This window comes from Lynx rufus, unplaced genomic scaffold, assembly GCF_022079265.1.
Source record: "Lynx rufus isolate CCGP_SWC_20201006 ecotype Redwood Valley unplaced genomic scaffold, mLynRuf1.p SCAF_7, whole genome shotgun sequence".
Taxonomy (NCBI): domain Eukaryota; kingdom Metazoa; phylum Chordata; class Mammalia; order Carnivora; family Felidae; genus Lynx; species Lynx rufus.
In genome coordinates, this window is record NW_025814889.1 from 66,048,320 (window position 1) to 66,120,408 (window position 72,089).

The 72,089-nt window shown below is 36.9% G+C and overlaps 2 protein-coding genes and 1 pseudogene across 4 annotated transcripts; 2 read left to right on the forward strand and 1 right to left on the reverse strand.

Annotated features, from left to right (window-relative positions):
• Positions 1-13,409: 13,409 nt before the first annotated feature.
• LOC124501882 (glyceraldehyde-3-phosphate dehydrogenase-like) lies at positions 13,410-14,484 on the reverse strand (annotated as a pseudogene).
• Positions 14,485-23,941: 9,457 nt separating this feature from the next.
• LOC124502065 (dol-P-Glc:Glc(2)Man(9)GlcNAc(2)-PP-Dol alpha-1,2-glucosyltransferase) lies at positions 23,942-35,150 on the forward strand. Of its 3 annotated transcripts, XR_006959826.1 has the most exons (5): positions 23,942-24,256; positions 25,501-25,698; positions 27,379-28,834; positions 30,490-30,695; positions 32,971-35,150. XR_006959826.1 is itself a non-coding variant. In XM_047066501.1 (3 exons), exons 1-3 carry the CDS (start codon positions 24,074-24,076, stop codon positions 28,432-28,434), a joined length of 1,437 nt encoding a protein of 478 aa, XP_046922457.1. In that variant the 5' UTR covers positions 23,942-24,073; the 3' UTR covers positions 28,435-28,984. The 3 variants fall into 3 exon arrangements, 1 of the variants encoding a protein (XP_046922457.1); XR_006959825.1 differs by lacking the exon at positions 32,971-35,150 and having other exon boundaries at positions 30,490-31,851; XM_047066501.1 differs by lacking the exons at positions 30,490-30,695; positions 32,971-35,150 and having other exon boundaries at positions 27,379-28,984.
• A 32,161-nt stretch (positions 35,151-67,311) lies between these two features.
• LOC124502666 (protein tyrosine phosphatase type IVA 1-like) lies at positions 67,312-67,833 on the forward strand. Its single transcript, XM_047067382.1, has one exon. The coding sequence runs from the start codon at positions 67,312-67,314 to the stop codon at positions 67,831-67,833; it is 522 nt and encodes a 173-aa protein (XP_046923338.1).
• Positions 67,834-72,089: the final 4,256 nt, after the last annotated feature.

The window sequence follows — 72,089 nt, forward strand, 5'->3', positions numbered from 1 at the left end:
ATTGCACCTGGATTCATCCATTCAATTATCCACTAGGCTGTCCTCTATGGATTTGTCATAGGTATGCTGAATCCAAATGCTGTAAAACTGAAACTATATTTCTTCCAAAACTTTTTCCTTCTCTCTTAGACCTTATTTTAATAAATGGCAACATCCTTTTATGCAAGGCTGAAACCTGGGAGTCAACTCTTCCTTCTCCCACACCATGCATCCACGCCTGTCACTAATACCTTTCAACTCACTCTTCTTATTGTGTCTTAAAACCTCCATTTCCCTCCATTGTACTTACTTCACCAGAGTTCAGGTGTAATTAGCTACATTTTACCTTGAATATTAAAATATTTTGCTAACTGACCTGGTTTCTAGTTTCACCTTCCTATAATCCTCCACAGTACTATCAGAATAGTTTCCAAAAAGATACATGACCCCCTGAACCACACCCTCTGCCACCGGGATCCTCCAAATTCCAGAAGTCCTACATAGTATATTCATCCTTTCATGGTCCTGTCTCTTCATTTTCCTTAACCTTGATTTTCTCTTCTCCATGAGGTTTATTGCATCCCACTAGTGTTTAAACACAACAGCCTACTTCATGCTTTTGTGCCTTGTCCAGGCTGTCCAGGAACATTAAGTGTAGTTTATAGCTCCTGGATAAACGGCTTGTTACCTTCTGAAATAAAAGGCACTAAGCAGATGCAACAGAATCACTTGTAAGATTTCTTGTGAAAACTTTTAGTCTTCACATTGCCACAAATCCTAGTCATGAATCCAAGCAGAGGCTTCCTAAATGTTAGTTTTTCTCTTTTCTTTTCTTTCTTCTTTTTGTTTCTTTTCATTTCTCTTCATTTCTTTTCATTTCTTTTTGTTTCTTTTAGTTTCTTTCCTTTCCTTTCCTTTCCTTTCCTTTCCTTTCCTTTCCTTTGCTTCCCTTTTGCTTCCCTTCCCTTCCCTTCCCTTCCCTTCCCTTCCCTTCCCTTCCCTTCCCTTCCCTTTCCTTTCCTTTCCTTTTTCCTTTCTTCCTAATTAGAAAGCAGCTAATGTCCCCAGCCCTGTCCTCTGCAGCTGTGTCCTCCCTCAGCCCTGGAACTGGTAGTAGGATTTCAAAAGTTTAGAAGGTGCTCAAACCTGTCAGGATAAAAAATAAACACATACCAAGTGCCTACTATAGACCAGATACTCAACTTTGCAAATTTTTATATGCATATGAATCATATATGCATGGGGCTGAGAAGGGGCTTTCTATCAGTTCTCAGATTATATTTTTGGTGCTTATCCACAAAGTGCAATTTGAGTATAGCAAGATTCTGATCTATTACAGCACATTTCCTGTTGATGCGGCATTGTGTCGGAAATTCACACAATTTTTATTCCTCTGTGAATATCCTATACAAGAGCTAGTCTATAGCTGATGACATATTATTTCATATTTAGAGATGAATCACTTACCTATTCAGGCACTGAGTAAGGATGAGAGTAGCCATTAATGAGGTATGCACACTTTGATTGGAGGGAGCAAGGTGATGGAATGGCAAAGCCCTCCCAGAGACAGCAGGAGCCTACAGATGTCTCACTGTGGGAGTCAAGGAATGCAAAGAAAAAAAGGGCAAGGAGCACCAAACAGCCATCATGACTATCACTTCATGAACATTTGTGACATGTCCACATAAGTACTTTACGTGCAGTTAATAAAGTGCATAGTGTTTCCGAAAATAATTACATTGTCTATTTTGCAATGAGCCCAAGATGCAATTTTACTAAGGCATATATAAATCATTTCCCTTTTCTGCTTCTTTTTGGCACAGAAAACATTTACAATGTTATGTCTGTATTTTTAAAAAAAAGCAAATAAAACTATTCCCATATACTGAGGCTGAGCCATAGGCATAGGATATCACTTTGCTTCAGGAACGACTTTCATCCACTGACCAGGGTTTAAGTCTGATATGCTGTTTCTCTGACTTTCTGGTTCAGGCCTCCCTATAGTAGATGGGTTGGCTATTTTTGCCCAAGGTCTAACACATTCTGATCCCAAGGAAACATGTATTGGATGGCATTTCATTTGTACTCAGAGTGGCCTGAGGCTGAGTTCTTTCTTCAGATGGCACTCTGAACTGATTTTCAGTGAAACAGATTAGCTACGATGTTTGTGCCCCAATCTAACCAAGATCACTATAGAGATGAATACATTCTAGGCCCTGCTATTTTTTTTATTTATTTTTGAGACAGAGAGAGACAGAGCATGAACGGGGAGGGGCAGAGAGAGAGGGAGACACAGAATCGGAAGCAGGCTCCAGGCTCTGAGCCATCAGCCCAGAGCCTGACGCGAGGCTCGAACTCACAGACGGCGAGATCGTGACCTGAGCTGAAGTCAGACGCTTAACCGACTGAGCCACCCAGGCGCCCCTAGGCTCTGCTATTTTTAAAAGCATATGTACACATGCCAAGTATCTTTGTTAAGAGTTTCCAGAAAGCTTCTTGGAAAATCAAGAGACTGCTGTCAGGTACGGGACCCTAGAGGAAAGCAATAAGCTAACCCAGTAGCCAGAGTTTCTTCTAGATGTATTTCCTGTCGTTTCAGCTACTTGAACACATTTTTAGCAAGATCTTAAGGCTGTGTAGGACACAGAATCTTTATCTGCATGTTCATTTGTATATATGTGTACGTGTGCGCATGTAAGTGTGCATATATATATATATATATAGTCACAAAGTCTACATTTATAACAATGCATGAGCCTCTGTGTATCATGTTTTGTATTAAAAGCCATAATACCCACTGAAACTGAATTATCTGAAGACAAGAAGATGAAAACCAGCATTCTTAGTCCATTGCAAGGCTCTTTGCAATCTAACTTGGTTGACATATCAGAACTCATTTTGTACACACTAACATAGGAATAGTGTTCCAGAAATATTGAACAATCTGTTTTTCCTTGAGTGTTGTAAGCAATTTTGCTCCTCTGTCCTTTTTGTTCAACCCATTTTCTCTTCCTGAAATATCTTTCTCCATAATTTTCTCCTAGTGAACTCCTACTCATCCTTCAAAATCCAGTTTAGCTATCACTTCTTCCTGGTACCTGCTTCTGCTCCAGAATTAATCACTTCATGTTTGATCATAATATTATACTTTGTATGAGTTTTTCTTATAATACTTATATATTACAGTATAGTTATTTGTTCCCATGTCTGTAAGCAACTATGGGTAGCTTATTTCTTTTTATCTTTTTGCTTTCATACCTAATGTAATGGGAAAATACTTTGCTGGCAAAATACTTTTAGGATGGAAAGAGATTTTAGCAAGCAGCAGTTCAATAGTCTAATTATACAGATAAAGAAACCAAGGACTGGGGAGGTTTGGTGACTTGCTAAAACTCATACATAGTCAGGGGCCTAAGCCAAATTGGAATTTAGTTCTGAGCCATTGGAATGCTGTCACAGTATTTTTTTAAGTGTGTAAACAATGCAGCAGTGTCTATCTATAAATCTGTATTATGAAATGCCTCATATTTTTATGGATTTGGTGCTGTAATTAGTACCTTTCCTTGTGTAAGCAATGATGTCCAAGTTTTCCCCATGTAACAAGAAGGTGGTAGGATTGATTTTAGTTTTATCTTGAATAAATAATGTCAGAAGGATATTCTATTTTACACATCCCCCCCCTTCTCCATTTAAGGTGGCAAAACTCATGAAGTCATGCATATACTCATTGTGGGCATTATTTTACCTCTTTTCCAGGGCTGTGTGGTTTGTCAATTCCATTTATCATAGAGTGACAGAAACTCCCTGCATGCTAATTCCTAAACCGGAGGGTCAGGGGGTCCACAGTAATGTCTTGCTCATAGTCACTGACTCAGCGTAGGCAGAACATGGAGAGATGGGTGATGCTGAAGGCCCAGAGTCGGCAAGGTTTTCCCTTTCTCCAAAGAACCAGGCACACAGGGTGCCTGGGGGCCTCAGTCAGTTAAGCGTCCGACTTCAGCTCAGGTCATGATCTCCTGGTCTGTGAGTTCAAGCCCCGCGTTGGACTCTGTGATGACAGCTCGGATCCTGGAGCCTGCTTCAGATTCTGTGTTTCCCTCTCTGTCTGCCCCTTCCCTGCTTGTGTTCTGTCTCTCTCTGTCTCTCAAAAATGAATAAATGTTAAAAAAAAAAAACAACAAAAAACAACCAAACTTCAAAGAACCAGGCACACAAAGACAGTAAAAAGAAAGTAAAGAACGTGGTGACACATTTCCATTTGCTCTATACCTCTCCTGAGAAGAGACAATGAGGGACAATGATAAGAAACAACAGGCTGATAATCTATAGAAATCAGAAAACTTGTGCCTAGACCTAGAATCTCTAGTCCTGTGCATAAGGCAGCTCCCTAATTTTCAACTTTCCTCAAATATAGAATAGGAAAGTGGGACAATAATAATTCCAAAAGGCAGTAGAGCTCACGAGACACACTGAGGTAGGTACATCATGTATATCATTTTATTTAAAAGTGTAACAACCTTCAGGAGTTCATATTATTGTCCCCATTTTACCCACATATGGTAAAGAAGTGCTAGAGATGGGACTCAAGCCCAGCTCTGCCTTCAGTCCAAAACCTACAGTCTTAACCATTATGCTATTCTAGTTTCACAACTGAATGATATAATGGAACTTTACCATCAGTCTGAATGTATGCTGTGGGTGACTCAGCAGAGATATTCATTAGCATTGTTCTGGGGAGGTGGTCACCTTTCACTCAGCACCCTAGGTTTATGCAAAGAACATCAGGAAAACAATGTAAGTGCAATGCAGGCATATGTACAGACCACATTTCCAATTCAACAGCATCCGACTTCTGAGACAAAGATGTAGGCTTCTGGGCTCTAGCACAAAGTCATGTACTGTGCAAGTGCAGTCTTCAAATGTCTATTTTATCTTCTGTAAATCTCAATTTTATTTCAGAAATCAAGAAAATCTACATTGTTCTACCCCATTACAAAGAGGGAAGAATAAGCACAAACATGAATAATCTCACGCAATCCCCATAAATAACACGTAAATGAGGCAGTATATATAGAGAGGCACACTAGCAATCATTGAGATAAAGCTTTAGAAAGAAAAAGAAAAGGATACAACCTGACCTTGGCTTGAATTTTTGATGTTTATATAACTAGAAATCTTCTTTAGCCAATATATAGCTGTTGCCCAGTTATGTCATAAGTAAAAAGGAAGGCATTAAAACAAACAAAAACAGAAGAAATGGAAGGAAAAAACAAAAACAAAAACAAACAAAGCCTGAATTGGGAACTGAGAATTATTTTCTCTATTTTTTCCTAGATTTCTGGCTTCTGTGTACCCACGATTAAACCATGTCCTTTCTCTGGACTACATTTTTATTTATAAAATGAGGAGATTAGGCTAGATTATTTCTACAGCCTTTTAGATTTGTTCTACATTCATGTGTTAAACAAATGCACTGCTATGCTTATGATACTGGAGGATGCTCACATACAGTGATTTATTGATTCATTCATTCAACAAATACTTATTGGGAGTCTATAGTGCGCCAAAACTAAGCCATACGATCAGAATCCATCAGAGAACAAAACAGAACAACTTATGCTTCACTTTTTGTAACTGTGACCTTTCCTTTCAAGCCATGCACAGAAATAAGAATCCGTGTAAATTACTTTTGGGAATCAAAAGTATCAAGTAAATGAGAAGCCTTACAAAGTATCATTCTATCTCAGGAAACTAGTTTCAACCAACTGTTACTCAATCTCCTGTCAATGCCATGTTAAGACAGGCATTGACAATGCTTGTCAATGTCATGATGTAACGGGTACCTTCCTCCAGGGCCAAACTTTGTTTTCCAATTCCCCTATATCAGTAGTGCTTGAGCCAGTCTAACCTGGGCCACCATCTTATTTGGAGTGGTTTCCTTGTTCATTGGTTCGCTCTGTGGCCATCTCTACCAGGGTCACCTTTGGTCCTTCCTTTGTCTACTGTCATGCCTTTGGTTAAAGTTCCCTTTAAAACACTGCTATCACCTGTTATTCTTATCACATGGAGAGATCATTCACATCAGTCACTAGCTATCACTTAGGGAGGGAACTTTTATAGAAAAGAAACAATACACGCCTTCTCCAAAGGATCTTCTTTTACTTGATTTGCAGGGATCTATCATCAAAAGTCAATAACTCACCTCAAATGCAGTGGTAGACAATATTATGGTGGAAATTATGGCTGTGAGAAGGCCACTACCTTGTTGTACAAGCTCAGGCAGGGTATTCGATCTTCAAGTCTCAGATTCCAGTGGAAAAATATTATGTAACTCAAAGTGTTGTTATGAAGACTAAATAAAATAATATGAAAATGCCAACCACCTATTCCCAAGTATTACACAGATGATACACCCATCATCTTTGTAAGAAAGGACACCATAACATGCAAGTGAATAGACAGTCATAAGTTATAGAAGAGTGTTCAAACACAAGAAAATTTTCAATGATGGAGATAAAACCTAAGGAAGGTGAACTTATTAATTCACTAACTTTTTAAAATTTATATAGAAGTTTCAACATAACAAATGCTAGTTTCCTTCCCTAATATCCTACCCAAAGTTCCATAATGAAATCAACTGTTTCTCTAGATGGACAACTCTAGTTTTCTAGGTGTTAGGAGCTCTTATCTCATTTCTCTGTCTGGCTCATCAGTGATCCAAAAAAGCAATCTTAGTGAAGGAAATGTCAAGAACTGGGCTTAAGTCATGGATTTACCACTTTGTCCTCTACATATCTTTAGCATGTTGACATATCTGGATCCAAATTGTTTCAGCTATAGATTACCATAGCTGCTTTTACCAATCTTTTCAGGTTTTATGTAAAGAGCAAAAACTCATCAGCTTTGTATTGGACACTTTTATCAATATAAGTGATATTGTTATTTCTCTATTTCAAATAGAGTTATTTGAACATATTTAAATAAAGTAAAATAGTTGTTTATTATATATATATTTATAATGAGTAAATCCAGATTTCCTTTCTATTCTTAAAAAAAACTATAAATTAGAAAGAAATTAAAACTTGGACATGAAAACACAGGAAATAGCACCATCATGAGACAAGCAGTGTGATTACACCATTTACTGAACTAAATGTATATGGTAGGAAGAAGATGCCACTCCCTCCGCAATAAAACATGAATTAGCAAATTTGATGTACAGAATATTATTGGGGGAGGGTATAAATGGTATTTTATTTTATTTTGTCAACCATTTTATATATGCAATTAAATCATTTTCTGATACTTGTACCAACATTAAAATTCTCCAGCACACTATGAAAATATGACTATTTTTATTGTATATTTCTAGGGTGTACAGTATGACGTTTTGATGTACATATACCAAATGTGAAATGATTAACACAATCAAGCTACTTAACACATCCATAACCTCCTAGAGATATGACTGTGTATGGTAAGAACATTTAAGATCAATGCTTTCAGCAAATTTCAAGTATAAAATACACTGTTAACTGTAATCACCATTCTATATATATTAGATCTCCAGAATTTATTTATTCTGTATACCTGAACCTTTGAATCAGTTGACCAGCTATTCTCATTTTCCCCACCCCTGATCCCTAGCACCAACATTCTACTTTTATAAATTGAATTGTTTTTTAGATTCCACATATAGGTGAGATCATGCATGTTTTTCTTTTGTCTCTGTTTCATTTCACTTAACATGATGTCCTCCAGATTCATTCATGTTGTCACAAATGGCAGGACTTTTTCTGTATGAAGACTGCAAAATAGTCCATGTGTATATATACACTATATTTTCTTTATCCATTCATCTGTCAATGGACACTTATGTTGTTTCCATATCTTGGCTATTGTGAATAACGCTGCAGTGATCATGTGAGTAGAGATATCTTGAGACCCTGATTTTATTTCCTTTGGATATATACCCAGAAGCTGGATTGCTGGATCATATGATTGTTCCATTTTAACTTTTTGAGGGACATGTCATGTTGTTTTCCACAGCAGCTGAAAACTTTTACATGTCTACCAATGGTGTATAAGGGTTCCTTTTTCCCCACATCTTACCAACACTTATCTTTTCTATTTTTGATAATAATCAATCTAACAAGTGTGAAGTGATATTTCACTGTAGTTTTGATATACTTTTCCCAGATGATTAGTGATGTTGAGCACCTTTTCATATACTTGCTGGCCATTTGTACATCTTTGCAACATCCTAAGTTTTCCAGCTTCTTTTCCAGACCAAATGTGTCTATTTAATTTTGTTCTGTTTTCTGATAGTGGATGTTGAGCCAGATTGTGATATGGTTAAGCTAAATGCTTTCAAAGGTGTATTCAATCTATAATTAATTAGCCATTAAACACCACTGGAAATATAATCATAGGGAGAAGAATGCATTTATCATAAGAAATTCTCTCTGAGAGTAGTCCTAAGTGTAGTTGAATGAGATTCCCCTTTATTACCATTTAAACTGAAAGCAAGGGGTTGGGCCAAGGGACGAGGGACAAGGGATGTGAAAATGTAACCCTAAACTACCTTGGAAGGATGCTATTATCTGCAGGCATTGTTTGACTAAACTGGTTATACTGGTTTTCTAATGCTGCTGCAACAAATTATTACAAACTTAATTGGTTAACAACAAAAATGCATTATCCTACAGTTTTAGATGTCAGAAGTATGAAATGGGTTTCACTGGGCCAAAATCAAGTTGTTAGCAGGAATTAGTTCTTTCTGGAGACTTTAGGGAAGAATCTATTTCCTTGGCCTTCCCAGTTTCTGGCGTCCACTTGCATTCCCTGGCTCGAGGTCTCTTTCTCACATCACTCTCACGTCTGCTTCCATTGTCACATTTCCTTTTCTCACTTTGACTTTCTTCCCTCTACTTTAAAAGTTTTTTTTTTTCAACGTTTTTTTATTTATTTTTGGGACAGAGAGAGACAGAGCATGAACGGGGGAGGGGCAGAGAGAGAGAGGGAGACACAGAATCGGAAACAGGCTCCAGGCTCCGAGCCATCAGCCCAGAACCTGACGCAGGGCTCGAACTCACGGACAGCAAGATCGTGACCTGGCTGAAGTCGGATGCTTAACCGACTGCGCCACCCAGGCGCCCCACTTCCCTCTACTTTATAAGGACCCTTGTGATTGCATTGCTAGCCACATGTAAATATTTACATTTTAATTTAAATTATTTTATTTTATTACTGTTTATTAATTTATTTTGAGAGAGAAAGAGACAGAGAGTACATGACCATGAGTGTGGGTGGGACAGAGAGAGAGGGAGACAGAGAGAATCCCAAGCAGGTTCCATGCTGTCGGCACAGAGCCTGATGCAGGGCTTGAACCCACAACTGTGAGATCATGACTTGAACCAAAACCAAGAGTTGGACACTTAACCAACTGAACTACCGAGGTGCCCCTAAATTATTTTAACTAAAAGTCTAAGTTCATTAGTCACACTAGTCCCATTTCAATACTTAATAGTTACATATAGCTAGCAGCTGCCATGTTGAACAGCATAAAACTGAACATTTTCATTACCATAGAAAGTCCTGGACAACACTTATTTAGAATATACTTACATGTATCTATTTATCTTTTTAGATTAAAATAAAATGCATAAATTTAAAATTCTTATGGGATATCCTGTATCTTTAGTAGACATCCACTAACCTTCAGGGATTGAAAGATACTATGACAGATGGTAGGCCATTAGTAAAAGAATTATTCCTATCTTGTTAACTGTTTTCCCCTTAATCTTACTGCTTAATAAATACTTGTTCAAAGACAAGGGTTCCCTATTTAAAAAGAAAGCTTTTTATATAATTCTCAAAACTAAGGAGTTTTGTAATGGAGTAAACACCTTGGAAATAGGAGTTTGGATATATATACCTTTTTTTTTTTAGCAAACATTACATTAATATATTTTAGATAAATACTTTTCACAAAGCTCATTATGCTCCCAATATGTTTATTACAAATAATGATGAACTTGAAGTTAGAAAGTCTGCCCTCCAGCATAACTGAGTTAACTTTTCCAAGCCTTCTTATTTGTGACATTATACCCCACATTATGGTTAAAAGGGACTATAGAAGAAATTACTATGTAAATTTGAGAGCAAATCAAATTAGAATTATTGGTATGCTATGAATAATGACCATCAAGTATTAGGTTAAGATTACTTTTTCTTACTTAGTGGGCACTGTCATAATAAAAAACTTCATGGAATTTAGTATAGTACAAGGGTTCCAAACATGTTTTGGGTGTTTTTGTTTTGTTATGTTTTTTTAGAGACAGAGAGAACACAAGTGGGGGAGAGAGGCAGAGGGAGAGAAGAGAGAGAGAGAGAGAGAGAGAGAGAGGGAGAGAGAGAATCTTAAGCAGGCTGTACACTCAGCTTGGAGCTTGACTTGGGGCTTGATCCAACAACCCTGGAATCATGACCTGAGCAGATATAAAGAATTGGATACTCAACCTACTGAGCCACCCAGGTGCCCCCAAACATGTTTGTTTTCAACATCAATGTATTTGCATATCTCATAGCTTCACCGAATAAATTTGTTTCTGCAGTTACATACAAATTGAAGTTTTATTTATGCAGGTATGTATTTATTTATTTTTTAATGATTATTTGCAGAGAGAGAGGGGAGAGAGAGAGATAAAGTGAGCATGAGCCAGGAATGGGCAGAGAGAAAGGGAGACAGAGAACCTCAAGCAGGCTCTACACTATCAGCACAGAGCCCAGCATAGATCTCAAACCTATGAACCGTGAGATCATGGCCTGTACTGAAACCAAGAGTTGGACGCTTAACTGAATGAGCCACGCAGGCACCCCAACAAATTGAAATTTTAAAAGTTGAAACTTTCTTTAATGAAACTAGGTATTTGGTTGTAAAGGAACCCTAACTTTTTTCATTACTGTAGTTTTTTGTTTTCACACAATGAAATTATTATGTCATTTGAAAAATTATCCCTATGTTTTTTTTTGTAAATGTATGGCTTTAAGAAAACCAAAACTTCTATTCCTAAGATTATATTGACAAGAATCTAAACATTTCATCTGTATCTAATTGTATAAGCTTTACATGTTGGCATTTAAGAATCTTCCTGTAATAGAAATAGCTGTTATATATTATTGATGTATTTCTGAAAAACTGAGATAAACTTATCAATGATGAAACCGATGCATGTATCCTACTTTATGAAAAGTAAGATATTTCATTACTTGGATGTTTGATTTACCAAAATTACAGATTTTATTGAAAATTCTATACATAACGTTGGTAAAATATAATGGAAAACTTCTATTTCTCTCAAGAATACTCTGATATATTTATATTTCTCTGGATTTGAGGGGAATAGTCTAAAACTGTGTGTTATCAAAATGCAAATGTAACATCATATTGCCAGGAACCTACTCTCTCCAGCAGGAAATATAGAGCACAATAATTTAATTCATGCTGGAAAATGATGCTTTCCATTAGCACAGATTTACTTTCACAAACAAATCAAGTATTGACTTAGAAGTAATCTCAGTCCTCATCTTTTAAAAGATTCCATTTTTCTTAGAGTGCAAGTACTTCTAAAAAAGTATATAAGATATAGCTGTATTTCTCTTAACCACATCAATTTTGGCCAAAGTTTGATTTGATTTATCTTGAAATATAGGTAAAGTGGCAATACCATGGACAACAAAGCATGGAAAATACAAATACTTTTGAAAACCAGTAACTCTTAAAGAGCTGGTATGCTGTCTCTTATCCTGGAACCTAGAGTAATGTTGATGTCCTTGCACAAAATGATATATTAACACATATGACTGGCTGCCATTGGGATTTAAATGGCCTATTTTAAAACTGTGTGTGTGTGTGTGTGTGTGTGTGTGTGTGTGTGTGTGTATTTCTCTGTAGTTTTCTTCTGAAAATCAAATTTGAAAGAACTTCTTCAAACCTTTCACGTTTTTATACATCTTTACCTTTCTGCATGCTGCTCTTGTACATAGCTCTCCATCCTCCCTCACTTTTTTTTCTTTTTTTGACATTTAACTAAATTATATCATTCTTTACTATAAGCCTAAGCATCTTTAGGAAGTTTTCTCTAATGTTAGGAATAAACAAATCTGGTTTATGAGTATTTTTGCAGGTGCGTTAGTTTTCTCAAAAATTTGTCAAATATTTTTATCTTCTATAGTTAATATATTAATCACCTATTTTATTGAACGACTATGTATCTAGTCTCTCGAAGATTCACACGAAGCTTTTTTTTCTTTAACCAAATTCTACAAATGGATTTTCTCTAGCAGTAAAATAGTTAAAGCTTAGATTCTATGTTTTGTACTTGCAGTAATTCATTGATTTAGTAAGCAAATACTTTAGAATTTTAATTAACAGGTCATCTAAAACTTAGAAGAACATAAAAAAGACCAAAATATAGTTATAGGTTCTCCTTATAGTAAAAGTAACTGGTCCAGTTGGGCTGACCAAATCTTTTAGGCTTGGAACAACTATAGTGCCTAGAAAAACCTTCTACGACACAAATAAAAGATGTTATGCTACATTTTGCTATTCTTCCAAAATTTCAGGTGTGAAATAAATGACAAATTACCTGCCTGCCACACTAAGAAAGGAGAAAAAGGTAGAAGTTCCAAGGAGGAGGATTTTCCAACAAGTTTAACTCTTCTGGATATAAGCGATTCATCATATACACATACTGTTTGAAGTTGCTAAAAGAGAAAGACAGTGATTTGGACTAAGCTGTTAGTGTTCCCATTTTCAGATTTATCCTTACACATTAATAATATCAATATCTCCCAAAGTAGAGATTTAATTACACTTTCCAAACAAAGCAATAAATTTGTGAGCATATTTAAAACTGTCATAAATAATTAAAGCTAAAATATATTCTTCAAATAAATGAACTAAGTAAATCTATGTTGCTATGTCCTTGGTATAGTAACATGGGAGTTTTTAATCACTCATTTGCTAATCAAAGAAACATTTTAATCCTGATGGGGTATCCCTGAGTTCTAGTTTATTACCTTATTTTAATAAGGCAGGATACATTTTTCATGAAATGTTATTTAAAATGGCATTATGATCAAGTTGTTTAGTAAATATTTACTGGAAGCATGTCAAGCACAAGACTCATCACTCACTCAAGCTTCATCAAACTATTTTCTGGACTGAATCAGTACCAGATTCTTCGGCAAAAGGCATTTCACAGTTGGGCAAATGGCTTCATGGTGTTTCTGGTTTCCTAGAACACAATCTATTCCCATCTCCTCAAGTAATCCCCAAAGCCTTTATTTGTTTGTTTATGACTGGGTACAGTGTGCTTTATTGATGGTACATGACAAGGTAGGGCTTCCTAAGCCCCTCCACTTCTTCAGGGGGGTCTGGGATGAAACTGTGCAGGGGTCAGGAGATTCTCAGTGTGTTGGGGGATGAGTTGGAGCAAGAATTTCCCAGCAGCTGAGGCCTTCTCTCTTCCTCTCTTTTTCTTGCTGGAGCTGGTAGTCCAGGGGCTCAAGGAGGCCATGTGGACCATAAAGTCCACCATCCTGTTGCTGTAGCCAAATTGATTGTCATATCAAGAAAGAAGCTTGACAAAGTGGTCATTGAGGGAAATATCAGCCCCAGCATCAAAGGTAGAATGGGTGTCACTGTTAAAGTTGCAAAAGACAATCTGGTCCTTGGTATAGCCCAGGATGTCTTTCAGATAATCCCCTAATGTTTGCTTCACCACCTTATTGATATCATCATATTTGACAGCTTTCTCTAAGACTGCAGAGCAAATCTACAACTGACATTTGGGGATGGGGACACAGAAAGCCATGCCAGTGTGCTCCTATTCAGATCAGAGATAAATTTGCCCATAATCTTGGCAGTGCTAATAGAAGCAAGGATGATATCTGGAGAAGCTTCATGGCCATCATGCCACAGCTTCCCAGAGGGGCCGTGAGGGACCATCCAGTGCTGGCACGGACTGTGTACATGAGTTCCTCTACCAGGCCAAGCTGTCATGGATGACCTTGGCCGAAAAGTCCAAGCACTTGGTAGTGCAGAAGGCATTTCTGACAATCCCAAGGGAGTTGTCAAACATCTCATGGTTCATACCCATCCTAAACATGTGGGAATCAGCAGATGGGGCAGAGATAATGACCCTTTTTGTTCCACCCTTCAGGTGAGCCATAGCCTTCTCCAAGTTAGTGAGGACACCAGGGGACTCAAAAACACCAGCATCACCCCATTTGATGTTGGGAGGATATTGCTCCTGGAAGATGGAGATGAGCTTTCCATTAATGACAAGCTACCAGGTTTCAGCCTTGATTGGGCCATTGAACTCACCATGGGTGGAATCATACTGGAACATGTAGACCATGAAGTTGCAGTCAATAAAGGGGTCACTAACAGAGACAATATCCAGTGTCAGTGTCAAAAGCAGCCCTGATTACCAAGCACCCAATGCAATCAAATTAGTTTTCTCTAATATTTCCCATCATGTCTCAGGAATGTGACCTGCACTGCTCAAGAAGGTATGGCTGCTTGCATAATGGGGAGGAACAAAGAATCCCAGTGACTTTAACTACTTTTATTCTTCCCAGACATGGGTGATATTATATCCTATGATATCTCCTAGCTCTCTTTTATTTATATTTTTCTTCCATTTATTCATTCATTCAATAATTTTGGAGAGCTACTGTCTGACCCCTTGGAAGACACAGAACATGTTACTTATTATCAAGTGTGTACATAAATAATTTTTCACTGATAAATAATTTTGGCAAGATAACCACACTATATTAGGTAGCTTTACAGCAATAACAACCTCAAACAACATTTATTTTTCAATCATATTACATGTAGATAGCTGTGGGTGGGCTACTGTGACTCAACTCTTGGTTGCATTCCCATTTCAGAACTCAGGCTTAAGGAACAGTCCCTTTTTAGGACTTGACATTCTCATGGCAGAGGGAAGAATACAGGAAGATAATTGGGCAGTGGCTTTGAATACTTCTGCTTAAAGTGATACACAGTCAATTCTCTTTATTCCTAGTAGTTATGTTCACTGAATGAGCAAAAATCGAACCATTGTTCTAAAAGGACCTGCGAGCCTCTGCTGACAGTGTTTTGTCAACCATTTGAGTTATATAAGTGTTTTTGCTGAAACCCTTGTAAAATGAGCCAGTGTCATCATTATTGAAAACCTGCTCTTCACATAACCTTCTCCTATATAATACTTAGCAGGTATTTAAAAAATTCCATCCACATCTTCCTGATCTGCAGAACCTGCCCCACTTGCGAGCTCATTTTTCATGCTGTTTCACCTTTTGAGACTTATGATCCAGACAGTATGAACTGATAGGGCTTAATATTTTCCTGACCCTTGTTACTGTGCCTTTCAACAAGGAATCCCCAGTAAGAGAAGTATTCCTACAGATCAACAAGCCAGGAGGGGGGTCCAGAATCTCTTTCATAGAAGCAACAGCCCACGCTTTCTCAATGAGAAATATCCAGAGATTTGGTGACCTGGATAAGCTTCTTCTCTAGTGCAGAAGTGTAGGGGGAGATTTAATAAATCAGTGAATTATTGGTGGCCTTAAACTATTTCCCAATAGATTCAATGTCCTGAGTTAGCACATTTGTAGAGTTCTATCTGCAATGGAGGAAAGAATGTGTGTTTATGTTAACCCAGGTCATAAACAATAGCTAATTTTAGTTGAAATAACACTGTTGATATTCACAGGATCTATATGGTTTTGAATGCTGCCCTCATTATTTGTTGTTTATATCACTGTTATAATTTTTTTTATATATCTTAGTAAGTAAATTGGAAACTAGTAGGTTTACTGGGGGTCTTGGCAAACTATAACCAGTGAGTCAAATCCTGCCTGCTACTTGTTTTTGTAAATACATTTTTATTGGAATACAGCCATGCTTTCTGTTTACATACTGCCTATGACTGTTTTCACACTACAACAGCAGAGTTAAGTGTTGCAGCAGAGACCATATGGCCACAACACTGAAAACAGTTACTCTCTGGATCTTTACAAAAAAATGTCTATCAACCTTGGCCTTATACTAATGGCAGATGTGTCAAAAAAAAAAAAAAGGCCAGTCAATAGTGAAACTATGAATAAACAGGTTGAAAAAAGAATATCCTTCCACAGAAAGTATATTTCCAGGGCTTCTTGCCTAGGTCAGTGACATTGAATGTAAGCTGATTACAAAGTTGTGCAAGCAAGGAATGCAAACACGTTTATGATGATTGAACATTCTGCATTAAGGAAAGCATGTAATATTTGCGAAAGCTGTTATATTTACATCAGATTGGGAAATAATATGTTTGTGAATAGGTTAAGTTGAATCGAAATATTTTGATCAACCATTTAGCATAGTAATTATCTTTGATTAAAATATTTGAGTTTGGCTAATTAGCACATGAAGAGACTATCTGGGAGACTTGTACTTATGCTAGTGAAAGATTATGCACAGAACTTTACACTGAAAAAGAGTGAATTTTATTTGTATAAATCATATCTCAATCAACCTAATTTGTTTATTTATTTTTTTAATTTATTCTTTTAAAGATCATATATCTGCATAGATATTTTAAATTATAGTAATTAATATAAGTTTTATAAAAAAGCTATTCGGGGGCGCCTGGGTGGCGCAGTCGGTTAAGCGTCTGACTTCAGCCAGGTCACGATCTCGCGGTCGGTGAGTTCGAGCCCCGCGTCAGGCTCTGGGCTGATGGCTCAGAGCCTGGAGCCTGTTTCCGATTCTGTGTCTCCCTCTCTCTCTGCCCCTCCCCCGTTCATGCTCTGTCTCTCTCTGTCAAAAATAAATAAACATTGAAAAAAAAATTAAAAAAAAAAAAAAGCTATTCGACTGCCAGTATTATTGCTGTTCAAGTTAAGTGATAACAGCACTGATGGCATTAGAAGTCCAGTAAGAACAATTCAGTTTTTCTCCACTTAAAAAAAAATTCTGGGGCATCTGGGTGGCTGGGTCAGTTGAGGATCTTGGCTCAGGTCATGATCTCACAGTTTTGTGAGTTTGAGCCCCTGTAGCTCTCTTCTATCAGCACAGAGCTCACTTCAGATCCTCTGTCCCTCTCTCTCTGCCCCTCCCTCTCTCCTGCTGGCACGATCTCTCTCACTCTCTCTCTCTCAAAAATAAATAAACTTTAAAAAATTTCTGCCTGAAGAGCTGGTTACAAGGTTTGTCGATTACACCGTAAGAAAGTCACCACATGTGCTTGGGAATAAGACACACATGAAGAAGAGCTGCCCAGGAGAGCTACTAGATGGCATAGAGAAAGAGCTCCTTCCACCTACAAGCAGATTTTATGGCTGCCCCTGCCTTATTGGAGCTAGCACATGCCCATTTTCTGAGGAATTTGGTCAGGTCTTGCTTTCACCGCAAGGAACCATCTGACAAAGAGGCTGCGAAGATGGAGAACCAGAACCATCCCCAGGCTCTCCCTACAATTTCAGAGTACCCACGTTCATGAGAGAACAAATAAAATTTGCCATTTACCCACAAGCCACATTTGTTTAGGCTAGCTTGGTAAATAACTTTTCATTCACAGAGCACTGAGTTCTCAAAAATAAAAGAAAGGGCAAACTTAATTTTTTTTAAATGTTTTATTTATTCTTGAGAGAAAGACAGAGCATGAGCAGGGGAGGAACAGAGCAAGAGAGCAACACAGAATCTGAAGCAGGCTCCAGGCACAGAGCCTGATGCAGGACTTGAACTCACAATCCCTGAGATCAGGACCTGAGCTGAACTCAGCTGTTCAATCAACTGAGCCACCCAGGTGCCTCAAGAAAGTGCAAGCTTTAGATTGACTGTTGACCACTGTATTAAATGACGTGGGCCAAATGGAAACACTGTGCTTGGATATTTATTACATTACATTTTTCAGGTTGCCACTTTGAAAATAAGTTACATTATATATCTTTTGGACATAATACAGAGTTGTTTTTTTTTCTCTTTAACTTTGCTTTTTAAAAATGTTTTTTGATGTTTATTCATTTTTGATAGAGAGAGAGCGCGTGAGCAGGGGAGGGCAGAGAGAGGAAGAGACAGAATTCAAAGCAAGCTCCAGGCTCTGAGCTGTCAGCACAGAGCTTGACCCAGGGCTCGAACTCATGAACCACGAAATCATGACCTGAGCCAAAGTCGGACGCCCAACTGACTGAGCAACCCAGGAGTCTCTAATTTTGCTTTTTTAAGGTAAATTTGCATTTATCACAAGGTATGGAGTGTTTCTCAAACTACATATGGTAAAGAACATCAATACAAAAAAATAATGGTAATGCAGTATTAATATTGAAAATAATGAGCTTTAAAAACTAGAAAGAGCCAACCTGGTGGCAGTCTTGTTAGGCAGATTTTGAGTGCTGATTGATAAGCAAGGCTAGAACATTTGTTTAGGAAACAAGTCAGTTTAGGAAAGGAACAAACTGGTCCTGATTTTGCTAAAGTTGTCAGCACCCTCTAGTGGAAATAAGTTTTTGAAAAACCACTTCTTTAATACAGAGATCTATTTTAACTATTTTTGCACAAACATATCATCAGTCATCAAAACTTGGCTGTTATAAAAATTAAAACTTTGTGACAGTAATAAACAAGGTACTATTTCATTTCATTGTATTAAATAATTGTAAATCTTTTAATATGGTTTGTTGTCTCATTCAGAAAAGCAATACAAGACAAAACAAGACCAAAAACAGGGACCAGAGAATAGGAACTACTCCTACAACGTCTCTGCTTTGCCCAGTGAAAATAAAATCCAAATGAGGGTTTCTGCATTTAAATTTCATTAATGAAAATTCAGGTTATCTCTGTACTCACTAAATTAATATCATACAAATAACTCAAGAACAATATTTTGAATGTATGCCAAACTTTCAATTGGTGCAGGGCACCAAATGATCAGTGTAAGGGTGTTCTGTTTTCTTCTAGTTCTGCCTTTAAAATGAAAAGAGAAATAAGTAAATAGAAAGCCTCTTAAATATTTCACATTAACATGGATGAATGTTTCTTTAGTAATAACAGCAGTATGATAAATCTGAGTCCAAACTCTGAACATTTTAAATTAGTAAGATCATACTGCTGGTTTATTAAAAATGTAAAATTACAAATTAGGTCAGTGTCTTTCTTTTAACTTTTTACTTTGATTGATTTAATGGTACTGCAATTTCATCAATATAATATTTCAATCCATTTAACAATCATTCATCATTTCCTTAAATTTTACATAGTGTAAGGGCAAAGGTCTTTGTGAAGTTTCTTTTCCCTGGAATGCTTCTCATTTAACTGGACGCAGTAGCTATAGGACTATAGTTTCAGCTACTCTTTTTCAAAAAGAACAGTTCCTCTTTACATAGATTTTTTAAAAGAAAAATTAGATGTATTTAAGTATGAATTTATACAATAGAAAAATATTAACTTGTATTTAAATTCTCTTTTCCACCTGCTGAGGAGGAAGGAATCTCTATGTTGTCTGGAGATTAACTTTGTGTTTTTCAGTAGGGTAAAGCCTGGAGATGAAGAATTGGATAAGCCAAATTCGACTCCAGGAGGAAAAAAAAAAAGAGAGAGAAAACACACAAAAAATACCCTAGACAGGTGGCAAAGCAGTACATGTGACCAGAAGAGCAAAGGCAATGTAGAGGACTACAGTGTTCTCGAATTTAGACGTGCATCAGGTTCACCTAGGAATTTAGGAGAATCAAAATTGATTATTAAATGAATGTTTACAACACAGATTTCTTGTCTCTGCCCCCAGAGTTTCTGTTTCAGTAAGTCTAAAACATTGCTTAATAACTTGCATTTCTAACAGGTTCCTGGGTGGTGCTAATGCTGCTGGTCCAGAGACCACACTTTAAGAACCATTGTTATACAGGATATGTAGGAAGTTTTGCTTTGGTTTGTATGGTATAACTTTCCAGCTGACCAACCATCTCTGTTTATCTGGAACCAAAGGATTTCCTGAAACTTGCAAGGCTACAACTGGAAAGTCTCCAGCAAACCAAGAAGATTGGTCACCCTACATCATACCTTCAAGATACTTTCAGCAAAGAGCTAAAATACTGGTTAACACATTTATATCAAAATGTTGCATTGTTTTCTTTTTAATTAATTAATTCATTCATTCATTCATTGGTTAATTATAAAAGTTTTTTCGTCAATATGTTGAAATTGAGCTCAAGGTTAGACTTGCTTTTTGAATGTCATCATGTATGATTTTGCCCAAGGTATAGTACCCTGCTGTAGTTAGAACTGTCACCTAGAACTGAGTAAGCCATCTCACGACTATCAGTATCAAGTGATCAGTGTTTTGGTTCAGTAGCAAGTGAAAAGCATTCAATAAGAGGAAGAATGGTGCTTGGTCTATCACTTCAAAGTAAGAGGGTACTTAGACAAATTTCTCTTAGAATTACAGTCTTTAGGGAAACTCACTGTTTGGAAATTTATGTTCCACAGAATTCATATACACAATGTTACATGAGTTCATCAAATCAGGAATGTCAGAATTGATCAGGATGGGCTAAGTTTCATGGCAGTAATAAAGGCAAAATCTTAATGGCTTAAATCAACAAATATTTCTTTTTTTAATGTTTGTTTTTGAAAGAGAGAGAGAGAGAGAGCATGCCCCAGTGGGGGAGTGGCAGAGAGTGAGGGAAAGAGAGAATCCGAAAGTAGGCTCTATACTGTCAGCACAGAACCCCACGTGGGGCTTAAACTCACAAGCAGGGCTTGAATTCAAAAGCAGAGATGTGAGATCGAGATCATGATCTAAGTCAAAGTCGTATGCTTACCTGACTGAGCCACTCAGGCACCCCATAAATATTTACTTCTTGTGAACACTACCTATCCTTAGAACTCCAACAGAAATTGCTTATTTTTCTTGCCTAACTTTTTATATCATAATTCAAATAGCACAAAATAGAGAACTTAACAAATGTTCAATGATGATGGAATTACTCATCCTAGTGTTGACTCTTTTCCACAAAATAAACATCTGTGGGAAATTGGGGTTGAAATCCTGAACAGAGAATGCAAAGTGAATATGAATCATGATCCAGTTTTAAAAGATAAGCCTAATAAAATATAGCTTACTTCATTAAAATCCCCACAGGTAGCTATTTTATTAGGTCTTGATTTAGTGGCAGACTTTGGAAAAGCATTTATAGGTTACTGGAGATGTGGTAATCCCAAAGTGGATATATGACAAACCTTCACCAATTTGTAAATAGTAAAAATAATTCACCAACAAACTAGTAGAGTATTCTGTGAAGACCACTATTGAACCAATAGGATTTCTTAGCATTCATGTTTTGCACTGATGGTTTCCAAATCTGAAAATTATTATTCAGTGGTTTGAGATGGTACCCTGGAAACTAATTTCTTACAAGGCTCTCCAGCAGATTTTAATACAATTACTCTGTAATGTGGACATCTAAAAAAAAAGACACCTGTATTTTCAATTTGGTAGATAAAAACATAAAGGAGTAGAACGTAGATGTAAGGTTACTGAGACTAACAAACATTCATTTCAGTATAAATTGAAAATTGTTTTAAACAATAACAACATGGGGTCATTTTATTACTCTTGAGCTGATACCCTAATTTCTACCTTTGCCTCTGTCACTAATTTCCTATGTGATTTCAGGTAAAGCACTTATTTTAACTGCAGCTGCTTTTCAGAAATGAAATCAATTAAAGAAGATCCCTAGCAGTTCTAAAGCCCCATATTTCCTTGAAACATTCACGTAACCTTAAAGGGATGTGTGTGATATCTATAGGGACAGGATGTATAATGTAAGCTCTTGATGGCAATTTTTATAGAAAGAAATTTGTAGCATAAATCTCTGGCCTTACTCTACTACCTTGAAAAATTTGCCACTATTTCAGGGATAAGTCAACAGACTGCAGGGTATTGATGGGGAGGGAGGTTTAAGACATGTTAGCCCCAAATATGATAACTTGTTATATTGAATATTTCAAGCCAAAGAAATTTGAGAAATGGCATGTGCAGGAAGGATTTTCTGGTCTTCCAATGAAGCAGATCATAAAACCTAGAGAGGACTTTCTGACCTCCTGAAGCAGATCATAAAACCTTTATGTGAGAGGTGGCCTTCCTACACACAGAGGAAAGAAGCATCCTTATTTTTGAAATTGAAGGAACATAGAGGAATCTGAATGAACAGGCCTTGCTAAATTTCTTCCAGTTTACTATACTTACCTCATACTTTTTGTCTTATCCATACCCTTTCACTACTTTCCACTCTTCATCAAACCTAGCATAAAAATGCTCAGATTGAACTATCTCTTCAAGTTTTCACTTTCATACAAAGGCTCCTATGTCACATAACATTTATATTAAATATACTTGTATGCTTTCTCCTCATTAATCTGTCTTTTGTTACAGAGCTCCCAGTTGAGAACTTAGAAGGGTAGAGGAAACAGATACTTTTCCTCCCCTACAGTATATATGTCACCTTTGAGTAAATCATGGGATCTGGGGCCATTACTTGTAGACCATTACCTACTTTTTGAAGACTGAATCATCTGGACATGATTTTAAATAGGTAAGCACATTATTGACCCAGTAATAAAATGGGAGATAATAGAGAAAACAAAGCTAAGCATCACATCAAAACAGAATCCTGACATGATTTGATTCCAGTGGCTTAAATATGTTTCCATCCCACCCTTATTCACGTTGTGCCCTTTTATTAATGAAGAAATAGCAGAGACTGAATAGGGATGCAGTTTAATTTGTCTAAATTGGGACAGTGTGAATTAGCTTGGACTCAAAGAAAAATGAACTGAGAACCTTGAGGTTTGTAACACTAAACAAATCCTGACACTTTTCTAATGTATTCCCACCAAAGACAATCTGACTGAGAGTACCCAAGAGGGCATCCTTCAAAACATGCCAACTATGTTCAAGGCAAAATTACCAGACATAATTTATCTTCAGCATTCTTCAAATATTCTCTTTCACTTCCTGCCCCTAACTCCTAATATCAGAAATGTGCGAAATCTACACAACCTGTAAACAGTTTACCAATTTAAGTGCTTAGTATGTGAAAGCCGTTTGGGGGACTACAAATATTACTGATACACAGTGCCACCCATTAATACGTTCATGCTTATTATTTAGTAGTAAAAATAAAATACTGCAGCAGAGATATGAACGAGAACAAACTTGCCGACACAGAGAATCCTTTCTTATCTAAAACACCCCAAATCCTAAAAATTTCTTTCCCCAGTAGTACTGCAATCTGGTTATCAGAGTGCACTATGAATGCCGACTTAACTAAATCCCCTTTGAGAGTGTCCACATTCTAAAAGAGGTCTTTTTTAACTTAAAAAAAAATCCTCTAATTAAGTGAAGTTCATTCAGCAGTGAAAAGCCTCTAAAGACATTCAAGTTTTAATCTGGAAGTCGTAATCTTAGCTTCCATAACCAAAGTTCCCCTCCTACACTCCAAAATTGATAAAACCAAATATCTTGGAATCACAGGTTTCAATTCAGATCACATGAAAGAAAAATAATTAGGGGGAAAGGTGCAAAATGTCAGGGCTTGGGGATTGCAAACGTGGGGAAGCGATGCCACCTCCTGGTAAGAGATGAGAACGAGCAGGAAAAAAGCCAAATGCAACTAGAGGGATAAACAACTGCGGCTTTCCCTTCAAAGCCATCTAGCCGCGCAGCTACAGCCCCTGTAGACTCCGGGATCCGCCCCTCCCGGTGGCTCTGACCACTCCAGTGCGACCTGCGCAACGTGATTGACAGGGCAACAGCCCGGTCCGTTACCTAAACTCGTCACTCCGGAAACAGTGACCGGATCCCTCCGGAAGATCAGGGTCCGGGCTCTCCCAGCATCCTTTGCTTTCCGGCTATGCTCAGTCCTGTCCGGCCAGTCCCGCCTTGCGCGCCCATTTCGAGCCCGAGTTTCAAGCTCGGCTTTGCAGGCTCGAGAACCCGGAACAGATTTTCCAGGACTGGGTTCTTGGGCAGTGGCTATGGGGGCAGGAATGGCGCAGCTCGAGGGTTACTACTTCTCGGCTGCCCTGAGCTGTACCTTTTTAGTGTCCTGTCTCCTCTTCTCCGCCTTCAGCCGGGCGCTGCGAGAGCCCTACATGGACGAGATCTTCCACCTGCCGCAGGCGCAGCGCTACTGTGAGGGCCATTTCTCCCTCTCGCAGGTGGGGTCCCCAACCTACCCCCACCCTAGGGCAGGCCGGAGAGGGCTGACCCAGCCCCAACACTACTTTCTCCCCCCCTCAGCCCCCCCTTATCTTTTGGTCCCTCCGCTCTACCCTTCCAGTTTCGAATTATGAAAGGAACTGGGTAATCTTTTGTTCCTGTCCCTGAGATCTGTGAAATGTTTGTTTAATGAATGAATATAAGCAGATCTGTGTCTCAGGAAGTAATGTTCTGAGAGATCAGCTAATGGAATACTATATTTGCTTTGTCACAAGGTACAACCCAGGCGCACGGTACATTTGTTTCCCTCTTGGTGGCTGGTATTAGCTATCCCAGCTTTTCTTCCCCAATCCCTAGATCAGAGGCATCGGCCTGCCCCCTTGGAAATGTCAGGAAACCTCACTTTAGTTCACCTGTTAAGAGCTTCACCCAATATTTTGGGTGTGCGATACTGTGGGGAATGGGGGGAATGAGGGGAATCTTCAGCCACCAAGAAGTGACAAGTTACATTAATTCCATCCTTGGTGTTTTTAGGAACCTTCAGTTAACTGGAGAAACTAGCACCCAGTGAGGTGGCATCATGTTTGAAAATATAAAGGCCTATGTAAATATAAAGATACAAAATAAAGTAGATGTATTACCCTTACTTGTCTGAGGAAGCAATGTGGTTAGAAATATAAAGTCTGTAATTTTTGTGTGGTTATTTACTAGGAAAATTTTTGAGCCTCAGGTTACTTCTCTGAGAATGACAATTTTAACAGGATCTACTATAAGATGTGTTGCAGGATTAAATAAAGAGGATTTGGCACAATTCTTGGCTCAGTACGTGTTAGCTACCATTATGGAGCCTGTGGTTTGATCTCTTTAAACACTTATTTCCCTCCAAAACCATCAGAGTTCTAGTCAGTGTTTCCACACTTTAAAATGGGAACATTTGCAGTTTGATCACTAAAATACAGGGTTTCTGAAGGGTAGGTCTTGGAAAATGGAAACTGGTTTTAAGTTGTTGTTTGCTGGTTACAGATACCTCCTCACAGAACAGGTACAGAGGCAAAATATAAGCAAAACTTTTCTTTAGAGGAGATATTTTATCTGCTGAGGACTTACCTAACCACCGTGTCACAGACTAACTTCTCAACATACCTGATCATTGGTGGAGATGTTTTTGAGCTTGACTTCCTTGTGTAGGTCCTGTTAGTATTTCATCTTGTTTTTGCTTCATTGTTGGCCTTTCCTTTTTAAGTGGGATCCCATGATTACTACATTACCTGGCTTATACCTGCTGTCAGTTGGAGTGGTCAAACCTGCCAGTTGGATCTTTGGATGGTCTGAACATGTTGTGTGCTCCATTGGAATGCTCAGATTTGTTAATCTTCTCTTCAGTGTAGGCAACTTCTATTTACTATATTTGCTTTTCCGCAAGGTACAACCCAGACACAAGGTATGTTTCCAAAATAATTTATTGTAAGTTTCTACGTAGTCAGATCCACAATTTTGATAAATCGATTTTATGAGATTTGGTGAAAAGTATCTTGAACACTTAGTCTTTATGTATATTTTGTTAAGATAAAGCAAGTCTCCTACCCCCATTTTAGAAGAAGTTTGTATTTAAATACTTGAATGATTTGTAATACTTTGATTTGTGACACCTAAAATAAATATTTGTGAATCAAATGAGTTCAGTAAATGTTTATGGTGCTTATTATGTGTGGTAGGCACTGACACTACAGAAATAAATAAGGCATTTTTTTTTTCTTTACCAAACTTTTATCTTCCTTAGGGAAGACAGACTTTGAGGAATTGTGAGGTGGATTGCCTAGCTTTGAATTCTGTCCATTTCCAAGTTGTGTTACTTTTAGCAGGTCACCTTTAGTGACCCCTTAGTGTATTCTTCTATTAAATGGAAATATAGAATCTACATCAGAGGACTGTTGGAGTACAGGAGATTAATAAAGGGAAGGCATTTGGAATAATGCCTGATAGAATAGTAAGGACTCAATAAATATTAATTATAATAATTAGGTTTAACTTAAATGATTTCAATAGTGTAAATGATGAGAGGGAGATAGGTATAAGACATTATAAGGACTCAGAAGGATTAGAGGAGCACTTATTTTGTAGCCTGAATGGCAGTAAGATGTATGGGTGGCATTGGGTAAGACTTCCCAGAAAAGATGGTATCTGAACTGAATCCCGATGAATAGACAGTACTGTAGGGTGGGGAATGAATCCTGGCAGGAGAAAAAGCATAAGCAAAGGTAGAAAGGAGGTGAGCAACAAGATCATAGAGAATTGCTCTTTGGAATCACAAGATGATAAAATACAAGGATGTGAGGCTAGACAAGTGGGTAGGGGTGAAGTCATGAATGCCTTCATATGTCATGGAAAGGATTTTGAACTTGATCTAGTAAGTGATGGCATACAGCTTTTAATTTTAACCAAGAGAATGGCATGGTCGTATTTGGTGATTTAGATTAAGTGGAAGATAAAATTTCAGGAGATAAGAATACTTTCAAAATCTGAAATAGCTTTTGAGAAAGGCCAAAGTAAGATATTTAACTTTAGACTGAGACCACTATTTTCAGTAAAAAACCTGTAAATTCATCATGAAACAGTAAGACCATTGGGTATAGTGGTAAAAATGCTATATACATATTTACATTGCCTCTAAAGTTTTGAAGGGAGTATCTTTAAAAGAAATTAAGGATGATGGCTAAATGAATGCTTATTAGAAGCGCTAAGACTTAGTTCAGGGAAATGAAACTGTGTGCCCTGTGTCCCGTTCATCAACATGTTCCTCATAGAATTTAGTTCACACAATAACTCCTTCATTATTTGTTGAATCATTCAAAGTGTTTTAGAACATAGAGGCTTTGGCATACACATGTGTTGTCTTCATGACTTCCAAACTGATAAATAGAACTAAAAGGTACCAGAAAGCATCCTTACAAATGTATGTTATGTTTTTGCAAAGCTAGAAATAAGATTAATGTTGAATAATTTTATTTAAATAAGATTAAGGTAGTTTTTGTTTTTTTAATAAATCTCTGTTAGCCCAGCAGAAATAGCATATTTGTTTTATTGTGAAAATAATTGTAAATGTATTTTCTTTTCCTCTTAGGCTGCCTCAAGTATCCAGAGAATCTTGTCAACATTAACATTAGCAGTATTTCCCACACTCTATTTTTTTAACTTCCTTTATTATACAGAAGCAGGATCCATGTTTTTTACTCTTTTTGCCTATTTGATGTGTCTTTATGGAAATCATAAAACTTCAGCTTTGCTTGGATTTTGTGGCTTCATGTTTCGTCAAACTAATATCATCTGGGCTGTCTTCTGCGCAGGAAATGTCATTGCACAAAAATTAACAGAAGCTTGGAAAACTGAGCTACAAAAGAAGAAGGAAGAGAGGCTTCCCCCTATTAAAGGACCATTTTCAGAATTCAGGAAAATTCTTCAGTTTCTTTTGGCTTATTCCATGTCCTTTAAGAACTTGAGTGTGCTTTTCCTTTTGACTTGGCCGTACATCCTTCTGGTGTTTCTGTTTTGTGTTTTTGTAGTTGTTAATGGTGGAATTGTTATTGGCGATCGAAGTAGTCATGAAGCCTGTCTACATTTTCCTCAACTCTTCTACTTTTTCTCTTTTACTCTGTTTTTTTCCTTTCCTCACCTATTGTCTCCTGGCAAAATTAGAGCTTTTCTTTCCTTAGTTTGGAAACGTAGAATTCAGTTTTTTATGATCACCTTAGTCTCTCTGTTTTTAGTTTGGAAATTCACTTATGCTCATAAATACTTGCTAGCAGATAATAGACATTATACATTCTATGTATGGAAAAGAGTTTTTCAAAGATATGAAATTATGAAATACTTGTTAGTTCCAGTATATATATTTGCTGGTTGGAGTATAGCTGACTCCTTGAAATCTAAGTCAATTTTCTGGAATTTAATGTTTTTCATATGCTTGTTTACTGTTACAGTACCTCAGAAACTGCTAGAATTTCGTTATTTCATTTTACCTTATGTTATTTATAGGCTTAACATACCTCTACCACCTATATCTAGACTTGTTTGTGAACTAGGCTGCTATGCAGTTGTTAATTTCCTAACTTTTTATGTCTTCCTGAACAAGACTTTTCAGTGGCCAGATAGTCAGGACATTCAGAGATTTATGTGGTAATGTCAGAGATATCTTGAGTTCTAAAAATAGACTTATATAGACTATCTCCACAATGAACAATTGAAGAGGTAAAAATTACGGACTTTGTTTCAGGCACAGTGGTGATCCACAGATCACATCAGATTTTTTGTGTTTTAAACATACATAATAAATCCAAGGAACTGATAAAGAACTGAGAAAAGTTTAAGACTTGCTCCATAAGCCTGAATAGTGGAAAATGAAATTGTTTACAGTTATTTCATGATATCTTTTTGATACTGCTGACCACTCAAAAAGCTTAAAAACATTTTACAGGTACAAGTTTAAGAAAACTGAGCTTTGTAGTACTGAAACTTATTTATGAATTCTCTTCAGAAAGCAATAGCAGACAAGTATTTGAAACATATTGACAAATGATCAGGTAATGTTCTTGATTAAAATATTTCAGTGATTATAATTTGAATCATAAGGCAAAATAGACTCAGATAGTAAATGTTATAAATTAGAGGCTCATCTATGTTTATCTTGGAATTAAGTTGTTAATTTTTGTTAAAAATCTAGAAATGATCAAGCCCTTTCACTAATTCTTTTTTTAAAAAAATATATTTATTTATTTAAGTAATCTTCATACCTGATGTGGGGCTCAAACTCACGACCCCAAGATCAAGTCACATGCTCTACTGACTATGCCAGCCAGGTGTCCCCCTTTCATTGATTATTAATATGAAATATATGATGGCCAAAGATAAATTGTGTTGATGATAATACCTTTTAAAATTTTTTTTTCAACGTTTATTTATTTTTGGGACAGAGAGAGACAGAGCATGAACGGGGGAGGGGCAGAGAGAGAGGGAGACACAGAATCGGAAACAGGCTCCAGGCTCCGAGCCATCAGCCCAGAGCCTGACGCGGGGCTCGAACTCACGGACCGCGAGATCGTGACCTGGCTGAAGTCGGACGCTTAACCGACTGTGCCACCCAGGCGCCCCGATAATACCTTTTAAAAGGGATTTTCGTTCAGAGATACATTAGTGTATTCATTTCTTCTGGTTGCTGTAACAGATAACCACAAACTTGGTAGCTATAAAAATATCTAATTTCTAAAATTAAGGTGTGGCCAGGTTGATTTTTTTCTAGAGGCTCTGGGAGAGAATCTGTTCCATGCTTCTAGCTTTTGGTGACTGTCTGCAGTCTTTGATTTACAGCTGTGTCACTCCAATCTCTGCCTCTGTCTTCACATGGTCCTCTCTCTCTTATAAGGACAATGTCATTGGGTTAGGGTTTACCTTAATCCAGGATGGTCTTATGCCAAGACCTTTAATTAAATCTACAATGACCCTTTTTCAAAAGTAAGGGCACATTTATAGGTTCCGTGTAGACATCTTTTTGTGGGATACTTTTCACCCACTGAAGTTACCAAAGGATATTTTAGGATAAACCTCATAAAATTTGTAGGAAATAATTTCTTTCTTTGCTGAGATATTTTAAATAAAATTACATCCTCACTAAGAGCTGATTCCAAGGTTACAGAATTACAGAAGTAAGGGTAATTTGGTATTTGATTCCATTATCCAAAATAGAAGTGAAAGGAAGTTTAGAGATCTATTGAGCTAGTCTTATTTTGTAGATTAGGAAGCAACTGTTCAGATATGAATTTTATATGAGTCTTTAAATTCTGTGTTTACTGTTTCATGTGAATTCACTTGGTTGTCATTCCTTTACAGAAAAGTAGTACTTGGACATGTTTACTTTGACATGCAAACTTAGAACTGTGAACAGAATTTATCTTTTAATATCATTTTACATTTGTAAACTTTTAAATAACTGTGAACAAATTACTTTATCTTCAATGTTAGATTATGGTTTCTCTGGGTTTTAAACAATGGGTGGATTTGGAAAATATTCTGCATTTGCAAATATAAAATTGTGTAGGTGAAAATTACAGGTATAGTCTTTAGTAATAAGTATAGGGCAGTCTTGTATTCTGTTCAGTACTTAGAAAGTATATTGATTCTCTAGTTGTAACAGTGATTGTTGAGAGATGTTTTTAACAACTCATTTTTTTTTTATAATTAGATAAGAAAACACGAATTATTATCTTATAATGGAGATCTGAGTTCCAGGAAGTCAAAATAAACAACTTTCTTATCTGATACTATTAATGCAAGGCTTTTGTGACTCAGAATATTGTTGAGATGAAAAAACTTCCCCTCTAACCCAGTCTGGCAACATGAGGAAACCATTCTACTCCATATTGGGGGAATCACTGTTCCAGTTCATTTGTAAGTGTTGAATTCCTGCTATTTTAAGAGATTTTTTTGGAGGAAATCCACACTCAGAGGGAAACAGGGTAATCTTCCATGTTTTCCATACAGTATATAAAATACAGTACTTAATACTTTAGAAAAGAATACTGTGAATTAAAAGGTGCTATGGAGCATAGCTTTTAGAAACATCTTAGGTTGCATTTGTGTTTTGAAGATTTTTCAAGAATTATTGGATATGTATTTTGACATTTTTTGAAAATTAAATTGAATTTCTTGATTAAAAGGTGATTATTGAAAAAAAAAGAAGTATTGATAAGCTGGATAGCCTGTGGAGCCTTGTGATTATTGTTAAAGTCTTTAAGTAGGATTATTTTAAAGAATGTCCTAAAAAGATTTAGTGCATAAATTTTCTAAGCCTTATAATAAATCTTTTTGAACTGTTTTTAGCTTACATGAAATTCCATAGATACAGAGTATTCCCTTTATATGGTGTTAGTAAGCAGTGTGCTGTGTGTTTCCTCACACACTATTTGTGTTTTCTTTTGTTAGATATCTGGAAATCTTTTTAATGTGTCCAACTATGTTTTTAAATTATTTGGAAGTACAGTGTTCCTGAGTTTAAATATAGAATGTCATTTTGTCATAAGACAAATTATGTTAGCTGTCTGGCCTCTTCCTCTTCTTAAAGTTATTTCTGGAATGTGCTTAGTCTGTCATGAAGTACATTAATGTAAGTAGCTTAATGCAGTTTATTTCTAACAGATAAATAGCTTAATGTAGTGTACTTCTTGTTTGAATTTAACTGTCACTGTTCTTGATATTTTTTTTCTTCATAATCATCTGAAGGTAGGAGAGGAGAAGAAAAGAGATCCTTATTTTTATTATACTGCCTAAATAGTGGACAGTTATTTTAGATAAACATTTAAGTAAAATGTGGAAATAGAAAAATGAATTCGCATTGATCAGGTTAGAGAGCATTTATTATCTTTGAGCCAATTAGAATTTCCTTTAGTGAAACAAGAAAAATATCTGGCAAGTAATATGAGAAAGCCTTTTCAAATGGAAATTTAAATATGACATAGAAACCATGGGCTTGTAGAAAAAGCATTTAACATGAAAGTTAGGATTTCTGTATTTGTGACTTTGGATTCAATAAAGCAGGTGGTTTTAAGCATTTGACCTCATTTCAAGTGGAAACAGTATTTGTCCTAACTCTAGTTATTCTAGCCTGTCATGTGTCTAGCCTAATTTCAAACTAATTCAACCTCCACCGTATATCCATAAAGTTCATAAATGTATAGTAAATGTGAAGTGTATACTGAATGAAGTTTTTAGTATAGAATGAAGTGAATGTCCTAGAAAAGATATACTATATAACCATAAACCAACCTTAGGAAATAAATCACATGCTTCATAATGAAAACCGTCCTAAACTTTTTTCTGCCTAAATTTTCTGCCTTATTTAAAAATTTTTTTTATTTGCTATACTGTTTAATACTTATATTATGTATCTATTTGTAAATATGTTATGTTGTGATAATAGGATATGATTTCAAAATTATTGCTGTTTTATTTAAAATAAGTAACTCTCAAACATTAAAATATAATAGCAGTAAAACTTCTGATGCTTATTAAACTCTTAAGGGAAAAGAGATTTCAAGCAATTACCAATAATTTGTGTTATTTTAGTTAGGCTGCATTTTACTACTTTAGGAATAAATGTTATTTTTTCTTTAGGGTACTTTTTTATGATTTAAATGTTGACAATTAGACAAATATTTGCAATATATTAAAACTTGTATTATAAGAAAGAAGAAAGAAAATTATAATAAAAGTAGATAGATGATATATTTTTAACACATATCCATGAACCCAATACTAAATTCTTTAACATTTAAAAATTATTTCTAGAGTAAGAAATGTTGCCACAGTGAGAAATCTAATAATACTGTTACATTTTGCTTATAAAAAATGGGCATTTGGTGAATTTAATGTTAATATGAGCCCAGTACATCACCATCAGGCAAAAAGAAATATGGTATTTTTCTGAGGAGATAAATATTAAGCATTGTATTGATTTTTTGCACACTGACTGAAACTTTTCTGATGATTCAGTTCAGCTGAACTGTGTTGGGGGTGGGAAGGCACGTACAAAATGAGAAAGAGAGGGAGGAAAAGTAATGGTAACTAACAATTGCTGTCATTTATTGAGCACCTACAGTGTTCAGGGCATTGTGTGGACTGATTTATAAATATCGTCTCATTTGATCCTCATATTTGTATGGGGCAGATACTGATTTCTCTTTAACCGCTGGAGAAGCTAAAATCATGCAGACCAGGCAAGTCGCCCAAAGTCCACATCGTCACTGAAGAACATTGATTGGCCTTACTCCCAAACCTGTGAGTTTTTAATTGATACTCTGCCTCACTGTGAAAGTTTTTCATTAAGAGAAGTAAAATATGGAGAGCTGGTCATCTGTCTTTACTGTGCATTAACCAGAACATTCATGGCATATTATTGTTTGTATTGGATTTTGTATTGTAATAGTCATTTTTTAAAATGCTAGCAGCTGTTTAAAAGAGCATGAACAGATAGTTATGTTGTAAGAGAAATGGCTAAAAGATTAGAGACAATGTTTAACTTGGAGAATTAGAGATTCTACAACTTGATAGGCTTTCATAATTGAAGAATAATTATTTGGAAGAAGGATTGGACTAGTCTTCATTCCCTGAAGTGTATATCAAGGGCCAACAGATTTCAACTGATAAAAAAATGTACATTTTCTGTTTAGTCTCCGTGGGGAATGGATCCAGAAAAAAGTAAGTTTCCCCTCTCATTGGAGGCAAGATTTCTATTTATCAGGAATGCTTCAGAAGTGATTGAGATAGTAAGTAGAGTAAAATGTTTTTAAGATGCTTCATAACCCGGTGATTTGAAATTCATGTTTGTTACAACTGACCTTTTTTTCATGAACTGATAAGTCATGGTGAAGTATTTCTGGTGACTTGCATGCTGTCTCTAATATATTTTAAATTTCTGAACAAAAATTGTACTTCTAATTCTGTTACCTTGTCTTAGAAATAAATTTGAGATACACAATTTAGTAGAGGTATTTTTATCTGTAATGTTTAAGAGTACTGCTAATATAGTATTAAATTTGTTTTCTATTTTTTTAAATCCCCTTTACATTCGTGAAGAGAATGTGCTTCTATTTGAAAAGGATGTTCCTCTTAATGATAAATAGGGCAAGCACTATCTATAAAATGTTTTTAAATGCAGTATCCACTAGGTGGTGATATTGTACTACATTTCTGAGTGTTCTAGTAATTAAACTTTCTTAATAGGCTGAATTTACTTTTCTTATAGTTTTAAGTTTTGAACTGCAAAGTAATTTATAGTTATCCATGTTTATTTATTATGTTGTTCAGGATATTTTTTAAATTCTGTGAAGATAAAGTAAATGTAAAAAACAATCATTTTTGTGTTTTGTAATCCTGTATTAAGTGATTTAGTCTAACATATCTTCCTGTATGACATTTTTTACTTCATATGGCATAGACAAGATCTTTTCCCATATCAGTGAAGGATGATGGTGAAAAATTTGGAAACTCCTCTATTTCATTGTATTGGCCAGTGTTATAAGTGCTTTACCCGCATTATTTATGCCTCATAACAACCCTGTGAGATCAGTACTGTTTTTAATATCTCCAATCTATACATGAAGAAACTGAGTGTAGGGAGATTAAATATTTTTCCCAAGATTGCAAAATAACTGGCTGAGCAGGGATTCACATCTAGGCAGGGTGACTCCAGAATCCACGTTAACTGCTATCAACTGATTGGGGGAAGGGAGAAGACATGGATTCTACCCTCAAATTCATAGCATTTCAGAAAGAAAAATAAACCTGAGGAGTGTAGTTATACTCCCTGATTTTATAAGTCAGGATTGTGAGGCCCCCACTAATTTGGCTATCCCAGAGGCACATAATCTTCCATCTGCCATATTACCTTCCATTTTCTGGAGGGAAAAAACAAACCAAAAAACCCTCAGGATTGGAGTCTTAGCCATAGTTACACTGAAATAAAGACCTTTGTTTCAATTAGATAATTCCAGCTACCAAAGGCAGGAGCATAGTTGTTTGAAAATTATTACTTAGTTTCTCTGAAGAGACTTTTATTTGGAAGCAAATTGTTAGTCAAACATGGTATACTTTGGGAATTTTAAAAAAATTTTGACTGGAAAACTTAATCTTTAAAAAAATTTATAAATATATGTTGTATATAGATGCTTTTAAGTTTTATATTTTGTTAGATAACTGTTCTGTAAAATTATATTGTGGTTTATGTCATTTAAAACTGATTTTTAAGTAAATCTATTTCTAAGAATAAAATACTTCTGTTTTCCGTTTTAAAAAGTTTGTTCAGATATCATGGTTTCACATTGCTTGTAAATAAATTCAGTTTTATAATATTTTATAATTTATTGTGTCTAACATACTCTCTAATTCTAACCTGGATGCTAGTGGCTCATTGTACTACTATCAGTTTTCCTTGTCTACCATTCACCAATCCTACCTTTGTTAGTCTTGAACTAGTAGAGCTGAATTACATATATGTGTGTGTATATATATATATATTAATTTTTTTAATGTTTATTTATTATTTGAGAGACAGAGACAGAGCGTGAGCAGGGGCGGAGCAGAGAGAGGGGAAGACACAGAATCTGAAACAGGCTCCAGGCTGTGAGCTGTCAGCACAGAGCCCAACGCGGGGTTCAAACTCACAGACTGTGAGATCATGACCTGAGCTGAAGTCGGATGCTAACCGACTGAGCCACCCAGGCGCCCCTCTTAATGTTTATTCTTGAGGGAGAGAGAGAGAGACAGAGTGTGAATAGGGGAGGAGCAGAGAGAGAGGGAGACACAGAATCTGAAGCAGGCTCTAGGCTCTGAGCTGTCAGCACAGAGTCCGATGTGGGGCTCGAACTCACAGACCGTGAGATCATGACCTGAGCCGAAGTTGGATACTTAACCGACTGAGCCACCCAGGCGCCCTTGAATACTATATATTTTTAAATGTTTTTTTTGAGAGAGGGAGACAAAGTGTGAATGGGGGAGGGGCAGAGGAAGAGAGGGAGACAGAGAATCTGAAACAGGCTCCAGGCTCTGAGCTGTCAGGCCAGAGCCAACAGGGGCTTGAACTCAAGAAAGGTGAGATCTTGACCTAGGCTGAAGTTGGATGCTTAAACACCTGAGCCACCCAGCTGCCCCAGAACTGACTAATTGTAAGCATCTGTAATGAGTGCTTAAATAAGTATATAATCTTCCTTTTATTCTCATAGTAATGGAAGGCAGTTAAATGCTGGATGGTCACCTTGAACTTGTAGAGGTTTGGGTTTCATTGTTAGTCTAGGACTTTAGAAAGCCCAGAGTGTTTTCCAAGGACTTTTAACTTGGCAGGACTAAAACCCCAAATTTTGACCCCTTGTGGTAAAGAGAAGAGATCCCTGTTCTGTGTTTTAGATGCCCAGTTCTTGCTTTCCACTGGGCTTCTTAAGTTTCTCCCATTTATATATGTCAGCCAGACACACAGGTTTGGGGGTTCCTTCTTTATGTCTCCCTCCTTCCAGGATTTCCCTTCTTAATTTATAGCCACCTTAACACTATCCTCTCATGCCTCAAGCCAGTGCTGTTGCAGCTTCCTGGATTCAGAAAAAAGTCACACAAACATGGATCTCACCCAGTGAGATGTTCCAATTATCAAATCCTATCCAGTTCCTGCCTGCTTTTGTTTGCTCTTTAGTGCTTGTATAAATACATTTTTTTTTTCCGTTTTCAGTTTATCAATCTGCAGAAGAGTCAATAAGATAAAGTTCCTCTGCTATTACCTACCTGCCCAGGAGTTTTGTCTTGATTATAGTTGTCATGTATTATGTATATAGTCTTTCTGTTTATGGACAAAGAAGTTGGGGTGTTACTTTTGCTTTGAAGAACTTAAAAAGAGTTTCTAAAAATTGGTGGGGGTATTGTCTGAGCTGTCAGCCCAGAGCCTGACATGGGGCTGGAATTCACAAACTGTGAGATCATGACCTGAGCAGAAGTCAGACACTTAACCGACTGAGCTACCCAGATTTGTAAAAATTTGTAATTAAATCCAACAGCTATTTGAAGGTCCCTTGTATAAGAATGATATCAAAAACCTGAAAGTGACTAATCTATTCCAGATTAGAGTAACTCACCTTTTAATTGGGTATAGTATAATGCAAAGTATAGGATAATCACTAAGGAGGAGTCTAAAGCTAGGGAGTTTACTTGGAAATAGAAATTATACCTGACTGAAAGGACAAAGAAAAATTTCATGGGAAAATTAGCCTTTGAGACTATACTTGCTGGGGACGGATAAAGACATTGTGAAAAACATTCCAGGCAGCATAAAGGGGCATGGATAGAAATTGCATAGTAAAACTTTGGCACTTGAGTAGTAGGTAATGATAACTGACCAGTATTAATGGAATGCTTGCTATGTACTAGGCACTGGTCTAAGTCTTAAATATGGATTAATTTATTTAAGTCTCATAACTGTGAGGCAAATGCGATTATCCCCATTTTATTGATGAGGAAAGTGAGGTACAGGAAGTTGAAACCTTGCAAACTTAGGAAGAGTGGCTCCAGGACCACTTGCCCTTTTATGCAAAGTGCTACACTAATTCCAAACTTGTATAATCTGACAACCTATACTTCAGAGGAGTTGAGATTATTTTTATATAAAAAATAGGTAGAAAATGTTCTGCTATATGCAATGAGGAGCACAGAGAACACACATCCTATAAGCAGACCCTATGATAAGTGGGGCTGAAGAAAAATAGCTATTATTTGAGAAAGGATGTCCAGAAGATGAAGAGGAAGGGAATTGCTCTGTAGTCCCTCCTCAGATCCTGTTATACATGGTACAGAGACTAGGGAGAAGGACATTCTTAATAAGCAGCATGAAAGGTTGAAGGGGGCACCCTAAAACTAGCCTGAAAGATTTTGAAGCCGAGAGATGTAGCCTTGTTGGGAGAAACGTTTCATGAGAGGAAATAGGTATCTATTAGTGTTTTTCAGTAAGTACTGTTCAGTGCAATTTTTTTTTTTTTTTTTATTTTACAATCTGTCAGTCTCTAAACGTATGGTGAAAGAACCAAATGTAGGTTAAGAAACCTGGCCTGACTTGAATGTTAACTTTAAGTAATACCTGTGTACTGGGTTGGTCTTATGACTGGTTGACCAAATATACTGCAAAGTCGCAGAGGTGTAAGGAGGCCCTTGGATTAGGGAGATCCATAAGCGGAGGAGATCTTTCTGATCTAGGATATCAATTTTTAATTAACCCACCTAGAAATCTATGCCTTCATCATAAGACTTTGTCCCTTTTTGAAACAACGCAGGGGAAAATAACACATTAAGGCTAATCAGGCATTTACGTTTTAGTATCATATGAGAATATGTGTGTCTCCTCCAAGCCTCCAGCCATCACCGTCCTCACCCCTACCCCCCTGACTACCCACCTACATATGTGCAAGTACTTCTGGGGATGGTGAGCATGAGCACTTCAGGAATATTGCCAGGAAAAAAAGGAAAGTGAAGTAGGAAGACTGAAGAAAGAGTAAGGGCCAACAAGAAATGGTAGCCCAGAGAGGAAACATTTCTTCATATGTTATTGACTCTCAGAATTTCTTTATTAAAATAATTTATTTAGGGGGCACCTGAGTGGCTCAGTCAGTTAAGCATCCAACTCTGACTCAGGTCATGATCTTGTGATTCATGAGTTCCAGCCCCACATCTGGCTCCGTGCAGACAGTGCAGAGCCTGCTTGGGATTCTCTCTCTGTCCCTCGGCCCCTTCCCCACTTGTGCTGCATCTCTCTCAAAATAAATTTACTTTGAAACAAATACTTTATTCAGGTGGCTCATTTCTTATGGAAGGCATACAAAATACTGATGTGAAAAGAAAGACGAATGTAATAGGATCTGGGTTGAAAGACCATACTGATCTCTGCTTGCACAATTGAAATCCAGAGTAATGTTAATTTTTTAGTGGGGATAACTGGGCAACTTTTAATCCCCTTTTTGCTAATCTTGTTTTCAAAATTCATTATTCTCAATTGCACTGAAGGTGGCAATCTTGGACATCTTTTCCAGTTAGTGTTACGGGAACTTTATACCATTTTATTTACCTATATAATGTTACAAATACTAATGATTTTTTCATTATCTTTTGAAGGACATTCTTTAAATACGCTTAGCTTTAGGTAAATGTTACTTATTTTTTGTCAGGGAGCATTTTGGAAACGTGACCAGTACAAACTTGAATCAGATAATTAACAACTGCATTCCATTCCTCATTATTAAGTATATGTGAAAAACTTTATATTTTCTACTTATATTTTCACTTAGAATACCAGTAAAACCTGGAATTTATAAATACAGTTTTAATTCCTATGGAATTTATTTTATATGTGTAATATATGTGTTCCCCAAAAGGTTTGTCAGTGGGAAGTTCTTGTTTTCCTTCTATCTGGCCATTACACAAGAAGTCAGCCATTCTCTGACAGCTGAGCTATGGAGCTGGTTACTTGATAAGGGAAGAAAGCGAAGTAATTGTATTTGTAATGCTGTATGAGTAACATGGGAAGTGAATGTTTTAAATAATCATTCATTTTAGCTGAAATAAGTGCAATTTAAAGTTTCTGCAAGTCTCCCAATAGTTTTCAGTGATATTTTATGTGACCTGACAGACTATTTATGGGTCTTTTGTGATTTATAATGTTTGATATTATAGTGGCTCTTTCTTTATGTTAGTTTTTCCATATATATGTATGTATGAAAACTTCCATGGACTATTTATCATCCAATGGTATTTTCTGTCTCAAGAGATAAATAATTCAGTTTGGAAGTTCATAAATTTATTATCATGAGATCTTTGAATCTCTGGATGTACTCTCTTATTTTCTTTTTTTCTTTTTAATGTTTATTTTTGGGAGAGAGGGAGACAGAGTATGAGCAAGGAGGGGCAGAAAGAGAGGACACAAAATCCCAAGCAGGGTCCAGGCTCTGAACTGTCAGCACAGAGCTCGACATGGGGCTCAAACTCCTGAACTACAAGATCATGACCTGAGCTGAAGTCACATGCTTAACCAACTTTCCACCCAGGTGCCCTATCTGTTATTTTGTTAGTAAATTCCCAGCTAAATGTTTATCATTAAAATTTAAGGGATTAGTATAATTTTACTTTCTTCCTAGTCCAGTTTTCCTCCATTTGCAAATTCTTATCAATTTGAAAGAATGGTAGTTTTTGGAAGAAAAGTATCTCATTATGACAAATAATTGGCAAGCATCTAAGAAGAAAACACTGATCCATATGGCCTTCATGTTATTAATGGTTTGGTAGTTTGGGTTTACTAGTTGATAAGGATAAATTAATCATGGTAAAAATTAGAATTAAAAATATTCTAATTTATAACTTTTATAATTATTAAAATAACCAACACGAGAAAATGATTGAATAAAATAAAAATAAACCAGTTTCCTATTTACTGTACACTAAGTTCTGATCAGTTGTCTTTTCATCTAGAGCAGTAACACTGTAAAATATAGGACATTCAGCTGGCATCAGAAGACCTGGATTCAAGTCCTGACTGCCTTCAACATGTGGGATACTAGGTAGATGAGCCTGCCAAGATCAAACGAGAAAAGGAAATACAAATGAAAATGATCTGATAGCTGTAATCACACACCATGTAAGGGATATGTATTAGTTATTAAATGTGACTCAGGCTGTGTTCCAAATAGTTTAATTAACTTTTACTATATGTTTTGTATAATGTTAAATAGTATTAGATAGTTGAATCATTACCATCTGCAGGAGTGTTGTGGAATGGTTTTTGACATTATTTAAAATGGAATTTTTTTTCTTTAAAAAGCCATGGATTTGGGTAACTGTTTTGTGACCTCTTGGATACTTGCTAATTATTACAGTTAATGAACTTGTTTTCTTTTAAAAAGACAGCAGTTTGATGTTCTAAAAAATGTTACATTCTTTAGAATTACATTAGTCGAGCTTTTTAATGATGCAAGGAAGAGATAAGGGGAATCATTGAGAGTGGACAAAGAAACATAAACTAGGAGACGATACTGTCTCCCCATCTATGTCGTCTGACCCCGTGAGTCCCAGTGCTTATAAATCTGGAATGTATAGCAAACATTGTGGATAAGTTTGGACAACAGCTCAGCATCACTGGAGATAAACCAAGTTCAAAATATTCGCCATCTCTTTTGGTCCTCTATTTCCTTCTTCACACCAAACCCCACAGCAGTTCTAATTGGATCAGCCTACACAGCAGGATTGATTACATTAACAACATAAGTTACACATTGCACCAACTTTATTCAGCAACAGTCCTTTTAGACCTGCTGTCTTAAGAATATCCATGGATTGATCCAATTTAGGAATATATCATTCTTTATAACAAACAAATGTTTTATTCTAATATTTTATACTATAACATTTTATAGTAAATTTAGATGTGTATGTGTGACTTTACTTTCCAAGTTTTTTTTTTTTTCCTGAGAGCCCCATGAAAAACATAATTACAGGATTAATCAACAGTTATTTGCTAAGTGTCTGAGATTCTTCATTGCTGTAAAAGTATCCATCATTTAATATCAAATGAGAAGATAGGATAGAAGAAGATATATTCAGGAAGCCTTCTGTGAATTCCTCTCTTCATTACTGAATGTTTATCTATTTTTCTCATAGTCATCATCACACCATGGAAATTGACAGCTTCCTTGTCTTTATTCCTTACTAGACTAGTATGAGCTTCATGTAGTCAAAGACTGTGTCTGTTGTACTCACAAATGTCAGGCACTTAAACAACAAATATGCAATAAATTGTTTTTGACTGACTGCTTGAATAAATATGAATAACTAGATGCCTCAGGATGCTAAACTTTTAAATATAGAACTCTAGTCAGATTTAAATCTGGCAACATTCTATGGAATTTTCATATCCTTATCTTTTATCTGATATTCAACTAGATACTTAAAGGCCAATATAGCTTTTTAGTAGAATGCCTCCCTACCTTAAAATAAAAGTAATATATAAGATCCTCTAGCAGAAATTTAATTTATAGCAATATTCATATTATTAACACCTAGAATATTCTCTTTGTGTAAATGTTGAAGTATTTATTTTGAAATATATATATCTATATATGGATTATTTAGAAACATTTACCACTTATTTGGAAATAACTAATGTTCTAAATAAACTACTTAGAAATATGTGTTGTGTGAGTAGTAGCTATAAAAAGAAAATCCTGTATTTTTGGTGATTAGAATTAGTTTTAGTATCAGTTTGGTGATATACAATGATATAAAGCATTTGACACATATCACCAGTGAATGTCTTCCCAATACTATTTCAAATTAAAATATTCTTGTGTGTAAATGTATGGTGGGAAATCAAGGCACAATTTATAGAAAGGACATTGAGACTACAGATAAGTCACTGCTCTTTGCAGCATCAACAGTTGTATTTGCAACCCATGTGTCTTGTCGTTTACCCCATTTTAAAACAGAATCTTTTGTCATTCAGTTACATTGATAAATTTTTCAGGTAGCCAATTTCACAGCTCTCTCTGAAGATGTGTTGGAGTTCTGAGTCACTGAGGTTTGGTTTGAATATTACATATTTGCTGTTACATTAATACTTTTTAAATAGTGGGCCATCATACCTAATTTTTTTTTTTGTTTTCAAATCAAGTCGTGTCAAATAATGGTAACAATGCAGCATTAATTTTGTTCTCACTTGTATGCATAGTGATCTTCTATTGCTTAAATGTGAATGTAATATTCTTGCCGTTACATTTACTGGTGTTGAGGGAGGAAAGTTTTGTTTTTTGTTTTTACATAGATAAATAGGGCTGTTATTAGATGCTGTCTTCTCATCATGGTGTTCCAACAAAAAATAACAGTTCACTCATCTTTGGGTACACAGTTTTTCATTTTTGTTAACCACCTTGCCAATTAAAATAGACAATTCTTATACTTAATGAGAAAGTTCTTGTGCTTCTCAAAAGGTGACTTAAACCACAATAATTTAACCCATGCATAATAGGAAGTTATAATCTTTATTAAGCAATTCTATAAAATTCTACATTCATAATCAAGACCTTTTTATTCACTTTTATAGATCAAAACATAAAGTAATATCCAAGAAAGTCATAATAGTTAAAACAACTATTTATATAGCTCATGATTCTGATTAAGTCAGCAGTGTGGAGTGGACTCAAATGGGTGATTGCCTACTGGTCTCAGCTAGACTCACAACTTCAGTTATACCATTCTGACAAGGAAGATAGTTAACTGTTCACTGGGGTTGTCAGCAGGACTGGGCCACATGTCTCCAGCAGGCTGGCTTGTGCTCCTTCACATGGCAGCATTATGAGAGCTCCCAGGAGCAGCAAGAAAGGGCAAGTCACAATGCACAGGCAATTTTCAGTTTCTGGCTTTTTTTTTCTAATTTTTAAAAAGTGTTTACTTATTATTTTTTTGAAAGAGAAAGAGAGCAAGCGCAAGCAGGAGAGGGGCAGAGAGAGAGAGGGAGACACAGAATCTGAAGCAGTCTCCAATGTTGTGCTCAGGCTGTGCTTAGGCTGTTAACACAGAGCCTGATGTGGGGCTCAAACCCACAAACCATGAGATCACGACCTGAGCCTAAGTCAGACGCTTAACCAGTGAAGCCACCCAGGTCCCCCAAGTCTCTGCTTGTTTTATATTTGCTACTGTTTCATTGGACAGAGCAAAAATCAGAGCTAAGCCAGAGTCACTATGGAAGGGTACTGCTAAAGGGCTTAGACAAAGGGAAGGGAAGAATTTGCAATCTCTTTGGATGGATTTTGGGGAAACTGATTTATATACTCCTATGTAACTGTCTTTTTAAAAGTATCAATTTATTTGTAATTACAACTGGTATCAAACACCAAGTTATTGATAGGTTAAACAGCAAATGTTTGCACTGTCTTTTTTTTTTAAGTTTATTTATTTATTTTGAGAGAGGGAGAGAGAGAGAGAGGAGAGAATGTGAGCAGGGGAGGGGCAGAGAGAGAGGAGAAGAGAGCGATCCCAAGCAGGCTCCACAGTGACAGCTGGTAGAGCCAGATAGATGCAGGGTTTGAACTCACAAACTCAGATCATGACCTGAGCCAAAATCAAGAGTCAGATGCTTAACCAACTGAGCCTCCCAGGTGCCCCTCCACTCTCTTATGTTGCCAAATCTGGCAATTTTTAGCTTACCCCCTTGATATTAAATACTTAATTTTTATAATATATAAACTTATGTATTCTAAACCTTTCATTATCAGTTCACGTTTTTTGGTTAATGGATTGAGAACTCATTGGACATTTTTAGACATTTGGCTAAGATGGTATATATAACATTCAATATAACATTGAATTATGTGATTCTAAATCTCTCAAGTATTAAAAATATATAAAATCAGCAATAAGTCTTGAATTTTGTTCTAAAAGAGTAAAAACTTACTACACTGACCTTAATAAGTAACTGATGTTATATTTATATATATATATATATACATATATATATATATATATACACACACATATATAATAGTTCCCTTGTGGGTCTACCTTTATTGACATGATTAATCTGCATTCTAAATATTCTGGACTCCCCTTCCTTAGAATTATTTTCAGAATTCTGAAGCCACATATTTGGAAAACAAAAACAGAACATTTCTTTATCATAGAGCCACAGACTACCAATTTATTTTTCTATGTTTTTTTTTCTCTTCCTACTTCACTGAGTTCATTCAATGTTGTCCTTCTGCCCCTGAAGCCAATGGCAAAGGATCCTCAAGAAAAGGCTTTGTGGAGGGGTGCCTGGTGGCTCAGTCGGTTAAGCATGGGACTTTGGCTGAAGTCATGATCTGGCAGTTTGTAGGTTTGAGCCCTGCATTGGGCTCTGTGCTGACAGCTCAGAGCCTGCTTCAGATTCAGTGTGTGTCTCTCTCTCTGGCCCTTCCCTGCTTGTGCTCTCTCTCTCATAAATAGACATTAATTTTTTTTTTCTTTTAAAGAAAAGGCCTGGTGGAAATGAACGCTGGAGCTAAACTGAAGCCTAAGAGACTGGCAAGCCTAAATGAGTAGGTGATCTTTCTGCCCACTTCATCCATCACATTACTTACCACCATGTTCCAGTGAGAATCTATCAGTGTAGGTAACAAAAACAACCACGATTTAAGCAAAAACAAAGTAAAACAAAAAGGAATTTATTGGAAGATCAAAGAAAGAACTTTAAGAATCTGAGCCCTCCCTAGAACCTCAGGGTTAGAACTGGGCCTCATAATTTCTTTTCCCCCATCTCTGTCTCATCTCTGTTTCTCTTTGCCTGTTAATTTACTCTCTCCTACTGCAGCCAGATTTCTCCACTCAGGCGGGAAGAATGACCAGCAGGAGTCCTTTGTTCATATCATGTCAGCTTGGCAATCACAGAGGAAGGAAGTATTTAGAATGAGGTTTCTTCCATCCATTACTTTTGATTATTCTGGCTCCAGCACTGGAGAAGCTTATTACCATCATTAAATACAAATTATTGGATTTTACTGCATGCCAGGTACTGTTCTGTGAGCTCTCCATGATTAACTAATTTAATTCTCACAGGAACTATTGGAGACAATCATATGAAGTAGATGCAATTCCATATTATGTGCATTTTACAGATGAAAAAATTGAAGAACAAAAAAATTAAGTAACTTACAAAGTCACACAGCTAGAAAGCTGCAGAGCCATGATTCAATATGAGGTAGGCTGCTCCAGGGCGATGCTCTGGTCAGTCTGCTATGGTTTGGATGTTTTGGGAAAATTGTGGTTGCATTTTCCCTACATTTCTACTGGACCCCTCCCAGGAAATGGCAATTCATGTTCTAAAACAGTTCTATATAATCAACAATGGTTCCTCTTTGAAAAAACTGAATTTGAAATACATTTATAGGTTTTTTTGTTTTGTTTTGTTTTTGGAAACATGCAATTTAGGGCTCTTAGAATTAGAAAACAATTAGCCTCAAGTTTATCCGGATAGCTGGGAATAAAAGGACTAAATATAATTGTGACTGGAGAGTAAATGATCATGTAGGGCAAAGATCTGTCAAAAATTGTTACCCCAGATTCATCCCACCTTCATAATCAAAATTACCCCTAGTTGAGCTTTGTGTAATTTCTGGTTCCTAGTGTGGACATTAGTTATCAATTTTATAAAGAGTATTGATTTTACTGTGATTCTCTGAAGAAGCATCACAAGTACTTTGCACTACCAGATATAAATAAAATATTCATAAGTAGTGAAATGACTTCTAGCAATTTATAAAGAAAAGTTCCATATTGCAGGGCAAATTCTGAATTATAGGTCTGCAGGACCTGCACTTTTGAAGCATGGTGTTGTGGAGCAAGCTACACCTCCATAAACAAGGAAACTCCTTTCCACCTTTGATTTTTTGTCTACTGATACATGGCTTCTCTATTATATTTGAGCTGCGAAGAACCTCCTGAGCTCCTCATTATGAAAACTTCTGTTACCGGTGAAGAGGCTAGAAAGAGGTTGTGTGGGTTAACGATGCTGTCTCTCTCACTTCACTTCTTGGGCTGTTTCATCAAGTCCAGGAACAAGGCATCTTATTTTATTTTATTTAACTTTTTTATCACTGTCCTTAGCAAAAGAGAAAAAGAAAATCCCTTTAGAAACTAGCCATTGCTCTTAAGACACCATCGATAATGATGAAGAAGCAAACTCTAATCTTTCTGAAGTGAATTTTTGGCTGAAGACATTACATGTCTATAACCTCAAGAGACATTATTATCCAACTTTATATAGAGATGGTGTTGGGAAGGCCATATGGATTCACATTCAGAAGAGAACATTTGTGTGTGTATGTGAACTAAAAAGCCATCTATACAAGTTTGTGCAAATCAGAATTGATACAGGATACCAAAGGACATATTTTTAGGCATGTGTCTAGAGATTTTTCCTGTTTTTCTTCCCCAAATTATTTATTGATCATGTGTCATATGCTGAACCATGACAAAATATTGACCCTGCCATCAGGAAAAGGGACAAAACTAACATTTTTAAAAAAATTATATCTGTGGTCTAGAAATTGCCATTTAATCATCTGATGCATTTATTTTCAGAGCAGGGAACTGAATAATGAACTAGGTAGACAAGGTCCCTGGTATCAGGGAAATTATGTTCTAATAGAAAAGGAAAAAACCCAGTCAATGAATAAGATAATTTCAGGTAACATTAAGTGCTATGAAGAAAACTTTAGAAGTGTGATATGACAGAGGGGTAAAGAAGAGGACACTTGAAATATATAAGGGCATTTTGGAGACGGCAAAATTTGCGTTGAATGCTGAATATGAAGAAGGAAATAGCTAAAGTGAATTGGTAAAGGAAGACTATTCCAATGACAGCAAGACAAAGACTCTGAAACTTATACACACATTATCTCCTTTAATCCTCACTAGGTTTCTGTGAACCATGTAGTACTAGCCTAATTTTATAGACAGAAGAAAACACAGACATAACTTATAAAGGTCGCTGACTCAGTAAACATGACGTCATGACATGAGCTCAGGATTATCTCGTTCTTTCTGCTACACATGCCGCTTCATTGGGACTAAAGCACAGATTAAACATATGTAACAGAAAGGAATTCCAAAGAAAAAAAAAAAGATTCCTGTTATAAACACTGGGTTAAAAATGTCCTAGGTGAGGGGCGCCTGGGTGGCTCAGTTGGTTGAGCGCCCAACTTCGGCTCAGGTCATGATCTCCCCGTTTGTGAGTTCCAGCCCCGCGTTGGGCTCTGGGCTGACAGCTCAGAGCCTGGAGCCTGCTTTGGATTCGGTGTCTCCCTCTCTCTCTCTGCTCCTCCCCTGTTCACACTCTTTCTCTGTCTCAAAAATAAATAAAGATTAAAAAAAAAAATCCTAGGTGATCCTGATTCTTCCTTTTCTTTCTGCTAAGAAATACACAGCAAAGACTTACACTTGTCCATTTATTGATTCATGCAGTCAATAGATACTTTTGGGTGTCTACAGTTTGACTACAGCATGTTTTAAGAGTTTGGAATAAAGATGTGATGAATAGTATGAAGTACTTTCCTTCAAGAATTTGAAAGTGTTTTTTTTTCATATATTGTTTGAATTTTAGCAGTGTAATTTGTTCTGTCGAAAGTTACACGGAAGGAAATAAATCATTTTATTTATCACTTTATTATATATTATATATTGTATTACTGAGACTGCCTCTGAATTCTGAGAAATGCCAAAGGAAAGTCTTGAACATCTTTAATTCAGCCTTGTCTAGGTCTATTGTTTTCAATTAATTCTTTTTCCTTTGTGATTTCTGGCTTATTCTCTTACTGGCTAATGGCTAGATAGGACAATGGTTCAGCAAAAATAACAAAAGCATTTATTCATACTCATTTCCCTTAAATATAAATATGCATTTGTGAAAGGAAATCTATGGTTATTTAAGCCAATGCCTGTATTTAGTGTTTGCATAACTGTTCTCCTACCTGAAGTTTAAACAGTAATCTATCTGCAGATACTAAGTACTTAATATTGCTCACTGGAAGGATAAACACTGCCATATATTACTCTTTAACTTTTTTTAATAGTCTTTACTATTATTATACTATATTTTAATGTATTATTATGTGGCTTTACTAAGAAGTAAAGGAGACAGATCATGTAGGCCTTGTGGTATTGTAACGACTTTGGTTTTTACTCAAAGGAGAAGAGAAACTATTAGAGAATCTCGAGCATGAATGCCCTGAGCTGATCTATATTTTTAACAGAACAAGTCTGGATGCTATTTTGAGTACAGGCTGAAGGGTGGATGAGTAGAAGCAAGGACATGAGATAGCAGGCAAAGCAATAATCTGGATGCGGTTATTTGATATGTGTTTGGGGTGACAGAATGTGCCAGGGACTGGAATATAGGCATCAAACTGGAATGAACTTGGTTTTTTCATTGCTATATCCCCAGGGCATGATATCATTGCTGGAGAATTATAGCAGAAGCTATTTGACTGAAGCTTGTTGACTGAAAGGATAGATGGAAAAACAGACAATCATTTTTATAGCTTCTGTCTTCTCCCCAGCTGTTTATTACTTAGTTTTAAGATCTAAGCTACTTATTCTCTCATTAAAGAAAAAAAAATAAGTAAAAGAGAAACAAGCAAAGTAGCCAGTTTCTTCTTAAATTTAATTGAATTCAACAAAAAACTTTTGAAGTACTTTTATGTGATGAATCCTTTTGGGATATTAAGGACATCAAATGCCAACAGAATGTTCCAATACAGTGAGATGAGATTATTGCTTAGGGTCAGGGCTATGCCATAGCACCAAAATTTACTTTAAAATTAAAATTGCTACATAGGATTTAGTTTCCTCCTCAGAAGGGAATAACCTTTTCGTTGAATCAGACTTCGCTTTTTCTGGGTACTATAAATGGAATCACAACCTGAACGTTACAGAGTGCCTACATAGCAGACTATATTAGAAAAGTTTGGGGAACAAAGGGCACCCAAGTGCATTTAGTTTGCAACATTTTCTGTAGGGAAGTGGAGAAATGAGACACATACTCACACACTTGTTTAGATACAAAGAAACACTGGATAGATACAGAAGTAACTAACGCCTGGTTGTCTATAGGGTGCAGGAGATAGAGTAAACTTTTTAATAGTTTTTTTTAAATGTCATTTTGATAATTGATCATGAGAATTATTACCTGGTCAATGAGTAAATAAATAAATAAAACCAATCTTTTATTTTTATTTATTTGTTTAATTCTTGTGTAATTAACACAGTGTTACATTAGTTTCAGGTGTACAATATAGTTCAACAATTCTATACATTATTCAGTGCTCATTACAAGAAGTGTACTCAACCCCTTCACTTACTTTTATCCATTCCTCCCACCCACCTACCCTCTGGTTACCACCAGTTTTTTCTCTACAGTTAAGAGTCTGGTTTTTTGTTTGTTTCTTTTTTTCTTTGGTTCTTAAATTATACATATAAGTGAAATCATATGGTGTTTGTCTTTCTCTGACTTATTTCACTTAGCATTATACTCTCTTGATCCATCCATGTTTTTGCAAATGGCAAGATTTCATTCTTTTTTATAGCTGAGTAATATTCCATTTATCTTTATTTCTTTATCCATTCATCTATCGATGGACACTTGGGTATTTCCACAATTTAGCTATTGTAAATAATGCTGCATTAAACATAAGGTGCATATATCTTTTTGAATTAGTGTTTTGGTATTCTTTGAGTATATGCCCCATAGAGGAATTACAAGATCATATGGTAGTTCTGTTTTTAATTTTTTGAGGAACCTCCACATTCTTTTTCACAGTGGCTGCACAAGTTTGCATTCCCACCAAGAGTGCATGAGGGTTCTTATTTTCCACAATCTTGTGGGTTTTTTTTTTTATTTTAGCCATTATAACAGTTGTGAGGTAACATTGTGTTTTGATTTGCATTTCTCTAATGATTAGTGATGTTGAACATTTTTTCTGTCTGCTTTAGAGAAATGTCTATTTATGTCTTCTGTCCATTTTTAATTAGATTATTTGTTTTTTGCTGTTGAGTTGTATACGTTCTTTATATATTTTGGATATTAACCCCTTTTTGGATACATCATTTGGAAATATCCTCTCCCATTCAGTAGGTTGTCTTTTTATTTTGTTGAGTTTCCTTCCTTGTGCAGAGGCTTTTTATTTTGATGTAGTCCTAGTAATTATTTTTGCTTTGTTTCCCTTGCCTCATGAGACATCTCTATAAAAACGTTGCTACAGCTGATGTCAAACTAATTACTGCCTGTGCTTTCTTCTAGGATTTTTATGGTCCTTGATTCATTTTGAGTTTATTTTTGTGTATGGTATAAGAAAGTGGTCCAGTCTCATTCTTTTGCATGTGGCTGTCCAGTTTTCCCAGCACCATTTGTTGAAGAGACTGACTTTTCCCCATTGCATGTTTTTACCTCCTTTGTCAAAGATTAATTGACCATATGATTATGGGTTTATTTCTGGGCTCTCTAGTCTGTTCTATTGATCTATGTGTCCGTTTTTGTGCCAGTAGCCTCCTATTTTCATTACTACAACTTTGTAGTGTATCTTGAAATCTGAGATTGTGGTACCTCCAGTTCTTTTCTTTTTTTTTTTTTTCCAAGATTGATTTGGCTATTTGGAGTCCTTTATGGCTCCATACAAATGTTAGGATTATTTATTCCAGTTCTGTGAAAAATTCTGTTGGTATTTTGATATAGATTGCATTAAATCTGTAAATTGCTTTGCGTGGTTTCAACATTTTAGCAATATTTGTTCTTCCAGTTTTGAGCAAGGAATATCTTTCCATTTGTTTGTGTTTCATCAATTTCTTTCATCAATGTTTTATAGTTTTCAGTGCATAGGTCTTTTACCTCTTTGGTTAAATTCATTCCTAGGTACTTTATTATTTTGATGCAATTGTAAATGGAATGGTTTCCTTAATTTCTCTAGTAGTAGTTTTTTATAGAGTCTTGAGGGTTTTCTACATATACTATTATGTCATCTGCAAATAGTGAAAGTTTTACTTCTTCTTTACCAATATGGGTGCCTTTTATTTTTCTTGTCTGATTGCTGTGGCTAGGGCTTCCATTACTGTGTTGAATAAAAGTGGTGAAAGTGGATATCCTTGTCTTATTCCTGATCTTAGGAGAAAAGCTCTAAGTTTTTCATCTTTGAGTATGATATTAGCTGTGGGTTTTTCATCTATAGCCTTTATTATGTTGAGACATGTTACCTCTAAACCTTTGTTGTCATTATGAATGGATGTTGTACTTTGTCAAATGCTTTTCCTGCATTTATTGAAATATGTGGGCACCTGGGTGGCTCAGTTGGTTAAGCATATGTTCTTAATCTCAGCTCAGGTCTTGATGTCAGGGTCATGAGTTCAAGCCCCACACTGGGTTCCACACTGGGCATGAAGCCTACTTTAAAAAAGGAGAAAAAGAAAAGAAAAGAAAAAAAAGAAAAGAAAAGAAAAAAAAGAAAAGAAAAAAAAGAAAAGAAAAGAAAGAATCATATGGTTTTTATCCTCTCTCTTGTTGATGTGATAGATCATGTTGATTGGTTACCAGTATTGAAACATCCTTGCATCCTGGGAATAAATCCCACTTGATCTTGGTGAATTATTTTTTTAATGTATTGTTGTATTTGGCTTGATAATATTTTGTTGAGGATTTTTTCATCTATTTCATCAAAGGTGTTGGCCTGTGGTTCTCTTTTTTGTGGTAACTTTATCTGGTTTGGGCATCAGGCTCATTCTCGCCTCATAGAATACATTTGGAAGCCTTCCTTCCTGTTCTATTTTTGGAATGGTTTAAGAAGAATAGGTATTGGAGTGAAGGGAAGATGGCGGCGTAGGAGGACGCTGGGCTCACCGCGCGTCCTGCTGATCACTTAGATTCCACCTACACCTGCCTAAATAACCCAGAAAAACGCCAGAGGATTAGCAGAACGTAGTCACCAGACCCAAGCGGAGACGAGAGGCCCACGGAAGAGGGTAGGAAGGGCGGCGAGGCGGTGCGCGCTCCACGGACTGGTGGGAGGGAGCCGGGGCGGAGGGGCGGCTCGCCGGCCAAGCAGAGCCCCCGAGTCTGGCTTGCAAAAGCGGAGGGGCCTGACGGACTGTGTTCCGACAGCAAGCGCGACTTAGCGTCTGGGAGGTCATAAGTTAACAGCTCTGCTCAGAAAGCGGGAAGGCTGGAGGACAAAGGGAGGGAGAGCTGCGGAGCCCCCGGACGACAGAGCTCAGTTTGGTGGGGAACAAAGGCGCTCGCCAGCACCATCTCCCCCGCCCATCCCCCAGCCAAAATCCCAAAGGGAACCGGCTCCGGCCAGGGAAATTGCTCGCTCCGCGCGAACACCCAACTCTGTGCTTCTGCAGAGCCAAACCTCCGGCAGCGGATCTGACTCCCTCCAGCTGCCACAGGGCCCCTCCTGAAGTGGATCACCTAAGGAGAAGCAAGCTAAGCCTGCCCCCCCTGCCGCCGTGCACCTTGCCTACCCACCCCAGCTAATACACCAGATCCCCAGCATCACAAGCCTGGCAGTGTGCAAGTAGCCCAGACGGGCCACGCCACCCCACAGTGAATCCCGCCCCTAGGAGAGGGGAAGAGAAGGCACACACCAGTCTGACTGTGGCCCCAGCGGTGGGCTGGGGGCAGCCATCAGGACTAACTGCGGCCCCGCCCACCAACTCCAGTTATACACCACAGCACAGGGGAAGTGCCCTGCAGGTCCTCACCACACCAGGGACTATCCAAAATGACCAAGCGGAAGAATTCCCCTCAGAAGAATCTCCAGGAAATAACAACAGCTAATGAGCTGATCAAAAAGGATTTAAATAATATAACAGAAAGTGAATTTAGAATAATAGTCATAAAATTAATCGCTGGGCTTGAAAACAGTATACAGGACAGCAGAGAATCTCTTGCTACAGAGATCAAGGGACTAAGGAACAGTCACGAGGAGCTGAAAAACGCTTTAAATGAAATGCAAAACAAAATGGAAACCACCACGGCTCGGATGGAAGAGGCAGAGGAGAGAATAGGTGAACTAGAAGATAAAGTTATGGAAAAAGAGGAAGCTGAGAAAAAGAGAGATAAAAAAATCCAGGAGTATGAGGGGAAAATTAGAGAACTAAGTGACACACTAAAAAGAAATAATATACGCATAATTGGTATCCCAGAGGAGGAAGAGAGAGGGAAAGGTGCTGAAGGGGTACTTGAAGAAATAATAGCTGAGAACTTCCCTGAACTGGGGAAGGAAAAAGGCATTGAAATCCAAGAGGCACAGAGACTCCCTTCAGACGTAACTTGAATCGATCTTCTGCACGACATATCATAGTGAAACTGGCAAAATACAAGGATAAAGAGAAAATTCTGAAAGCAGCAAGGGGTAAACGTGCCCTCACATATAAAGGGAGACCTATAAGACTCGTGACTGATCTCTCTTTTGAAACTTGGCAGGCCAGAAAGGATTGGCACGAGATTTTCAGTGTGCTAGACAGAAAAAATATGCAGCCGAGAATCCTTTATCCAGCAAGTCTGTCATTTAGAATAGAAGGAGAGATAAAGGTCTTCCCAAACAAACAAAAACTGAAGGAATTTGTCACCACTAAACCAGCCCTACAAGAGATCCTAAGGGGGACCCTGTGAGACAAAGTACCAGAGACATCACTACAAGCATAAAACATGCAGACATCACAATACTCTAAACCCGTATCTTTCTATAATAACACTGAATGTAAATGGATTAAATGCGCCAACCAAAAGACATAGGGTATCAGAATGGATAAAAAAACAAGACCCATCTATTTGCTGTCTACAAGAGACTCATTTTAGACCTGAGGACACCTTTAGATTCAGAGTGAGGGGATGGAGAACTATTTATCATGCTACTGGAAGCCAAAAGAAAGCTGGAGTAGCCATACTTATATCAGACAAACTAGACTTTAAATTAAAGGCTGTAACAAGAGATGAAGAAGGACATTATATAATAGTTACAGGGTCTATCCATCAGGAAGAGCTAACAATTATAAATGTCTATGCGCCGAATACCGGAGCCCCCAAATATATAAAACAATTACTCATAAACAGAAGCAACCTTATTGATAAGAATGTGGTAATTGCTGGGGACTTTAACAGCCCACTTACAGAAATGGATAGATCATCTAGACACACGGTCAATAAAGAAACAAGGGCCCTGAATGAGACATTGGATCAGATGGACTTGACAGATATATTTAGAACTCTGCATCCCAAAGCAACAGAATATACTTTCTTCTCGAGTGCACATGGAACATTCTCCAAGATAGATCATATACTGGGTCACAAAACAGCCCTTCATAAGTATACAAGAATTGAGATCATACCATGCATACTTTCAGACCACAATGCTATGAAGCTTGAAATCAACCACAGGAAAAAGTCTGGAAAACCTCCAAAAGCATGGAGGTTAAAGAACACCCTACTAACGAATGAGTGGGTCAACCAGGCAATTAGAGAAGAAATCAAAAAATATATGGAAACAAACTAAAATGAAAATACAACAATCCAAACGCTTTGGGACGCAGCGAAGGCAGTCCTGAGAGGAAAATACATTGCAATCCAGGCCTATCTCCAGAAACAAAGAAATCCCAAATACAAAATCTAACAGCACACCTAAAGGAAATAGAAGCAGAACAGCAAAGGCAGCCTAAACCCAGCAGAAGAAGAGAAATAATAAAGATCAGAGCAGAAATAAACAATATAGAATCTAAAAAAACTGTAGAGCAGATCAACGAAACCAAGAGTTGGTTTTTTGAAAAAATAAACAAAATTGACAAACCGCTAGCCAGGCTTCTCAAAAAGAAAAGGGAGATGACCCAAATAGATAAAATCATGAATGAAAATGGAATGATTACAACCAATCCCTCAGAGATACAAACAATTATCAGGGAATACTATGAAAAATTATATGCCAACAAATTGGACAACCTGGAAGAAATGGACAAATTCCTAAACACCCACACTCTTCCAAAACTCAGTCAGGAGGAAATAGAAAGCTTGAACAGACCCATAACCAGCAAAGAAATTGAATCGGTTATCAAAAATCTCCCAACAAATAAGAGTCCAGGACCAGATGGCTTCCCAGGGGAGTTCTACCAGACGTTTAAAGCAGAGATAATACCTATCCTTCTCAAGCTATTCCAAGAAATAGAAAGGGAAGGAAAACTTCCAGACTCATTCTATGAAGCCAGTATTACTTTGATTCCTAAACCAGACAGAGACCCAGTAAAAAAAGAGAACTACAGGCCAATATCCCTGATGAATATGGATGCCAGAATTCTCAATAAGATACTAGCAAATCGAATTCAACAGCATATAAAAAGAATTATTCACCATGATCAAGTGGGATTCATTCCTGGGATGCAGGGCTGGTTCAACATTCGCAAATCAATCAACGTGATACATCACATTAACAAAAAAAAAGAGAAGAACCATATGATCCTGTCAATCGATGCAGAAAAGGCCTTTGACAAAATCCAGCACCCTTTCTTAATAAAAACCCTTGAGAAAGTCGGGATAGAAGGAACATACTTAAAGATCATAAAAGCCATTTATGAAAAGCCCACAGCTAACATCATCCTCAACGGGGAAAAACTGAGAGCTTTTTACCTGAGATCAGGAACACGACAGGGATGCCCACTCTCACCGCTGTTGTTTAACATAGTGCTGGAAGTTCTAGCATCAGCAATCAGACAACAAAAGGAAATCAAAGGCATCAAAATTGGCAAAGATGAAGTCAAGCTTTCACTTTTTGCAGATGACATGATATTATACATCGAAAATCCAATAGACTCCACCAAAAGTCTGCTAGAACTGATACATGAATTCAGCTAAGTTGCAGGATACAAAATCAATGTACAGAAATCAGTTGCATTCTTATACACTAACAACGAAGCAACAGAAAGACAAATAAAGAAACTGATCCCATTCACAATTGCACCAAGAAGCATAAAATACCTAGGAATAAATCTAACCAAAGATGTAAAGGATCTGTATGCTGAAAACTATAGAAAACTTATGAAGGTAATTGAAGAAGATTTAAAGAAATGGAAAGACATTCCCTGCTCATGGATTGGAAAAATAAATATTGTCAAAATGTCAATACTACCCAAAGCTATCTACACATTCAACGCAATCCCAATCAAAATTGCACCAGCATTCTTCTCGAAACTAGAACAAGCAATCCTAAAATTCATATGGAACCACAAAAGGCCCAGAATAGCCAAAGGAATTTTGAAGAAGAAGACCAAAGCAGGAGGCATCACAATCCCCGACTTCAGCCTCTACTACAAAGCTGTAATCATCAAGACAGCATGGTATTGGCACAAAAACAGACACACAGACCAATGGAATAGAATAGAAACCCCAGAACTAGACCCACAAACATATGGCCAACTAATCTTTGACAAAGCAGGAAAGAACATCCAATGGAAAAAAGACAGTCTCTTTAACAAATGGTGCTGGGAGAACTGGACAGCAACATGCAGAAGGTTGAAACTAGACCACTTTCTCACACCATTTACAAAAATAAACTCAAAATGGATAAAGGACCTAAATGTGAGACAGGAAACCATCAGAACCTTAGAGGAGAAAGCAGGAAAAGACCTCTCTGACCTCAGCCGTAGCAATCTCTTACTCGACACATCCCCAAAGGCAAGGGAATTAAAAGCAAAAGTGAATTACTGGGACCTTATGAAGATAAAAAGCTTCTGCGCAGCAAAGGAAACAACCAACAAAACTAAAAGGCAACCAACGGAATGGGAAAAGATATTTGCAAATGACATATCGGACAAAGGGCTAGTATCTAAAATCTATAAAGAGCTCACCAAACTCCACACCCAAAAAACAAATAACCCAGTGAAGAAATGGGCAGAAAACATGAATAGACACTTCTCTAAAGAAGACATCCAGATGGCCAACAGGCACATGAAAAGATGTTCAGCGTCGCTCCTTATCAGGGAAATACAAATCAAAACCACACTCAGGTATCACCTCACGCCAGTCAGAGTGGCCAAAATGAACAAATCAGGAGACTATAGATGCTGGAGAGGATGTGGAGAAACGGGAACCCTCTTGCACTGTTGGTGGGAATGCAAATTGGTGCAGTGTGGAGGTTCCTCAGAAAATTAAAAATAGACCTACCCTATGACCCAGCAATAGCACTGCTAGGAATTTATCCAAGGGATACAGGAGTACTGATGCATAGGGGCACTTGTACCCCAATGTTCATAGCAGCATTGTCAACAATAGCCAAATTATGGAAAGAGCCTAAATGTCCATCAACTGATGAATGGATAAAGAAATTGTGGTTTATATACACAATGGAGTACTACGTGGCAATGAGAAAAAATGAAATATGGCCTTTTGTAGCAACGTGGCTGGCACTGGAGAGTGTTATGCTAAGTGAAATAAGCCATACAGAGAAAGACAGATACCATATGGTTTCACTCTTATGTGGATCCTGAGAAACTTAACAGGAACCCATGGGGAAGGGGAATGAAAAAAAAAAAAAAGAGAGGTTAGAGTGGGAGAGAGCCAAAGCATAAGAGACTGTTAAAAACTGAGAACAAACTGAGGGTTGATGGGGGGTGGGAGGGAGGGGAGGGTGGGTGATGGGTATTGAGGAGGGCACCTTTTGGGATGAGCACTGGGTGTTGTATGGAAACCAATTTGTCAATAAATTTCATATATATAAAAAATAAATAAATAAATAAATAAAAAAAAAAAGAAGAATAGGTATTAACTCTTCTTCTAATGTTTGGTAGAATTCACCTGTGAAGCTATCAAGTCTTGAATTTTTGTTTGTTAGGAGCTTTGTGATTACTGATTCAATTCATTGCTGGTTATTGGTCTGTTTAAATTGTCTATTTCTTCCTGATTCAATTTTGGGGGTTATATGTTTCTAGGAATTTATCTATTTCTTCTAGGTTGTTTAGTTTGCTGGCATATAAATTTTTATAATATTTTTTTACAATCCTTTGTCTTTTTGTGGTGTCAGTTAATATTTCTCCTCTTTCATTTCTGATTTTGTTTGAGTCCTCTCCCTTTGATTGATTGGTTGATTGACTGATGAGTAAGGCTAAAGTTTTATCAGTATTGATCTTTTCAAAGAACCAGCTCCTGGGTTTATTGACCTGTTCTATTGCTTTTTACTTAAAAAATTTTTTGTTTGAAGTTTATTTATTTTAAGAGAAACAGAGACAGCACAAGTGGAGGGAGGGGTAGAGAGAGAGTGAGAGAGAGAATCCCAACCAGGCTCTACACTGTTAGTGGAGAGCCCAAAATGGGGCTCAAACTCACAAACCATGAGATCATGACATGAGTCAAAACCAAGAGTTGGACTCTTAATTGACTGAGCCACCCAGGTGCCCCTATTGGTTTTTAGTTTCTAATTTGTTTATTTCTGCTTTATTCCTTATTATTTTCTTCCTTCTACTGTTTTTGGGTTTTGCTTGTTCTTTTTTCTTTTTTGTTTGTGTTTTTTTCTTTTTTCTGGCTCCTTTAGGTGTGAGGTTAGAGTGTTTATTTGAGATTTTTCTTGCTTCTAGGGTAGGCCTGTATTGCTATAAACTTCCCTCTTAGAACTACTTTTGCTGCATATACCAAAGATTTTGGACCATTGTGTTTTCATTTTCATTTCTCTCCATGTGTTTTTTTTTTTTTTACTTCCTTTTGATTTCTTGGTTTATCTATTCATTGTTGGAGTCTCCTACTATTATGGTATTACTATCGATGAGTTTCTTTATGTTTGTGATTAATTGATTTATATATTTGGGTGCTGCCACATTTGGCACATAAATGTTTACAATTGTTAGGTCTTCTTGGTGGATAGACCCCTTGATTATGATATAATGCCCTTCTGCATCTCTTGATACAGTCTTTATTTTAAAGTCTAGATTGTCTGATATAAGTATGGCTACTCCAGCTTTCTATTGTTGACCATTAGCATGATAGATGGTTCTCCATCCCCTTATTTTCAATCTGAAGGTGTCTTTAGGTCTAAAGTGGGTCCCTTGTAAACAGCATATAGATGGATCTTGTTTTCTTATCCATTCTGTTACCCTGTGTCTTTTGATTGGAGCACTGAGTCCACTGATGTTTACAGTGAGTACTGAAAGATATGAATTTATTGCCATTATGATGCTTGTAGAGGTGGAGTTTCTGGTGGTGTTCTCTGGTCCTTTCTAATCTTTGTTGCTTCATATATATCTATAGCTATATATCTACATATAGATATAGATATCTAGATATCTAGATATATATCTATATATATAGATATAGATATATAGATATAGATATTTTTTTCATCTTTTCTCCACTCAGAGAGTCCCCCTTAAAATTTCTTGTAGGGCTGGTTTAGTGGTCACAAACTCCTTTAATCTTTGTTTGTCTGGGAAACTTTTTCTCTCTCCCTCTATTTTGAATGACAGTCTTGCTAGAAAAAGAATTCTTGGCTGCATATTTTTCTGATTCAGCACACTGAATATATCTTGCCACTCCTTTCTGGCCTGCCAAGTTTCTGTGGATAGGTCTGCTGCTAACCTGATCTGTCTTCCCTTGTATGTTAGGGACTTTTTTCCCCTTTTTTCTGTCATGATTCTCTCCTTGCATGAGTATTTTGTGAATTTGACTATGATATGCCTTGTTGATGGTCAGTTTTTGTTGAATCTAATGGGGTCCTCTGTGCTTCCTGGATTTTGATGTGTGTGTCTTTCCCCAGGTTAGGAAAGTTTTCTGCTATGATTTGCTCATATAACCCTTCTAGCCCTATTTCTCTCTCTTCCTCCTCTGAGACCCCTATGATTCTGATGTTGTTCCTTTTTAATGAGTGACTGATTTCTCTAATTCTTTTTTTTTTTAATTTTTTTTAACGTTTATTTATTTTTGAGACAGAGAAAGATAGAGCATGAATGGGGGAGGGTCAGAGAGAGAGGGAGACACAGAATCTGAAATAGGCTCCAGGCTCTGAGCTGTCAGCACAGAGCCCGACGCGGGGCTCGAACTCACGGACCGCGAGATCATGACCTGAGCCGAAGTCAGCCACTTAACCGACTGAGCCACCCAGGCGCCCCTGATTTCTCTAATTCTTAAATTGTGCTCTTTTGCCTTAATCTCCCTCTTTTTTTCTGCTTCATTATTCTCCCTAAGTTTGTCCTCTATATTGCTGATTCTCTGTTCTGCCTCATCCATCCTTGCCACCACAGCATCCATCTGTGCTTGCAGCTCAGTTATAGCATTTTTAGTTTCATTCTATTTTTTACTTCTTTTATATCTGCAGAAAGGGATTCTAATCTAATTTTGACTCCAGCTAGTATTCTTATTATTGTGATTCTAAATTCTGGTTCAAACATCTTGCTTGTATCTGTGTTGGTTAAATCCCTGGCTGTCATTTCTTCATGCTCTTTCTTTTGGGGTGAATTTCTTCGTTTTGTCATTTTGAAGGGAGGAAAGGAATTAATGAGGTAGAAAAATTAAAATAAAAAAATTAAATTAAAAAATTAAAACACACACACAATCGAATAAATGATGCTAGATCCTAGGTGTGTTTTGGTCTGGGTGTTGAAAGTGGTTTGACAGATTAGAGGAAAAGGGGGAAGAAGAAGAAAAAAGGGAAATTGAGAATTTGAAAAAATGAATACAGTGAAGTAGACTAAAATGAGATGATGGGAGTAAAATAGAATTTGAAAAAATTTACACAAAAGTAAAAAAATATAGTAAAATAATTAAAGAAAAATATTTTTAATAGAAATTGAAAGTGAAAATGAGGTTTTTCTCTTTCTGCATTCAAGAAAAATAAAAGAAACGAAAAAGAGAAAAAAGAAAAAAAGGAAATCGTTTGAAAATTTCAAAAAGTGAATACACTGAAATAGACTAAAATAAAATGATGAAAGTAAAATAGAATTTGAAAAAAATTTACACAAAAGTAAAAAAATAGCAATAAAATTAAAGAAAAATTTTTAATAAAAATTGAAAATAAAAATGATTTTTTTCTCTTTCTGTATTCAAGAAAAAGAAAAGAAGTGAAAAAGAGGGAAAAAAAGAAAGAAAGGAAATTGAATAGATGAACCTGCTAACAGATTGAAGTAGGACTGAAATTGCTTCGTTTTCCCCTAGAAGTCAGTCTATGTAGCATTATATAGTCCATAAACTAAGCTGGCGGTGGGACTTGTGTTCTTGAAGAGCAAAGTTGACCCAGTTGGAAGGGGCTCAGTGTAACAGCTCCGCTCTCCATTAGATGGCGCTGCTAGCCTACTGGGGTGGATTGTTGCAGTGCTGTAGGTGCGTATGCGCATGTGCAAGAGTGGTGACGATGGCCCCACCCACCTACGCAGTCTGTTCTTCCTGATTAGCAATCAAGCACCCTACCCCTGTCTTCAGCTCTCGTCCACTCCCCGCTTTTTCACTCTCTGTGACCAAGCCCCAGGCAGTACCTCTTTCCAGAGTTTTGTGTCAGATGTGGCTGTTTTCCTCTGCTCCTTACTTCCGAAGGAATGCGGCTTTGACCCGTTCCGCCCCTCTGTGGGAGGGTCTCACCGAGCAATGGCCGAATGAACAATGGCCGAATGTCGGCTGCACCCAGGAACGCTTGCTGTACCCTGCTGCTGCCGGTGCCCGAGACTGCAGCCAGGTGCCAGCCCATCCCAGAAAAAGTTCGTGAGACAGTGTAGCAGCAGCGTTTCAGGGATTATGGAAAAATCACAACACACATCTGGCACCAGGCTTCACCCTTAACGATCTTGTTCTAGCACCAGTGAATGTGGCTGTTTTCTGTGGTCTGCTGGGACCAGGTGCCTTCAACAGTCTCCACCAAATGTCCTTCCAGCAGTGGAACCGCTTTTCCCCGTGTGGCCTGAGAATGTCCCGGACCCCACTCTGCTCCTGCGGATTTGCCCTTCCCACCAGAGCACCGCCAGGTATCGAGCTGTGGAGTTGCAGACTCTGCACTCCCCCTGTTTACAGTCTTAATGGAATTTAAACCCTCTCCTTTCTCCTTTCTCCCTTTTTATTTTAGTCACTGCGGCAGGGTTTCCAATTTTCCACTTTCTCCAACTGCTTTTGGGGAAGGGTGCTTTTCCTGTATTCTCCCCCTCCCCCCTGTGTCTGTCCTCTTTCCGCCTGCAAAAGCACCTCCCTTCCTACGGCTTCTCGCTCCCCAGTTCACCTCTCCGCGTCGTGTAACTGCTGAATTCTGTGGTCCAGGTTGTGCAGATTATTGTGTTAATCCTCCAATCAGTTTTCTAGGTGTGCTGGATGGTTTCGTGTCGGTCTGGCTGTATTTCATGGACGCGAGACACACAAAAAACTTCCATGCTGTTCTGCCATCTTGGCTCCTCCCCTATCCATTCATTGTTTAGTAGCATATTATTTATCCTCCATGTGTTTGTGCTCTGTCTAGATTTTTTCCCTTGGACAATTTCTGGTGTCATTGTGTGTGTTGTGGTCAGAAAAGATGCATGCTAAGACTTTGATCTTTTTGAATTTGTTGAGATTTGTTTTGTGGCTTAACATGTGCTCTATTCTGGAGAATTTTCCATGTGCACTTGAAAAGAATATGTATTCTGCTGTTTAGGATGAAATGTTCTGAATATATCTATTAGGTATATCTGCTCCAATGTGTCCTTCAGAGGCACTGTTTCCTGTTTGATTTCCTGTTTAAATGATTTGTCTATTGATGTTAGTGAGATGTTAAAGTCTTCTACTATTATTGTACTACTATTTCTTCCTTTATATTTCTTATTAGCTGTGTTATGTATTTGAGTGCTTCATATTTGGTGCATAAATATTTACAATTGTTGTATCTTATTGTTAGATTGTCTCCATTATGATTATATATCAGTCTTTTTTATTTTATTTTATTTTATTTTATTTTATTTTATTATATTTTATTTTATTTTTTTCAATATATGAAATTTATTGTCAAATTGGTTTCCATACAACACCCAGTGCTACAGTCTTTATTTTAAAGTCTACTCTGTCTAAGTATTGCTACCCAGCTTTCTTTTCACTTCTATTTGTATAATAAATGTTTTTCCATCCCTTCACTTTCAATCTTCATGTGTCTTTAGGTCTTAAATGAAACTCTTGTAGGCAATATATAGAAAGGTCTTATTTATCCATTCTGTTACCCTGCACATTTTAATTGGAGCATTTAGTCCATTTACATTCAAGGTAATTATAAGTATGCACTTACGGCATTTTGTTACTTGTTTTATTGTTGTTCTTATAGTTCTTCTCTGTTCCTTTCTTCTCTTGCTCTGTTCTCTCATGGTTTTCTGGTTTTCTTTAGTGATATACTTGGATTACTTAAAAAAATTTTTTTTTGCATATCACCAGTTTTTTGATTTATGATTACAATTAGGTTTATATGTAATATCTCGTGCATATAGCAGTCTATATTAAGTTGATGGTGATTTAAGTTTGAATTTATTCTAAAAGCACCTAAACTTTTACTCCTCTCTTTCCCCTGCAATGTTTTAGGTATATAGTGTCATACTTTACATCCTTTTCTGGGTTATTTACACGAATGTGGGTTTTATGTAGTTGTATCCATGTAGCAAGGTAAGTTTAGGATCCTCCCACTCCACCATCTTCCCCTAGAAGTCTTTAAAAACTATCTTTTAAAAAGTCATAGGGGAAAAAAGAAGAGCTTAGGGAAATGAAGTGAAACAGAAAATTGCCTCAAAAGTATTTATTTTGTCACATTTCCAACCTTCCTAAACTGCATCATGAGCTCAGCATTCTCAGATAATGAAGGGAATGTATGTGAACACTAGGAAATGACAACTGATTGTGTCATGTTCATTGTTTTTCCTTATAGAATGAGGTCCTACTCTATGGGCTGCTGATGCAAAGGCTACAAAAGCTGGTTGAAAAGAGCCAATCTATGAGGACACCTGGAAGCTCTTTGGTCCTTTCAGAGGCTAAAGAAAGTAAAATTCTGCTAAGGAGATGGTCTGCTTTCGAGAAGGGGTTACAAGAATCAAGGTTTGCAACATGTCTGTCCTCACCCTGTGTGCAATGCTGAGAAGGCTTCTGGGCATCCAGCCGTTGCTGGCACCATCGCTGTAGCAGCGCTCGAGTGTGAAGCTCCTTACGCTGTTGGGCTCAGCCTGGAGCAAGGTGTGCACATGCTACAGCCACACACAGACTCTCCACGCTTGTCAGTAACAGCTGTGAAATCTGCCCCTCGTCTCCTCTCTAGGTAAGAAATTTCCTCAGTCAGAATAACACCTGGCCCTTGAACAGAGTTGTGTATTTATAAAAATGTTTTCACCTATGTTATTCCTTCTTATGAATTCATAGAAGCCGAAAGCAGAAGAAATCTCAGATGTTGTGACCCCCATGGAGCAAAAGGAGAAATTGAATCCAGTAGAACTGATCACTTTGCCTAAAATCAAATAGCTATATAGCTGCAGAACGGAAACCAGTATTTAGTTCTGCTGACTCTCAGCCCAGTAACTTTTCCACTATCATCACATGACATTCACACTTGTTTCCATGGGTTTCCTCCACCTTTTTCTTCTGTCTGTCTTATTAAATATGTCCTATTTGTCTTCTTTTTTTCATTTATGCATTAAGGGTGACCTACTCATATCAACATCTAATAATATCTAATTTTGTTGATTCTTTCAAAAATTGCCTAAAAACTGATTATTTTGCCAGTAAGCAGTTACATTTTCATCTTTAGGTTTCCTGTCTCTCATACTGAAAAATTAAGTATGAGTATAAATGTTAATTGGAGTTGTTTTCCTTGTCATTGCAATGATTTATACTTGAGTTGTTTCCTATCAGCTTTACCGCAAGATGGAATCTTCTAAGTAAGTACTCCTTTACAAATATTCTCTCTCAGTGGGCAGACACTAATGAAGCTTCTGTCAAAAACCTGGCAAGAAAATGTTTCTTAAAGTCATAGCTGATACCAGACATTAACTGCATCAGATTTTCTATTCTGTGGTGGGAAAAGAAAAACAAAAGCATTTGTATCTAACTTCAATTTTGCTAAAAGGGAAAAAATTATACCCAGGTCAAGGTCCAATCCAGTGAGGTTTGAATAAATGGAGATATTGTATCTTCAAAATTCAGTGCTTGGTATGCTTAACACTCAAAATTGTGTTAATAGTTAAAGCAGCATTGTACAGAGTTGGAATGATATCCCTTTGCAAAGGTGTGCATTCTCAAAGGATACTGATTCTATACTGACTGCCTTCCCCACTCAACATTTATAGGCTCCACAGTTACCAAAATGTTGCTTTGGTACCACAGCACCAAAAGGCATATGCTCTGGCTACTAAGCGGAGGTTGCTGAAAATTGTCATTTGAGAACCTTCAGAGACATCCTCTTGATTGGTCAAAGATATTACCTTTCTCTTCTGTTGTCCATAATCCTACTCCATGCTGCTAATTTCATAGCAATTTTCTGCATGATTTCCTATTTGAAAATGCTGTGGTAGCAGTTAGAAATCTTAAAATTTTCCTAATTCACTCTAAATTGACTGCCAACACCTGTTTTGTTTTCTCCTAAAATGGGGAGAAAATTACTGTTCCAACCACCAACTACCTTGTGTATATTCAGTGAAACATTTTTTTCTAGTTATAAATTTGTGTAACTTAATTGACACGGGGAATCCTTTTTTTAAAAAAGTAAAAATAAAATCTTAAGTAAATCTAAAAAGGTTTTCTTTGTCATTAATAATACTTCAAAATAACTATGATCAATAAATTATTTTATTACAATTAAAATAATTATAGTATTGGTTCATAATTATATGTTATTTGACTCAAGGAAACATCTTTCTAAACAAGATACAGGATATTTCAGAGGTCCTTCTCATCTTCTGCAAGACTCCTCTTTTTAGGGACAGAAAGCCAGAAATTTCCTACAAAATTCAAGACACAGATTTTAAGGGTCTAGTGCTTCTAAATTTTAACAAAGAAATTTGCATTGGAAAAGAGTGTTACATCCAAGAAAATGCTTTCATGCTAAAGGTTAAATTACAGAGAGAAAAACTCAACCTCCAAACTTTCCCACTGCTTAAAGAAATTGAGAAGAATTCAGTGCTGCAACATGAGCCAGCCACACAAGCAAATTTTTCAAAAATAGTATGTATAGACCATGCACCTTTCACAAAAGTTAGTGCAAAATGACGCAGTTACTTAAAAATTCTAAAATTTTCAGAAGAAAACACATAGGAGCAAATCTGCTCGACCTTGGGTTTGTCAATGGGTTTTTAGATACAATACCAAAGGCAAAGAAAAAATGTTAAGTTGAACTTTATTAAAATTATAACTTCTGGCTCTTCTCGGAGCCACTCACTGCGTGGTAGAGTCTGGTGACCCTGCCGCCACCCCGTGATGACCACCGCTATCCCCTGCTTTGTGTCGCCGCCACCTCAGGAGCAGCTGTATGATTAGGCCACAATCTTCAGTGAGTACACATATTCCTCAGTTCTGTGGTGTTCTTGGTCACACATTTATGGAGTTTCTGAAGGACAGTGGAGATTACTTCCAGGAACAGCACGACCCCTATGCAGACAAGTGAACTGTAGAAATTCATGACTACTCCACCAAGAAGCCCCCATAAGAAATCTTAAATGAATGAAATCACTCATCATTAACCTGGACACAGAGTGTTGGCTTGAAATCCACAGAGCATTTTACAAGAGTTCTGACCTGGATGGGATAAACCTCAGTGCACTTTTTTTCTATTGCCTCAGTATTACTGGATTGAAGAATTGCTCCTTCTTGTTAGGAGGTTCATTTCATTTCCCACCACACTCCCAACTTCATATTCAGAGCACTGAGAATTTCAGGTGGAGTATGTTGAAGTAGACTCAGTTTCTTTGCATCATTTCTGCTTTCAATTTTAAAATTCTTTCATAACCTTATTGAGAGTTTTTTAACAAGAGTAACATGGCTCGAGTGAACTGCCCAGCTCCTGTGAAAGTCACATGCAAGGACCTGAGATTTCTCATTTCGCACAATCCAACCAATGCGACCTTAAACAAATTTAGAGAGGAACTTAAGAAGTATGGATTTACCACAATATTAAGAGTGTGTGAAGCAACTTATGACACTAGTCTTATAGAGAAAGAAGGCATCCATATTCTCGATTGGCCTTTTGATGATGGTGTACCACTATCCAGCCAGATTGTTGATGACTGGTTAAGTTTTGTAAAAATCAAGTTTCGTGAAGAACCTGGTTGTTTTATGGTTGTTCGTTGTGTTGCAGGCCTTGGGAGAACTCCAGTGCTTGTTGTCCAAACATTAATTGAAGGTGAAATGAAATACGAAGATGCTGTACACTCCATAAGACAAAAGCAGTGTGGAGCTTTTAACAGCCAGCAACTTTCGTATTTGGAGAAGTATCGTCCTAAAATGCAGCTGCACTTCAAAGACTCCACTGATCATAGAAACAACTGTGGCATTCGATAAAACTGGGGTGCCTGATGTCATTACCTTGGAAGTGAAACTTGAAACAGGATTTAATTTGTTGTACACATTAGCCAACATGTTGGCTTAGAATAAGTATAATGAAGCTTCCATAGGAGTAGTGGAAAGCAGCTTTATTAGGCCACAAATTTGACAGAATTGCAACCTCTATGCTTGGGTTACCATCAACCTGTTTGGACACTTAGCAAAAGATTCTGGCTGTTCAGCATTTAAAATGTGTTTATCACTTATACCAGTTGACCTTTCCTGAAATCATGCAGTATTGAGTTATGTCTTTAAATCTATTCCCAGGCCAAAATCTTATCAATATATAAGAAATTTACAAAGATTAGGTGCCAAAATACCCAGCACAATATTGTATATTTTTAGTGTTATACAGAACTAAAATCCCAGGAACTATGAACACTCTGGACCTTATGTGGTTTACTCCTTCAGTCATTTCAAACATAGAAATTAGGGCCTATATGGTTATTTGCCTGCTCACTTTATGTTTACATCTCCCACATTTGTACCAGTATACATCAGGTTTGCTCAACCATTTTTTTTTTTTACCAAGTCTTACAATAATTGTTTCATGTCTTTCTACAAATTTTACTTTGTGCTGTTATGGAAAACCTCCATTTTGAAAATCTACATTGTACAGAAGCACATGTCTTTACTGTCTCCAGACAAAAAAGCCTTACAGTTAATTTTAATGTTTGCACTTTCAGGTGCAACTTACAGGGAGGGCCTGAAAAAAGAACAGGAGGGGGCTATTAAGTATTTTTAGTAAAACATTGCCTTTGTCTTGCGCAGAACATGTAGAATATGGTCTTTAATTTAGTAAATATTTTTTAAAAGGTAGAGGTGCTTTGTTATTGTAGCTCAAACAATTCTTAATCATAAAATTTCTGAAATACTTGTATTTTGTTTTCTTATCTGAAGTTGTTTACCAACTTATTTTTGTTTGAAGTGTGATTTTTTTCTTCCTTCTCTTCCCAACCTCTCTTGCAAAAAAGAAGAAGAAGAAGAAGAAGAAGAAGAAGAGGGTTTCTGCTAATTAATTGAGCAGACATCTAATATTTTATATGCCTTTTGACCTGTATAACTTAATATTTGGATACTTGATAATTTGTCTTATTAGGTAATTGATAAAATGGTGATGTGTATTAATGTTAGTTCAACCATATATTTATAGTGTCTGGGAATGTGTGGTTATAGTTCTGTGGGAGAAATAATTTGTCAGTGTTCACCAGCTTGTAAAAATCTAGTGCAAGAACTTAAACATCTAAATAAATAATGAAATGCATTTATCATCAAAAAATAATTAAAACTTCTGCCAAAGACACTGTAAAAGAATGAAAATGAAAACCACTGACTGGAAGAAAATATTTGCAAATCACACATCTGATAAAGGACTTGTATCCAGAATATACAGATAACTCTTCAAGGTCAACAGTTAGAAAGCAAAGAGCCCAATTTAAAAATGGGGAAAAATAGGAGCAGAGTTGTCATCAAAGATGGTAAACAGATGGCAAATAAGCATAAAAATGGATGCTCAACATCATCTATCAGTAGTCAAAAGCAAATTAAAACAGCAATGAAATCTCATAACATACTTATTGGAATATCTAGAATACAATGACATGCAGAAAAATGAAACTGGGTCACTTTCTTACACCATACACAAAAATGAATTCAAAATGGATGAAAGACCTGGAGACTGGAAATCATCAGAATCCTACAGGAGAAAACAGGCAGCAATCATTTTGACCTCAGCTGTAAAAACTTCTTATAAGAGATGTCTCTGGAGGCAAGGGAAATAAAAGCAAAAATGAACTATAGGAACCCTATCAAGATAAAAAGCTTCTGCACTGCAAAGAAAACGATCAACAAAAATAAAAGGCAACCGACAGAATGGGTTGATGGGAGATGTTTGCAAATGACATATTGGATAAAAAAAATCAATACCCAAAATCTATGAAGAACTTACCAGACTCAACACCCAAAACCAAACAATCCAATGAAGAAATGGGCAGAAGACATGAATAGACACTTTTCCAAAGAAGACATCCAGATGGCTAACAGACACATGAAAAGATGCTTAACATCACCCGTCATCAGGGAAATACAAGTCAAAGCCACAATGAGATACCACCTCACACCTGTCAGAATTGCTAAAATTAACAACTCAGGAAACAAAAGATGTTGGCGAGGATGCAGAGAAAGGAGAATCTTTCTTCACTGTTGGTGAGAAAGCAAAGTGGTGCAGCCACTCTGGAAAACAGTATGAAGATTCCTCAAAAAATTAAAAACAGAGCTACCCTATGATCCAGCAATTGCACTACTAGATATTTATCCAAAGGATACAAAAAAAAATTATGGAAAGAGCCCAAATGTCCATTCACTGATAAATGGATAAGAAGACGTGGTGTTTTCCATTGTCTGTACACACACACACACACACACACACACACACACACAATGGAATGCTACTCAGCAATCAAAAACAATGAAATCTTGCCATTTGCAACAACATGGATGGAACTCGAGTATATTACGCTAAGCAAAATAAGTCAGTTAGGGAAAGACAGATATAAGACAGATATCATATGATTTCACTCATATGTGGAATTTGGGGAACACAACAGATTAACATAGTAGAACAGAAGGAAAAATAAGGCAAAAACAGATACGGAGGCAAACCATAAGAAACTGTTAAATATGGAGAACAAACTGAGGGTGCTGGAGGGAAGGGTGGTGGGAGGATGGGCTAAAAGTGTGATGGGCATTAAGGAGGACACTTTTTGAGATGAATACTGGGTGTCATATGTAAGAGATGAATCACTGGGTTCTACTCCTGAAGCCAGGACTACACTGTATGTTAACTAACTTGAATTAAAAAAAGAATATCTAGGGGCACCTGGGTGGCGCAGTCGGTTAAGCGTCCGACTTCAGCCAGGTCACGATCTCACGGTCCATGAGTTCGAGCCCCGCGTCGGGCTCTGGGCTGATGGCTCAGAGCCTGGAGCCTGTTTCCGATTCTGTGTCTCCTTCTCTCTCTGCCCCTCCCCCGTTCATGCTCTGTCTCTCTCTGTCCCCCCAAAAAATAAATAAACGTTGAAAAAAAAATTAAAAAAAAAAAAGAATATCTAGAATATCAAAATCTGAGAGTACAAACTGATGATAAGGATGTGTAGCCATGGAAAACGTCATTCATTGTTGGTAGGAATACAAAATTGTAGAGCCACATTGGAAGACTGGAAATTTCTTATAAAGTTCAACATAATCTTACCATACAATTTAGCAATTGCACTACTATTTACCCAACTAGTTTTAAAACATGTCCATGCAAAATCCTGCACACAAATATTTATAGCAGATTTATTTATAATTGCCCCAAACTGGAAACAACCAAGACGTCCTTCCATAAATAAATGAAAAACAAACTAAAATATATCTATATAATACTATTCAATAATAAACAAGGAGTTCTCTATAAAGGCATGAAAAAACATGAATGCAACATAAATATATATTAGCAGGTGAAAAAGCCTGTCTGGAAAAACTCCATGTTGTATGATTCCAATTAGATGACATTTTGGAAACAGCAAAATATGGACATAAAAAATCAACCACTGGTTGCCATGTGTTTGAAAGAAGGAGGAGGCTTGAATAGGTGAAGCAGAGGGTTTTCTTAGGGTGGTTAAACTCTTGTGTATGATACTGTAATGGTGGAAAGTGACCATATGTGTTTGTCAAAGCCCACAGGCTTCTACAGCACAAAGAGTGAACCTTAATGTATGTAGATTATAAAAAGTCAGTTGGTAGGTCAGGAATATCAGGATGGAATACAGAATGTAACAGAAACGTCTAACTGTATTATAAGTGTATGAAACAACCCCATCAAAGGGAGTTGGGGAAAATGGTTCTGAATGGAAATAACTATTGTCTATAAGACTCAGCAAAACATGAGCATATATTCTACTTGATAAAGTTCCCCACAGGGTGATATGGGTTAATTCTGAAACCACTATGAATGGATACTAGAATTGAGGTGTTTTAAGTAAATAGGGGCACCAGGGTGGCTCAGTCAGTTCAGCATCTAACTCTTGATTCTGGCTCAGGTCATGATCTCATGGTTCGTGAGATGGAGCCCCACGTCTGGCTCTGCTGACAGTGCACAGCCTGCTTAGAATTCTCTCTCCCCTTCTTGCTCTGCTCCTCCCCCTCTTGCACTCTCTTGATCTCTCTCTCAA

What these genes read in the sequence shown, in the direction of transcription:
- LOC124502666 (XM_047067382.1), top strand. Translation starts at nt 67,312, where the DNA reads ATGGCTCGAGTGAACTGCCCAGCTCCTGTGAAAGTCACATGCAAGGAC.
- LOC124502065 (XM_047066501.1), top strand. Translation starts at nt 24,074, where the DNA reads ATGGGGGCAGGAATGGCGCAGCTCGAGGGTTACTACTTCTCGGCTGCC. An exon ending in GCCATTTCTCCCTCTCGCAG is followed by an intron (nt 24,257 to 25,500) that starts GTGGGGTCCCCA and finishes TTCCTTTTTAAG; the next exon opens with TGGGATCCCATGATTACTAC. An exon ending in AGGTACAACCCAGACACAAG is followed by an intron (nt 25,699 to 27,378) that starts GTATGTTTCCAA and finishes TTTTCCTCTTAG; the next exon opens with GCTGCCTCAAGTATCCAGAG.